At 50.1% G+C, this 69,159-nt stretch overlaps 5 protein-coding genes across 17 annotated transcripts in view; 1 reads left to right on the forward strand and 4 right to left on the reverse strand.

Annotated features, from left to right (window-relative positions):
* Window positions 1-10,880: 10,880 nt before the first annotated feature.
* LOC126579950 (28S ribosomal protein S18c, mitochondrial) lies at window positions 10,881-11,871 on the forward strand. The gene is made up of 2 exons (XM_050243736.1): window positions 10,881-11,011; window positions 11,087-11,871. Exons 1-2 carry the CDS (start codon window positions 10,972-10,974, stop codon window positions 11,488-11,490), a joined length of 444 nt encoding a protein of 147 aa, XP_050099693.1. The 5' UTR covers window positions 10,881-10,971; the 3' UTR covers window positions 11,491-11,871.
* A 1,517-nt stretch (window positions 11,872-13,388) lies between these two features.
* Window positions 13,389-31,659, reverse strand: LOC126579929 (mucin-5AC-like). Of its 3 annotated transcripts, XM_050243685.1 has the most exons (10): window positions 29,038-31,659; window positions 25,308-28,671; window positions 19,036-19,172; window positions 18,772-18,945; window positions 17,767-17,921; window positions 17,522-17,669; window positions 16,225-16,404; window positions 15,992-16,138; window positions 15,698-15,843; window positions 13,389-13,531 (listed from the first exon to the last, which is right to left on the reverse strand). In XM_050243685.1, exons 1-10 carry the CDS (start codon window positions 31,189-31,191, stop codon window positions 13,441-13,443), a joined length of 6,696 nt encoding a protein of 2,231 aa, XP_050099642.1. In that variant the 5' UTR covers window positions 31,192-31,659; the 3' UTR covers window positions 13,389-13,440. The 3 variants fall into 3 exon arrangements, with proteins under 3 accessions (XP_050099642.1, XP_050099639.1, XP_050099641.1); XM_050243682.1 differs by having other exon boundaries at window positions 25,308-31,659; XM_050243684.1 differs by lacking the exon at window positions 13,389-13,531 and having other exon boundaries at window positions 15,640-15,843; window positions 25,308-31,659.
* A 3,859-nt stretch (window positions 31,660-35,518) lies between these two features.
* LOC126579945 (putative protein TPRXL) lies at window positions 35,519-44,904 on the reverse strand. Of its 2 annotated transcripts, none has more exons than XM_050243729.1 (6): window positions 44,795-44,904; window positions 36,891-37,490; window positions 36,251-36,756; window positions 35,951-36,066; window positions 35,756-35,841; window positions 35,519-35,638 (listed from the first exon to the last, which is right to left on the reverse strand). In XM_050243729.1, the coding sequence occupies exons 2-6, from the start codon at window positions 36,962-36,964 to the stop codon at window positions 35,632-35,634; spliced, it is 789 nt and encodes a 262-aa protein (XP_050099686.1). In that variant the 5' UTR covers window positions 36,965-37,490; window positions 44,795-44,904; the 3' UTR covers window positions 35,519-35,631. The 2 variants fall into 2 exon arrangements, with proteins under 2 accessions (XP_050099686.1, XP_050099685.1); XM_050243728.1 differs by having other exon boundaries at window positions 35,951-36,087.
* Window positions 44,905-48,056: 3,152 nt separating this feature from the next.
* LOC126579938 (fasciclin-1) lies at window positions 48,057-60,389 on the reverse strand. The gene is made up of 11 exons (XM_050243714.1): window positions 60,200-60,389; window positions 59,477-60,060; window positions 55,032-55,161; window positions 52,718-53,066; window positions 52,532-52,628; window positions 52,269-52,446; window positions 51,126-51,441; window positions 50,729-51,043; window positions 50,482-50,641; window positions 49,035-49,182; window positions 48,057-48,892 (listed from the first exon to the last, which is right to left on the reverse strand). The coding sequence occupies exons 2-11, from the start codon at window positions 59,678-59,680 to the stop codon at window positions 48,678-48,680; spliced, it is 2,112 nt and encodes a 703-aa protein (XP_050099671.1). The 5' UTR covers window positions 59,681-60,060; window positions 60,200-60,389; the 3' UTR covers window positions 48,057-48,677.
* Window positions 60,390-62,674: 2,285 nt separating this feature from the next.
* The window catches only part of LOC126579943 (tropomodulin), a 25,914-nt gene continuing 19,429 nt past the window's right edge, over window positions 62,675-69,159 (reverse strand). For 4 of the 10 annotated variants that reach the window (XR_007608482.1, XR_007608481.1, XM_050243724.1 and 1 more), the window contains one exon: window positions 65,075-65,260. Coding sequence is in view for 3 of the 10 variants with exons in the window: in XM_050243725.1 (XP_050099682.1) it covers window positions 65,220-65,260 (41 nt within the window). In the remaining 7 variants the exon portion in view is untranslated. Of the gene's footprint in view, window positions 63,789-65,074; window positions 65,261-66,869; window positions 67,637-69,159 lie in introns of those variants that run through there. The other 6 variants (XR_007608477.1, XR_007608483.1, XR_007608480.1 and 3 more) reach the window with 4 other exon arrangements.

Genomic DNA, 69,159 nt, shown 5'->3' on the forward strand with positions numbered 1-69,159 from the left:
ACAAAAGGGAAGCGATGCACCTTTTGCAGACGCCGCGGTGGAGTGCAGTAGACGCACAGAATTTAGGTTAAATATGTTTTGGGGGGGGTGCTAAAGAGAGAGAGGACGACATGGGCCAAAACCATAAACGTAAGCCCCGTGCCCCCCCCCAAAAAAGGCCTCTCAAACGTGTCCTCCAAGGAAAGCCAGGAATTCCTGGCCCTTGTTCCATTCGTCCCCTAGTCCCTCTCGCCATCATGACATCCGTATCCGTTGTTGTTTTTTTTTTATTTTGTTTTACGTAGCAAACAGACTCGCAACGCAAAGCTCGGTGCTCACTCGTGCTCGGTGCGCTGGTGCTGGGTGTATTATTATTGCAATACGGCACACCGGTACAAGTAATGCAGGGAAGATAGAGATCGATGACCGTGCGTGCGTAGCCAGGATGCGAAGCCGAACGACCAGGATACGGGTTGCGTCACATTGAACCGAGTGCGATATAAATTTGCTTACCGCTCTGAACAGGAGAACCCGGGGGAGGGAGGCGGGGGGTGGGGTACGATTTGGGGGTTGAGGGTGCGCGTGCCACCCTGCCCTGGTCTACCCCTGGGGTAACGAATAGTAGTCGCTTATAGTCCCCGTGCTGCTCGCTTCATTCCTTTCGGGGCATAATCCAGGATTGCTGGGCGCCTAGCTGAGGCATCATGACATGACAGCACACCGACACACACGCATACACTCACGCAAAGCAGAGCAGTTTGATGGTTTCTTCTCGCAAAGGCAAAGAATAAAACGCTAAGATTCGACGGCGTTCGACTCTCGTCGTTTGGTCGGCCACTCCGGGACCGGGTTTGTTACCGGGTCTAGGGACCATTAACCGGTCACCGAGAGTCACCGGGAGCCGCTTCGCTTTGCAGGCGAGACGCTTTGCAAGTAGGATTCCCGCGGCGGCCTACAGTGGACCATGCCAGCGCTGTGATCCTTTATTATCCTTTTCTCGCTCGCTCGCTTGCTGCATGTAGCCCCCCCCCCCCCCCCCCTTGTTGACGACGATCTTCCCCAGGGAAGTCACCGCTATTTAATGAACTGCGAATCGGCCAGAAAGGAAAAAAAAACCAGAACTCCAAGCACCGTTTTGTCCCAACAGTAACATAACATGTCTTGGGCAGCGGTAGCGGTGTGAGGTTAACGGGTTTTTTTGGGGTTCTTCTGATTCTATTTGGGGTTTGCTTGAGGGGAGCTATGGCGTTGAACTAGAGCACACTAGTCATCAGAAAAATGCAACTCAATATTCTTTTGATAGATCCTAAGTTTATCTCCGTCAAGTTTTTGTTGAATTTCCTATTTTTCGATTTTTGGCAGATTTTTGAAGTTGAAAAAGTGACGCTTTTCGTCATTTTGCCTAAAAACACGGTTTTTAAAGATTTGTTTTAAAAAAAGTATCAACAATTTTCATGAAATCTCGACGAGGCTACCTGACAAAAAGTGTACAGATTATGTGTTAAAAATTTCAAATCGATCGGTGTAGTAGTTTTTACGCTACGGTGGGCATTGATCCAAAACTTTTACACAATGCTCTTGAAAGGATCAGCATTCAGGGAAAAGTGTTAAAAATATGTGTCACAAAACAAAATTAAATACCGAAGCCCCCCCCGGGATTGGGAATATTTGGGCAACGAAAAAAAAAAGACGAATAAGAAAGAATACTTACCATACGAAAGTGGTTTAATAATCACTGTCACATTTTTGCCTGTTCTCACCACTTCACGCTCAACGCTCAACAACATCACAACGTTCGTGTGACGTATGGCGATGTTTGGCAGAGTTTTCCTATCGCTCGCGCACAGAAGAAAGAAAGAAAGGGAAAGTCGCGCACGAAAATGCTTAAAAACTCACGAGCAAGATGGGAATTTCGATTGTGAGCCTGAGCCTCGATCCGGACGCGGACATTTGCTTAAAAGTCCGCCACGGTCTGCCATCTCGCCCACGCATCGACCAGCAACCAGCATAAAGCATATCTGTCTGTGGCAAAATAGCTCCCGCCCATACCGCAGCACCTTGCAGTAAACGAACACGGCACATGGTTGCGCGTTCTCAACCCCTTTTGAGAGTCCGGAGGGTCTACGCGGCCCCCACAGCTGCCGAACAGGTCACGCAAGAGCGCCTTGGGCACCGTTTCGGGCGCCCCGCAAATTATGCTCACTCGATTAGGCAAATATGATTTTCATGTTTCTCGTGGCGTGGCGGCCCGATTGCCGTTACTGCATTTTAAACGGCACGTCGAGTGGGTGGGAGCCCCTTTTCACTAAAGGCCCCACCTCGCCTTTTGGGGATGCCCGCCGGGGGGGGGGGGGGGGGGGGGGGGGAGGGGTATTTTTTATTCTTAAAGAAAACGCATCCTGGGCCCTTTTTTTGTCGCGAAGTTAGTTGCCTAGTTTAGTGGCCGGGCTGGTTGCTATCCTGCGGTGCCACTTCCCTTCGCGGAGGCTGATTCGAGGTCGATGGCCACACGGAGATCAATTAATACCGATGACTCCGGCCAGGCCGGCAAGAGATCATTTATCGTCCATCTCCACCGTACGCCGAGAGCGTTCAATCGATTCCATCGATATCTCAAAATCCGGCAGCGCTTAAGCTCCGCGAATTTGTGCGACTCATCGAGCGAACGAAATGTGAGCTAATTATGCTCTCATCGCACACTTCTCTCGCGGCTGCTCTTGAGCTACTAGCCGTTGCTGCTGCGTTACATTCGTCGCCGCGGTTTCCCTGAATGAATTTCCCGAATTTCCTATTTGGTGATGATGATGACGATGATGATGACTGGGGTTTTGGCCTGGAGGGTGAGGTTTTTATTCTGGAGACGCGTGTTGGGTTGAAAGGATGGTGAAGGGGGTGGGTATTTATTTTCACCTTGGATTGGTCGAGCGTGCGAGCCACATCCACATGCTGGCCAGTAACACTCGGACTAAAGACATGATTAGAAGCAGCATTATGCTATTAGGTTGTATCATAAATAATTGCGTTTTGCCAATATCTCGAATGACAATTAATCAGTGATATATGTTTCATTTTATTTATATGCCCGTTTGCCTTCTTTTTGGCTTCTTCAGCATTCGACGATCATAGTTTTATTTAGAAAAATAAAGATGAATAGTTGCGTCACAAGCAATCGTCAACAATGATCCTCTTTTTGGCCAGAAATTACCGAAGATTTCCACAGATTTCAACCTGCATTGATACAATACACTTCCGAAATGTGTGGCAACAATAAACATCAAAAAGTAGATCATTAGTTTGTGAGAAAATCGTTTCAATCTGGTTTTTTATACTCTTGTTTTTTTTTTAAATTGCACGAGAATAGTGCATTGTCTTTAAGCGCATGCAAACTTTGCTATCAACAACAAAAAAAACCCGTCTCGCCCCTAAAGCAAAAAAATGTTAGGCACAAGATTTTGTTTGAAAAAAAAAAAGCTTTTTGTTCTCATCATAATCTTCTGCGAGTCGGAACAATAGTGTCCTTACAGTGAGTGCCCTCTGTGTCTGTTAATTTCGAACTGCGAACAATTGCAAAACCATTGCTCCTCCCGTGTTTTAACACGTCTAATTTTTTCGCTAGACCGAATCTATGCATCGGAACCTATCCAACACTACGGTGGGCGGGGGGGGGGGGTGGGGGGGGGGTCATCCGCCTGGCTCTGAATCACAACGGCGCGAGCAATCAAAAACGGCTTACTCGGTGTTACACAGCGCGGGTGCCGTTTCAGAATGGGAATTTGACAAACACAAAGCAAAGGAGGAAGCAGAAGAAGAAGAAGAAGAAGAAGCAACAAAAAAAAATAATGGACGACAAAACAAGGACATGATCGATGTCTACATAAATCACAATAGCACGGAACGGAACTCGTGCCCGGGAACTCTTGCTGCTGCTGCTGCTGCTAGGCACCATTGAACCATTAGCATCAGCAGCTCGCCGCCAACGCTCCCAAGAAACATTTATTAATTTTAGAACTGTACTACCCCGCAACCACGGAACCGAAGCGCAAATCGCTGTCATGGCCGTGGGAGCGCGTCCTCGCGTCAACCGAATCGCGATCGTCGCGTCGCGCCTGCCGCGCTGATACGTGCACCGTCATCAGCGGAGTATTTGTTACAATCAGAGCTTCTAATTCGATCGGCCGGCCGCGCGATGGCCACACAATGAAGGCGCACAATGGTGGCGAAGGAGTCGGCAGCAGCAGCAGCAGCAGCGGGACTTTATTTAGCAGAAAAGCATAGAACGGGCGGTGAATGGGAAAACGCGCTGTTTCGCTGGCATCTACTATGACATCTTACTGCTGCGGTTCGGCTCTCTACCTGGCTCTACCACCATCAAGACAGCATCCGGTGACAGCGTGAGGGTGAGAATCGGAGCCTCACAAAACAGCCCCCCCCCCCACCCCCGCACTACCTGGCAGCTGGTGTCTGTTGGTAATGCGCTTACCATGCGACCGATTGCGCGATAGGCAAACGACGGGGTTGGTGTCGGTTGTTCTCGGATCTTTCGTCCCACCCCGGGTGTGTTTTACAGGCGAAGCCGAGCAAGCCGAACTGGGGATCCACCGTTACACAATGGGAATGGTGCCCGCACAATGGCGCACAGCATGGTGACCACCATGGTGGTGGTCGATGCAAGTGATGCGAAAAATAATGTGTATGTGTGCCCGGGCGCTGTGCATAGGAGAATCATTATCATTGGATTACACCAAGAAACCATTCATCATTTTGCGCAATAGCATTAAACAACGTGACGTTGTCGAAAAATGGTTCGGGAAAGAGCGGGAGCGAAAGTGTGAGGTTACGGCCCGTGGCGGGGGAAGGGGGGGGGGGGGGGTGCGTGGCTCTTTTGCTAACGTGCTGGTTGTCGTCAGCGGAAGGCGAGAGTGAATGGGAATGGAAGTGAGTGAGAGAATCCTGGCCCTATTGGTATCGTAATTACTTATTCCTTGTTCACGGATGGACTCCCCACTCCCTCCCCCCTCCCCTTCACACACAATAGACTTTACAGACGATCCTGGGTCGATCTTTTCGATTCGCCTGGGAATGGCCTGGGCCCTGGGCTCGCTGCTGCTCCTGTAACAATTCGTTAAGTCCTCACTTTTTTTTGTTGTTGCGTGTCCTGGTGTGTGCTAAACGGCCATTCCAGGCCACGCGACGACGACGACAACGACGACGAACAACAACCAAACAAACAGCCAATCATGCAGCCTTTCGCGGGGGTGAGGTGGGGCAAAACATTGATTTATGCACATATTAATATTCTTCAAATCAGGGGTGCCGTTCTCAACGCTTCCCACTGCTCACCAACCGGCCTGTTGTGTGTGTGGTGTGTTACGTTTTTGCACGAGAACGATGATACCAGAATTCCAGCACACAAAGCAGCAGCAGCAGCAGCACCGGGAACAGGAGCAGCAGTCCTGGTTAATCGAAACACAATCAAAGCGAAGAGCTTAATGAGTGGTACTTCTGGCACCCCTGGCAGTGCTCTGCCCCCTGTCCTGTCCTGTCTCTGCCTCTTCCATGCCGCTGGTGAAGACGACGTTATGAGTCAGCACAACAACAAAAAACCACCCAAGCGCGCTGGCTGCGGGCAACGTACCATACAGCTATTGTATATGGTTTCAACTGAAACCATATGGAAACCGCGAAGTTGCGGTGTCAATCAGGTACCGCCCGGCGTGTGCGTGAGGGTGCGATCCCACCCGTAACCGCTGTCGATATAATGAGAATCGATGTAGAGCTTCTGGACGCTAGCTCTCGCTCTCTCTCTCTCTTTCTCTGTTTTTTTCTTCTCTCTTCCTTTCCCACGGGACCACCACCACATGCCACGGCCAAATGGGGCATCATGATGAAGATGATTTGGACCGGAAAGGACCCCTTCAGGTCAGGACTGTACGAATGCGCGCATGTGTGCGGAACTTCGATACACTGGAACCTTTGTTCCGCACAATTGATACAATTGGTGGTCAACTACTCCAACAAATGCGCTCACCAGGCCAGGGAAGTTGTAGCGGAACGCATCAGCTGAATGCGCTGACCTCCTTTGGCTCTTCTGTGTTTCCACGTTTCTCCTTTTGTCCGTGGTGGATTAAGATTTAAAACAAAAAATGAATTAATGTTACAACTGAAAAAAAGGGTTTTATCTGAAATTGTGATTTAACTGAAAATTGATTTATTCAAGAACTATTTACCTCTCTGCTGGAAAAAGTACCAGCTCTATCAAATGGTAATTTAATGGTTCAAATTCATTATTACTTTAGCATCCTTCGAATCGAACTTTTGCCCCGCCAGTGAGGCTCTTGTTTTTCAAGCTTTGGTCATAGTACATTGCGATTCATTGAACATATCTTTTTTATTACGTTTACTGGATCTGTTTGACTGCTTTTTTGTTTGCTCTTTAGACTTCAGGTCTAATATTTCCTTAAATGGTGTGCTAATGATAATTTCAGATCACTGGTCTCGTTGCTGTCTTTGCTGTGGCTTTTCACGTTTCGACAGGGGCCTAATTTTTGGATATCTTTACTGCTGAAGTTGAAGTTGCTCTCTGGGCACACTTTCCCAGGCGATTCCAGGACAATTCGAACAGAAATTAAGAGCAGTTTAAGCTTCTCCCTGTAGTCAGTATGTTAATTGGAAGTATAAAAGGATATCAAATAGACATTCGAAGGAATCAATATTCAATGGTTGGTAATCAGTTTTTGAAACGTGTTTTCGTTTTACTGGAAAAACTATGATTCAAATGAAAAACACTATGGATTTTGCGGCTTTACAATATCTGGAGACTAGGAAAACGTATAAAAGATTGTATCACTACATTTGATAGTTTCAAAAAGCACAACAACACTTTTACGTCAATTATTACTTTGTCTACTAAAACGCGTTCACCATACCAAAAGAATATTAAATCACATAGGCTAGGGGGGGAAAACAATCTTTACCTCATTTCTCTAAGCTCTTACACTCTGTGAAGCAATATTTACATCTGAAAGTGAGCTATACAATGCTTTACTGATCCATGTAAATGTTGCCAAAGTTTACGGCACTCTGTGCTCCAAAAACCTCCAAACGATCTTTCGCCCCTCCTTACTCTATTGTTTTTTTTTTTTTGACGAGGAAAGTATGCATCGTGAAGAACTGATGGATGCAACACGACAACAATGCTGGACGATCGTTAAATGGAGTTGGAAGAGGGCAACCGATTCAGTGTTAATGTTTGTCTGGTTGGTAAAATCGGAAAATGGGGCAAAAAGGACGAGAGAATTTGGGAATGTTTTAGACATTAGAAAATCTAGAAAGTATGCGTGCGATTTCTTTTTGCAAAATCTTTTCCAATCAATCGAGACCAGTATTTCGTGAACCACACAGAGACGACGGGGTGTGTGTTGGTTTTGTTCCGAACGGGAACCGTTTGACAGGAACTGTTGATAGGTAATTAATATTACATAGATCACCACCACCAGATCCGTTCGCGGGTGTAACGTGTGCGGGTGACTGTCAGGAGGCGAGCAGTGTGCAAAAGTGTGCACTCTTTGGCCGGGATAATTCGCCACGGATAAGTGGATGTGTGAGCGTAATGAAATGATCCTCTTACAGGTATCATTTTACGCTACCCCTCCAGGGCATCCCAAACTGAACTAGTTCATGCTTTGGGATCCCAGATCCCGGCTGCTCTGGGCTGGATTTGTTAAAAGCCGCTCAGCGACAGCGCATGAAAATAGTGAGGCTCCTGGGGCAATCTTGAGGCGAGCACCGGGGCAGCACCAGCCACCAGTATGCAGTGGAGCAAGCAAGAGCAAGCATGTAAGATGATACGAATACTAATAGCGCGCTGTATGACTACATAACCCAATAAACAGTTCGCTGTCATTCGTTACGTTTAATTAAACAACTATCTTCTGTTTTCGCATTCCGGCCACGGCCACGAGCACACGGACATGTCCCCTAGTCGGTTCGTCTCCAGACCGGTAGCATTGATTTGCTGCTGCTGCTGCTGCTGCTACTTGGCGACGACGACGACGACGACGACGACGACAAACACCGGAGAGTATGACTTTTGGAGTCACTTTTGAACTGCCGCAGTGGCACCGGCGTTGAATCGGTTTCGACGCTTCGAGCTGAAACAGGCGAACTAGTCGACAGGCAAGGAGCTTCTCTTCAAGTCGACCTCGTCACGACAACGCCCCATTTCCTATTTTACATACGGAGTTCGGTAATTCAAATTATCAATGCAATCGCAATAAACGTATGTGTCGTCGCAGTTTACCAGTGTCAATCAGGGCGGTATGGTGGCCGACGGTCGCACCAAACAGGCGTATTACACCTGACGAACGGCATACGCTGATTGAATTAAGTTTCCTAGCAAAAAGAACGACCGGCATCGACCGCGATTGCCCATCTGTACGTGTAGGGCGATTTATTTTTCTTCTTTTGTTGCTATGGGACGGTCTTCCAGCACAACCACGCCACCAGCATAAATCAGACATAATTTTACTTCCCTACTCGGTTCATCTCTATCCAAAAGTGGAGCAGCACTGTAACGCTTGCCTTCCTTTGCAAGCCGTGCAAGCCGGAAATGACCACTCACAAATCCATGTAACGGTGGAAAGCATTCTCTACCAGGCAGCAGCAGCAGCTACGCGTGTCAACCGAGAAGTGCCACATTAGCATCAGTTTCTACAGCAGCAGCAGCAACAGCAACAGCAGCAGCAGCAACAGCAAGAAGCTGCAACATCAATTTGAAATGAATTAAAACGGTATGTCATGAATTCAATGCGCATCTTGTGGGAGCATAGCGACGGAGGAGAGAGAGAGAGAGAGAGAGAGAGAAAGAGTGAAGGGGGGTTGGGGTAGATATGCTTCAAAATAACCGAACCCGACAGTGTGTGCGTCTCTATCTCGGCGCGGGGACGGGTACGGCACTAGCGGGAAGATCCTGTGGAAACACTAACGGACCGGAACGCGCCGAGTGAGTGACGTGGTGCGACAATCCTTTCCCTTTGCTCGTATCGGCGCTCGTGTGAAGGCTGGGTCCTGGGCTATTCAATTGACTCAGCGCCGGTCTCGAAATTGTTTTCAATTATCTCTAGATCTAAAACAACAGAAACGACGAGCTGATGATTGTTGGGGAAGACGCGATTTAGGGGGGTGGGGGGGCGGCAATCCATCCTCGCTGGTCCAGTCGCCAGCTGGCCGGTTGCTGATACCGGCACAGCCGGTGTGCTGCTGCCGGTCTGCTTTACCAAGACAATGCGTGATGCGGAAGAGTGCACGAGAGCGACTGGCGTGGCTACCAGGGAGCGAACGGATTGAAAGGGATACTGTGGACTGGGCGAAAGATGCCGGTCGTAAGGAGCACAGCACACTTGTGGGAATGGTGCGCTAGCTCGAGGAAGGGAGTCGTTCGTCCGCTGAGGATTGAGCAGATCGATCGCTCAACTGGGAGAGAGAGAGATAGAGGAGGGGTCACAAAAATGTAAATTTGAGTTGGTGCAAAACTGGCTGGCCGTAGCCTGTATGGCACCGTAAGAACACGCATTCTATGAAGCAGTTACAAATAGGTTTATAAATACACGACGCACGACCATTGCTCCACTACAAAGGTGGCTATTAGTTCATTTATATAGCTATAATCATCACATTTTAAAAAAGATAACATGCATTTCCTCCTCCCTCAATGATGCTAAAACACCTCCACATCATAATCTGACGGGTTTATTAAAGTTATTGTTAATGTTAATATTGGGTTGGGGAGAAAGAATTTTTTTTTTGTGAAGTTCAAGAAAAACCTTTAAGTACTTCACATGGTCCAATTTTGTTCAAATATGAATCGTTCTATTGGATAATTTGCTGGCTTTTGAGTGATCATTTCATCGTCTCTCTCTCTCATAAAAGGTTTCGCCATTTCTTATCGGTGAAAAACTCAAACAATTTTCCGCGCCTTCTCTTGATTTGTGTTTCCTACTATCTACAACATTTTAAAATGCCCTCAGGAGATTGTAAACACTTAGAGCCTCAATTGAATTGTTTATTAGATGTATCGGAAGATTCCAACGAAGCTCTCGGTGCTGTTGCCAAGCCTCCACAGACACGTGTTGCTTTGAGGTGTCCGGATGGGAAATGGCACCACTTTGGTTGGCCAATTCTGTCCATTTCTGATCAATTATAAACTTCAAATGACCCAGATGATGAGAGTTACAACCTTAAATTAGTGTTTGACTGTACGAAAATAGCTTTTTAAATTATTAAGAGACTTACAACCTTCAAATACACGATCAACAGTACCTTTGTGAGGGTTTGGTCATCATACGAACCGTTTTATCCCGTTTTGAGCATAGCTTTTAGGCATAATATGTTGATATTCTCTTTGGTCAGAAGATTTTGTAGATGTGAATTTGAGAGCATTATTTAATTCAGCCTCCAGCTATTCTCTCTCGAACAGTCGCTTCATACAAAGCGCCATTTCTCTTGTTGCTAAACTGTTTCTGTTTTTTTTTCACAAAAGGAGAACAACCAGGTAAGGTGCACGCAAGCACGCACGCACGCAGATACATACGGAACACATAGCAACTTGTATGAAACGAGCATATGTGTTGTGTGCAAGAAGTTTAGCTAAACATTATATGTTGTGTATGTTAGTATGGCTCATTTCTGTAAAGATTCAAGCCAAATTGCCAACATATTCAGTTGATGAAATGTTTGCTGTTGGTGGTTGGACAATTTTTAATGTTTGTATTGTTCACCTTATGCTGCAACCATGCTATCGAAATGTGAACAACAGTGAAGCTGTCAATTTGGAGCGAGCATACTATCTTGAAATGGAATCACCCGTAACAACTTGCATGCTCCGCAGCAGTTGTCAGTGGCCATGTGAAAACATATGCTCAACAACAAACAAACCCAGTTCCACTGTAGGCGGCTCGGTGTTACCGACTAGTTTTCCGAATTTACAAGTCCACGATGGCGCGATTACTCACGAGGGCGAGTGGTGCAGTTATGGGTACGTTGCGGGTGTAGATTGCGCCCCGTTTCGCCGTGCTGTATATTGTTAATCGTCCTCTTCCGCTACCATCAGGTTACATAAACCGGGCAGCGCATCGACCGGCTATCGTCGGTACACTGCGGATGGACGGCGATCGCCGCTTACACAGCACGCAGCACTCGGACAGTGATGCGCCGGTCGTGCTGGAAACGAATCCCTTCGCCAAGGAGCAAATACAGTGCATCCTCTGCAAGCATAACATCAGCCCGGACTACAAGAACGTGCAGCTACTGTCGCAGTTCCAGAGCCCGTACACGGGGCGCGTCTACGGACGCCACATTACCGGGCTCTGCAAGAGCCGCCACGAGCAGGTCGAACGGGAGATCATCAAGGCGCAGAACGCGGGCCTCATGCCCACCTACCACAAGGCCGTCGAATTCCTGAACGATCCGAAACTGTTCGATCCGGAGAAGGCGGTACGGCCCCACAAGTACTAGTGCCTAGCCTATGGAGGAACTCTCGCCACACCTTGGGCCACACGCGAGGAATACCACAGATGTCAGCGAACGTGTTGAGTGCAGTCGTTCAAGGATGGTTCAGCTAACCACACGTTCGGAAGGACCGTTATAGAATCCAAATAGACAAATATGTTTTACCAGGAACCCTTCAAGAACCCTTCGTTCTGCGTAGTCCAGGTGCCAGAGTACTATTAGCTTCGACTGTTGAGCATGCAGAAATGGTAACCGTTTAAAATCAAGTGAGGATCTTGTAGGCTTCAAGGGATTTATATCCATTAGAAATGTACTTGCGGTGTTGTTAATGGTGCATTAAACTCAGTCATCACTATGGCAGGCATAGCGATTGTACGTTTCCACTGATCACGCTCGGGTAATAGTTTCTTGTATAATAACTGATTTATTTCAAAGATACAAAGGGGTGTTTACAAGCATTTACTGCGATTTCGCATCCTTTTCCTCCGTACGTATCTTGCAACACAGCCAAGCTGCCTTCGTCGAATTTCTAGCTAGCTCTCTACGAGCACAAAAAGGCGGTTTGTGTGGACAGTAGTGTACACTGGCTGGTGGCTCTGCACGCCCTACTCTACTACTTCACAATTATTCAGTATACATGTTCTCACCAGCCACCCCCCCCCCCTCCCCTCCCATGGATGGCTCACTTAAAACACCACGAACAAACGCCATCGCCGCTTCCAACAGAGTGCACTCTACTATCCGACGAAACCGCAAAAGCGCACAAAAGCAACCGACTAGTGGCGCCTTGCACATCGTACGTTTCCCGTCATGCTGCTGACCGGGACGTAAATCAAAGTAAACAAAACGGATAATTTACTCAATCTAGTCGCCTCTCATCAGAGGAATCGATTTTGATTCCTCTCTGCTTCACGCGCGCAAACACACGCTGCTCCTCATGTACACGGGCCACGAACCACGTGGTCTACGACCAAGGTCTACCGCCCTGACCTAACAAAACGAGCCGCATGGGCTTCAAAACAGTAATGCTGCATTCCGCTGCGTCCGCTGTGCGGCACCATGGCCACCACGATGACTTGAAGGAACTGGGAGAATACGGGAGCAGGAATGGGGAAGGGATGAGGAGGTAGGAAGTTAGGATGTTGTGAATGTCGTGAAATCGCATACAGTGAGCAGGTAGGATTCCTGTTAGGTATGAGCCCTTCAATAACGGAGTACCAGTTACATTATGCTTAGTGCTAGTGTGTTTCCTGTGCCGTCTTTCGATACGAGCCCCTCCCCCCCCCCCCGCGCACCCAAAAAAAAAAGAAAAGAAAAGGGAAGGATTATTGTTGCGCCGAATGAGGGAGTAGCTATAAAACGGGAAGCAGGCAGCCCAAATCACAATTTTAAGGTAAAGAAGTACTGAGCTTTTGGAACAAGTCGGAGCGGTTCAGGCCGCTGGAGTCTTTTCACAAATCAACCAGGGGTTGCAGGAGCGATGGAGAGGGTAAGTGGAGATGTCCTCAACTTGCTAGCCCGGCAAAGACGGCAAACCAGTGCAGTACACCATCGTAAAACGCATCACACTCGGAGGGGGTTTCCAAATCGCGCGAGTTTTGTGGTATGGGATTATTGGCCATCGGTTTTAGGCACCCTACCCTACCCCGTGCTCGTCCCCTCTTTCTTTTTGCCTCCGAATAGGGAACAGGGAGAGTGGTATGAAGGGCAAGTGGGTGCAGTGTCACGGCGCGCAGTCGTCTTCCTCTGTACTGTTGTTGGTTTGGTGGCCACTCGGCTAGTGGATGCTGCTAGGCGCGATCTACCTTCTCCATGTCGTGCCTCGCACTATGCCTCCTTTCCAATTTCTCTCCCTCACTATCACCTAAGCTCTCCATCTCTATCTCTCTCTCGCTCTCTCTTTCTCGCACAAACACACACATTCGCTATCACTCGCAGTGTCTTGAGTATATACTCTCAAAACATGTTGTACGTTACTTTAATATCACCGCACTGTGGGCAGAAATACATTTTCTTCTGCTTTTTCTTCTGCTTCTCGCGCAGCTTTCTGTGTGCATGTGTGAATGTGCGTGTGTACAGGTGTTTATGTTTGCCCATCAGTTTGGATCGGCCGGAGCGATGTTCGGTGGCACGTGATTTCCAACGGTCGATCACGTTTTCTCGCATCCGGTTGGCAATAACCGAGATGTGATTGGTTTGGTGCATGTGTTTGTGCGTGTGCGTGTGCGTGTGTGTGGTGTGAGGTGAGGTCGCCGATACAGATGCAAATCCCAATGCGGCCATCGTTGCACGGATGTTACGCAAAGGACAGAAGGAGAATAGACAAGGATGTGGATGGTGGCAACAACACGCAGTTGGACGCAGCGAAAAGCGGTATTGATTTGCAGTTTAGTAGTTGGTAGTGGTGCGGGGTTCGTAGTAACAGAGAGAAAGAGAAAAAAAAGAAAGAGAAAGAGAGAAAGAGAGAAAGAGAGAGAGAGAAGAAGAAGAAGAAGAAGAAGAAAAAAACAATTAACGTTCATCCTCAACGAAAATGCGGAAGATTAGAAACGAGAGAATTAGGCGAATAGTTGCTTGGTTGCATTGCGATGATGCATGAGTGAGTGAGTGGGTGAGGTAGGTGGGTGAGTTGAGCGAGGATGTCGGAGGAGCACACAAAACAGCATGCTAATTACGCCTGCCAGCAAACAGGTAAAACGGTTAATCGGACGATGGGCGACCGACCTCCGATGCAGGAAAGTGTTCAGTTCAAAAAATGTATACCGAAACAAGTGATTCCCAGTAACAAAAAATAAAAAAGGGGGAAAATCAGAGAGAGAGAGAGAGAGAGAGCAAGAGAGAGAGAGAGACAGAGAGTGAGACAGATAAAAGGGAAGGATTGAAGGCGCGAATGTGACAGAGAAAAACAAAAAAAAAAACCGGAGCAATGGCGGTGCAGTTGGGGTTCAAAAGAAAAATGCAGCACCCGGAGGGCGTTTCTCTAGCACTCGATACGTGCCAGCACGTGGCCATGGACCACTCGACGTCGTCGTCGTCGTCGATTGACCCCAGTTAGACAAGCCAGAGCAGGAGTCCTTGTGCCGGGTTTTCGGCATCCCCAGCCCCTTGCTCTTTGCACACATCCCATGTCTACTACTCAAAGTGTGTACGTATGTGTGTGAGTGTGAGTGGAAACCTGACCTTTGCTGACAGGACTCGCACCTAAGTCTCGGGATACTGCCAGCGCGGGGTACTAAGACCATCGGGAAAGGGGACCTGTCAACCATTGCTCCTCCGCCTCCTACTATTGCACCAACAGTACAACTACAGCTATTACTACTACAAGAATTATCATTACTATTATTACTATTGTTATTATTGTTATTATTATTACTGTTATTATTATTGTCATTAATATTATCATTATTCATTATTACTATTTACCATTACAAATTACTTTTTATCATTACCATCATCATCCGCACTATTATCAGCATTGTGCTTATTTGCCTAACTATGCGTTGCGATTATCTACCGCCGTGTGTTGCGAAAACAATCATTAAATCAGCAAAAAAAGGGCAGCGCCTGTGCTAGGGTGAGTGGGCACACCCACGCACTGCACAAGGCAGTGCCATTCTTCTGGGAGTAGATAAAGCCGCGCAGGAGTTTTGGTTCAGCACAAATCAGTAGCAAACTAGTGACGTTGAGTGACGGAATAAGGGGAGAAGTGAGAGGATAGATAGGTCGTGCGTGCTTTGCTGTGAATGATGATCGCGGGATCTAAACAAACATACAAACATACAAGCACAGGCGTGCGAGGCTACTACAGTGCAAACGGCTACATTCAGACCACGCCACAGTGGAAGAGAGAGATCGCTCCGAAAAAAAAAACCGCTATCATGTGCGTGCGTGTTACGGGTGTATGTGTAACGTGGAAGGGTGTGGGGGTGGAAGGGGTGAATGTGATGTGTGGGAAAAAACGGGGGTTTTTCTATGGGGCGGAAGGGGTGGCCATGATGCGTTGCTGTTGCGAAACGAGGAAGGAGTTACTTTTCCAACTACTCTCTCTCCCTCTCTCTTTCTCTCTCTCTCTCTCTCTCTCTCTCTCTCTCTCTCTCTCTCTAGATAGCTCTAGGTTTGATGATTTGCAAAAGTTTTTAACGCTAATCGTGGTGTCGCACGGTGCGGACACGCTAAGTTTTTTTTTTGTTTTTTTTTTTGGGATGATATTCACGTCAGCGTATTATTGGGATTGGTGTAGGTGAAGCCCTCGAACTGGGCCTGATCCATCGAGGCCAGTATGTTGCGATCGATCGGTGTCAGTCGTGCTCGCTCGCGGGTGAACTGCTTGTCGAAATACTGCGTATCGAGCGGGTGCCGCTGCAAGAAAGAAGGGAACAGAGCGAAAGAGAGAGAGAGAGAGAGAGAGAGAGAGAGAAGAGTGAAGAGAAGTTTAAGTAAAGTGGCGACGGCTGCGACAAAACCCCCTGCTGAAGGCTGGTGGAAGGATTTGGAGATGGCAACTTACGACTTGTGGCTTGAACGGGGGCTCGACGGCTCTTCTCTCCAGCTTGTCCCAGGTAATACTATTGAAAAATGGATGGTATTTGATGTCACTCTCCTCGTCCATCGTATTCAGCACGCCGAGCCGAATCGTGGCATCTTTCTCCAGCAGCTGCAAGCAACGAGGATGGAAGAGCGAAACGCGATCAGTGACAGAGACCGGATGATCAGATTGTTGTGATCGTGCGAGCCACTTACCGATTGCAGCAATCGTAGCGCCTCCTTGGAGAGATAGTGCGGAAACCACGGAATCTCGTTGCAGATGGACCAGAACAGCTCGTCCTCGTCGCAGCCGCTGAAGGGGGACTGGCCGACGAGCATCTCGTAGACCAGCACGCCGAACGACCACCAGTCTACGGCCTGGTTGTACTTCTGACCCTGTGCGAGTGTGAGCGAAGATTGTAGGTGTTCGTATAAGTAAAAGTACGGTAGTTTGATGGTAAAAAAAAAAACAATATCTACATCTCTGTCAAATTGCCCAGTTTCAAGGGTTTGTAATAGACATTCAAATGGCTCATGGTAACCGATTAAGGGGGGACTTCGGTATTTAATTTTTTTGTGACACATATTTTTACCATTTTTCCCTGAAAGCCGATCCATTCAAGAGTATTGTGTAAAATTTTTGGATCAATCGAAGCAAAACTGACAAAGATACAGATTTTTGAAAGTTCGCCTTTCATACAAGGCTCCATGCAGCTCGCTACTTTGAAGAGCGTTTCCTAAAAAACCAACGTTTTTAAAGTCGGTGCCCATCGTAGCGTAAAAACTACTACACAGATCGATTTGAAATTTTTCACACATAATCTGTACACTTTTTGCCAGGTAGCCCCGTCGAGATTTCATGAAAGTTGTTGATACTTATTTTGAAACAAATCTGTAAAGTTCGTTTTTTATGGCAGAATCGCAAAAAGCACCACATTTCCAACTTCAAAAATCTGCCAAAAATCGAAACATTAAAATATCAACAAAACCTCTCCAGGGCTACCTAGATAAACTTATAATCTTTCAAACGAGTATCGATTTGTGTAGTTTAGATGACTTATTACGCAGCTACGATGGGCACCGTAAAAAGTACCTTTGCGGCGACACGCCTACAAAAATTTGATGCCACGGATTAATTTTCCAATGAATATTGCTCAAAACAATACCAAATATTCTTCAAAAGTTTTAGATAAGATAAGCCATTTACTTGAAAAAATACAGTTGAATGGTTACGTCACAAAAAATCGTTAAAAATGGCCCTTTTCTTTAGCCCGAAAATATCGAAGCCCCCCTCAAATGAGCCAGAAACTTAAAAATAACTTGGGCGTGGGTAGGGGAGAGGAAAAGAAGTTATTACGTACCCAAATCCCCTACCCAAAGAGAGGTTTCCCCCTTCCAGATAATTTTAATATTCAATCCCCGAAATTATGCCACTATTTTTTCAACAGATGTAGATATTGTTTTTGTTACCCCCCCCCCCCCCCCCCCCCCGTGGGTGTCAAGCGTTCCAGACCTTTATGATTTCAGGTGCCATGTAGTCCGGTGTACCGCAGAAGCTGTCCGCCAGCTTGTCCAGATAGATTTCCAGCTTGCACATGCCGAAGTCGGCTATCCGCACGTGGCCGTCGTAGTCCAGCAGCACATTGTCCAGCTTCAGATCGCTGTCAACCGGACACCGGAGACGGTTCGTTCGCGTTAAGTTTGTTCGCTTTAAATTGAGGGCGGACTGTGGGAAGGTCTCACGGTCTTACTACTCACCGATAGACGATGCCCTTGCGGTGCAGGAACTTGAGCCCGGACACGATCTCGGCGGCGTAGAAGCGGGCGCGGGCCTCCGGGAACCGTCCACTCTGCTGTATGTGAAACATGAGGTCCCCACCGTTCAGGTACTCCATGACGAAAAACAAGTGACTCTGCGTGAGGACATGGACAGACAGGAGCAGAATTAATTAGTCGCGGTTCTCTCTCTCTCTCTCTCTCTCTCTGTTGTTTTTCCTAGACCTGGGCCACCAGTCTAGTGCCATGCCCGAACAAACAAGATGGCGCTCTCGCCCCGAAAATGGAGCCCTCGCGAGGGCCCCGGCCACCAAAGGGGTGTTTGTTTTTGCCAGGGGAATATTGACGAGAAGCAACCAGTGCCGGTGGCCAGCAGGCATCAGGAAGCAAAAGCAGCAGCAGAAGCAGAAGAATAAGAAGAAGAAGGAAAGGAAAGGAAGAAGGCACAATATATCGGTCACTGGGTACCGCGCACTCGCGGTGGGCGCGTGCAGTGGGCCCACGATTAAGAATAGAACGACTCCCGCCGGTGGCCCCCTTTACGGGGAACCGTGTGTGCGCATCGTTCTGACACGCAGCCAAAGCCCGGGGGGGGGGGGGGGGGGGGGGTGGGTTGGTTGGGTGGGGGTGGCGGTTGGCGTTACATTCCGATCAAGTCGCGGCACGGCTGCACGGGAGGGGGCGAGGTGGTGGGGTGGTTCCTAGTTAAAATTAGTCCTCCTCCTCCTCCTCCACCTCCACCACTGTGCTCTGTGCACCTGCAGGAGCTCTCCCGTACCGTATACCCGTGTTTTTTTTTTTTCGGTCGGTACGATGTCGGTCGGGGCAATGGACAGGAATGAGTTCATACATCCCCCCCCCCCCCCCCCGTCCCCCCTCGCCCCTGCGCATCCCCGCATCGGGTGGGAGACTTCCTTGTTGGCTGGCAGCTACTACACACCCTGCTTACTCCCCCGGGCGGGGCGGGGTGGGGGGAGGTATACTTACATCCGTTTGAAAGGTGCAGAACAAATGGCACAGGAACGGGTGCTTGGTACCGAGGGCCAGTACCTTTCGCTCGATCAGTGTACAGTCGACGTCGTCGTCCTCCAGCACGACATCCTTCTTCAGGCACTTGATCGCGTAGTAGTAGTCCGAGTTTTTTAGCTCAGCCAAAAACACCTGCACGAACACACGCGTATACGGTTAATAAAAAAGATAAAAGAGGGAGAAAGAGAGAGAGAGAGAGAGGAGAGAGAGCCTGACACTTACCTTGCCAAAGCTACCCTTGCCCAGCACCGTCAAGAAGTGGAAATCGTCCACGTTGTACTTCCGGAAGCGCGGTATCACTGTGGCCGGGGCAGTCAGCTTGCCCGTCTTCTGGAACTGGGCGTACGTGTATGATGTCTCTGTGGTCATCCAACCGGAAAAGGGCCCAAAGATGGCCGATTGAGGGATGATGATGAGGGATGAGGGACAGAGCAAGCAAGGGAGGGAGGAAAAGTAAATCAATAGAGAAATCTTCGTTTGTTTTTTTTGTTGTTTTTTTGTTTTGCTGACGAGTCGTGACGTTTCACACGTTCTGTTTGAGCGTAGTACATCAGAATCCGGACGGGACCAACGATTTCTCTTGTCATCCCCCCCCGGGGGGGGGGGGGGGGGGGGGGGTGGTGGACACCCCCAACGTCTGTGCTGTGAATGTATTTTTTTTGCGCAAATTGTGTTAGCACCGACTCACAGGCGGTGGAACACTTCGCCCGCTTCGCGTGTATGTACCCTTATTCTACCCTTTTAAACCACCCCCCACCCTCCAACCCCTAAGCAGTAACATCGATCTGGGGCATTGCCGGGTGCGCATCGTCGTCGTCCACTTCCTACGCACGCATACCTGTGCCACGGATTCCCACCCCCCCCACCCCCCGTGCTGCCGCCAGGTGGAACAAAAAACATACAACCCCCCCGGGGCCACCTACACTGGCACACTGGTGTGTGTGTGGGCGGGTTCCAAAAACTTTAACCGAACCAGGGAGGCTTTTGACAACCCGGGCCGGGCCGGGCCGGGCCGGGCCGGGCCGGGCCGGGGCCGGTCGGCCCCATTAACGGATCCGTGATCGCCAGTAACGTGCCAGTTTGGTTGTGACGTGACGACACACACCAAGCAGCGCAGCACGCTTTTTCTTTTTTTTATTAATAATCACCGCGCGCGCGGCGGTAGATTGCGGGAGTCCCCCGCCCGCACGCACGCACGCACGCACGCTAGCTGGTTGCACTGGCTCTGGCGCTGGCTCACGTTACCTATGTCCTCCTCCTTACAGTCGGTGGTTGAAGACGGTGGTGGTGGTGGTGGTGGTGGTAGGCCACCGGGCCGGCCAACCGGACTGCCACCACCGGCACCACCACTGCCAGCAGCGTCCTGTTGCAACAGTAGCGGTGCCCCGGCCGGTGTCTCGATGCGATAGGCTGGATTGGCGCTCGGCGGTGTCTTCAGCGGTGAATCCCGGGCATCGTGCACTCCTGTGGAAAGTCGGGGCCGGGGGAGGTAGGACGGAGTGGTCGGTTATGTTACCGTAGCTAAACCTCCGGTTCCAGTCCCCCCCTTCCCTGGGGGCCAGCCAGCTAGCCAGTCAAAAAACCGTAGAAATTCCGGAAGATCGAAAGAGATACAGAGAGAGAGAGGGAGAGAGAGAGAGAGGGAGAGAGAGCGGAGAGAGAGAGAAAACCTGTAGGAGGAGGGGGAGAACATGCTGGACCACGTCAAACCGGGAGGGTAAAGGGGGTGGGGGGGGGGGAGCTGTGTGGCACGTGTTCGATTGCGACATTGTGGGGACCGCGCTAGGGCCATTAATTAGCGATACGCGCGAGAGAGAGAGAGAGAGAGAGAGCATTCCCTCACCTGTGGGGGAGGGGGTGGCGGGGGGGGGGGGGGAGTGGGAGGGAAGATTCCTACCGTGGCCATGCACTGTCCGGCCGGTCGGAGTGTTGTAATTGCAGCTGCACCGGGGCCCGATTGACGTCACGACGTTCACGTCGCCACCGGAAAGAGAAGGAAGGGCACGAAGAGGGATGAAGCAACCCCCTCGCTCCCCGGGGGTGTCTGTGGTGGACAATAGCCGTGGGAGTGTGGTGGTGGTGGTGGTAGTTGGAATATTGCGTCGCGTTTTGGTTGTCTGGTGGACTGTGAGAGGGTTGACGGTGACGGGGGTGTGTTCCGAGGGGGGGGGGGGGGGTCGAGGGGGATGAGAAAGAGTACTAGGAGTCGCGGCGGGTTTTTTGGCAGCGCTTTGAAGACATCGCCAAACATTCCAACACACTACGACGACGATCCGACGATCCGACGATCGCTGATCTACCACGGGACTGTGCCGATGATGATGATGATGATGATGATGACGGTGATGATGGTGCTTCTACCGTCGTCAGCACCCCGCTAGCCTCCTTCTCCTAGCCACCCCTCTCAAAAGCGGGGACCGGGAGCGACCGTACACTACTGGCACTTGCTCTCTGGCGGGGGTGCGGGGGGAGGGAGGGAGAAGGGGGTGCTGGGATGCCGTGTGCTAGCAGGTGCAGGAGCGCGCCCGCGCACCACCTCACGACTAGCGATGGACTTGGACGTTTTCGCAAAACGTAAATAGCTTATCGAAAATAACAACTCAGCAAAAGGTGGATATGTGTGAGTGGAGGGGATGGAAATAAAAAAAACCAAATAGAGAGCAAAAGGCAGGCACTTTTTTGCGCTCTGCGCAGAGGAAAGCGATGGATGGATGGATGGAACGCAAAGCAACGCACCGACCGACCACACCGCAAAGGTCATCACCGGATCGGAGCTAAAGGTTGTGCTACGTCTGTTCTGTCGGCGATTCGGAGGGAAGAGTAGAAAGACAGAGTGACAAGAGTTGTTGCAGGGGGGGGGGGGGGGGCTTGAAGCACAACAAACCGGCCGCACAAAAAAGGGGGACACCAAAAAAAAAAAAAAAAAGAGGCGAAGAGAGAACGCTGTTTGGCTGACGAGCTGGCTGGCTGGCTGGCTGGCTGGCTGGCTGACGGTTCTTGCGGCCGAGCCTTTCCGGTGGCCTGTCCTACCTCGGCGCACCGAGGACAGTGCCTCGACGATCAGCTTCTGATTGACGCCGCACAGATTGGCCGCTAGCTTCTCGCACTTCTTGTGACAGTTCACGTCACAGTCTGCGGTTGCGACCGTACGATCATGACGATGATGATGATGATGATGAACACGACGATCCATCGACGAGTAGACGAGGTTGAGCCGAATCCGCAGCGCGTATCCAGCAGGAGCGAAAGATGCAGAGAAAGAGGGAAAGGGGGGAGAAAACAGAAAACGAAAATCGGAACAACAGGAAGGATGCGTAACGGTCGGGGACCCCTCACGGGTGGTGGTGGCGCTGTGCTCGCGTCTCGTTTGCCAACAACAAAAAAAAAGTACGACGAAAGGCGCTGCTTTTCCACTTTCTCATTGCCTTTTTTGACTTTCGTCTCTTGTTTCTCTCTCTCTCTCTCTCTCTCCCTGGCTCTCATTTTCTTGGGTTTTTTGTTGTTGTCAGCTTTTTCCGTTCGAGTGAAAAGCCACTGATCGTACCCAAACCGAACAGCGCCCCGCAGCGAGCAGCTGCGTTGCGTGTAATGCCGTGAACGTGTCACGAGTGTTGCAAGCGTTACGATTACGCGTAAAGCCAAAACAAACGCGCAACCGAAACGAGCGCGCCCAGTACGCAGTACGTTGATGAGATCTGATGGGTTTGCGAGAAAGTGAAGGGGGTGGAAAGGGAAAAGGGAGGGGGAAACGGAGCGAGTGGTCCGGTGTCGCGCACGAATTGGGCTAATAATAAATCTCTCAAATTCAAAATAGATAGAGGATTAATTAGTCTCGTTGTGCAGGGCCCAACGACCAACCGATGCCGCGATGGCGATGGCACGGTATCACGCGGCATTACCGCGGCCTGACAGCTCTCTACGACCGCACCGCTACCATTGGTGCCTCGTTTCCTGTTTGCTTACTCTTGTTTTACGCGCGCGATCTCTCTCTCTCTCTCTCTCTCTCTCTCTCTCTCTCTGAATTGCATACCGAATCTCGGCCCGTTTTTAAAGGCAAGTTTAATGATTTTAATATTTTTAAAACCCGTTCATTTTTTTTACATTCTTCCTTTCAATGCTGATCCTCTCGAGAGTATTGTGTAAAACTCTTGCATTAATCGAAGGTGAAACTGATCGAGAAAATCACACCTCAATGCATGATACAGCTACTTTGAAGTGCATTTCTCATCGCTACCATCAAAACTAATGGAGCGAACCTAATGAGTTTTTTAATCACTTTTCCAGAACAACAGAATTTTCCAGCTTGGCCCGTGCAGTTTTCACAAAAAATCTAGATATTATTTTTAAAAATAATTATGTAACTCTTAACAATTACTTTTCCAACTTCAAAATGCTACAAAAAAAAATCCCAAAAATTCCACAAAAACTCGATGCTGCTACCCGTAATTAGTAATTCCTAATCCATCAAAAGCAGCATTTGTATATTGCAAGTGATCCAGCACGCGCAGGCAGACAGGCGCATTTCTAAATGTGATGCCATGGAAGAGGTTGTTCAACAAATTCCCAAAATCCTCCAAATACAATCAAATGTACATGAGAAGTGGCGGTTTCAATATGACATTTAGGTACACAAACAAAAAATAACAAATTAAGTTAACCATCATCCGTCATAACGCCCCCGCCCGGGCATGGAGGCGCATGGTACCTGTCGCCCTTCCGGAACCAAACACTAAACAAACCGTAAACCGCGCCGCTAGCTCGACAAGGCTAGCTAGGTGTTTTACGGTTCGATTACGAGAGCACCGTTCGCGTGTGAACGCGAGACTTCTTCCTCTTAGACCCGGGGGGGGGGGGGGGGGGGGGGAATATTGTGCTTGGTATCCCCGCCGGACACCGGCCTCACAAGCTCCCGAGTGGCAGTACAATGGGGGAGAAGTTTTTTTGTTTTGCAGAGAATTCGGCGCGCGGCGCAGCTGTCGTACCCGAGCCAATGCCAATGCCCCTTCCTCCCTTCCCCACCGGGCTTAACGAGGATGGTCCCGTGCGGCGATGCAGTCACTGCTGTAACTTGCGCGCGCGCACCGACAGCGATGAGTGATGTACCAATAATATAGCGGGAATAAATCTGTTAAAAATACCTCCTCAAAACCAGAGTAACACACTCTGCTGCTGCTGCTGCTGCTGCTCGCTGGTCTGGTCCGGTCTGCCGCCCCAAACAACAAAAAAAAAACCAATCCATCCATCCATCCATCAGTACGGCTAAAAGGTGGAGCAAAGACGCAAGTGAGGTTAAGATCCGGACGGTCGCTGTCACTTGCTCGCACACCAGCCACCTATTACTGGCCGCAAGAATGGATGATTGTTAGTAAAAACAGGTTGTCCCTGGACAGGCCCACACACCACACCGCATGTCTGGCCACCGCCTTAGTGGCTTTGTTTGGGTTTTGGGTGTGGCCTTGGGCACACAAATATTGACGAGCTCGTCGCGGTTTGCTTTTGCTTACGCGGAGGCATTACTACAGGGTCGTTTCTGCCACAGTGGCGGCCCCGAAAAAAGAAAAATATTATTCGTTTTAATTACGCGACGGGTTCCGGACGGTCCGGAGGCGTTCGCGCACCCTCCAGAGTGTGTATGGGTGGTGCTGCATTGCAGTGCATTCCGATAGGCTCTGGTCTCTGCCCTGGTCTTTGAGCCGCCGGACGGCGCACGAGATGACATTGAACTTGACATTTAGCAAACACCGCAGTGCACCAGGCAGTGCAAGGCAGTGAAGTGGTCAGCTCTCAGCCTCAGACCCCCACCCGCCTTCTGTCCGGCACCCCGTTGCCCCCCCCCTAGCACCCCCCCAACTGGTCGGAGATGACCGTGCATCGATCGATGAACCTCACATGAACGCCAGCGCGTCGCATTTGTGTGTGTTTGCTCGTGTTGCCCCCCCCCCCCACCCCCCCGCAGCACCCAGTGCGCAACGGCAAGTGTGGTGCGCGGTGCGGAGTATTTATAGGCCGGTGAAATCAGCTGCTCGTCACGTCGTGAAGACCACCACCGAGTCGGCAGTCGAACTGTGTGAGTCCGAGTCTCTACCCTCCCCACCCCCCCCCCCCCCTCGCTGGGGTAGCAAATCCGAGCGAGCGAGCGAACGAGCGAACGAAAGCGAAGAAGCTATTTTCGATTTTCGATGTTCGATTTCCGTTTCCGCGTGACACTCACTGCCCTCTGGCAATACCCCCGGCCAACCTCGCCTGGGTCACTAACACCCGAACAGACACGCGGGATGGACACTGCTGCCGGCCCCGCGCACAAGATGGCGGCCATAAAGAGGGAGGTTATGGTCACCGCGAGTGGTGCGAGGTGGCAACACCACTCGTCTGCGCTTCTGCTTCCGACTGTGTATTGCGTTGTTGTGTTGTATTTATCGCGAGTATCGTTGGGTGTGCCGGAGTCCCGGTTGTGCCGGGGAACCGTGGACATGGCAGGACACGTCTGGACTTACCGAGCGCCTTCTTCGGGCTGATCGGTGCGGTACCGCCACCGTAGAAACCGGAATCGTGGCTACTGGTGCTGGTGCTGCGCACCTCGTGCCCAACACCGATCGAGCGGCCCCGTTCGTCCTCGTCGCCGATCAGATCGGTCAGCGCCTGGCTACTCTGGCTGCCACTGTTGCCCCCGTTGTTGTTGTTGTTGTTCTCGTCCAGGACTGAGCCGCTGCTTTTGCGGGCTTGCGCACCGGTTGCGCTCCGGCTGGCGCTGCTACTGCAGCGTGGTTCCGCGTGCAGCGGAATGACCATCGGTGTATCGTAGATGTCACCGAACGGATCGGAGGGCAGGGTGGACGCTGCCCCTGATCCACCGGATGCGCTGCCCCGTTTTTGCTTCTGCTTCTGCTTGCCGGCCTGCTGGTGGCGGTGGCGCTGGCCGCCCGTACTCGAGTTGACGCTGCTGTCGGTGTTGATGTCCGAGGTTGCACCGGCACCCTCGACCGTGGAGGCCGCCCCGGAGGACGTTTGATCGTTGGAGGTGCGCCCGGTGGTGGACGTGGTGGTCGAGGTTGTGGTGGTCGAGTCGTCGGTTGCACGACTGGCACGGCGGCTGCTGCCGCTACCGCTGCTGCTGCTGCCGCTACTGCTGCTGCTCGTCAGGTCGGCCTTCCGGTTGTGCCGGTGGCCGTGCCGTTTCACCTTCCAGAGCGGGCGGGGCCGGGCCACTAGGACGATCGGGCACTTCTCCTCCTTCGAGTAGCACTTGCGCATCTGGTCAAAGTTGAGCTTGACCCGCTTGGTCGGGTCGAAGGGTTTCTTCTTTTCCGGCTTATCGTTCGCCATCGCGTCTAGCTCGTCGTCCGACGACGTCCAGTCGTCCTCTACGCCGGAGAAGGAGGTCTCCGATGCCGATGCGTCACCTTCCTCTGCTTCCTCTTCCTCACTGCGCGCACCACACCTGTACTGTTTGCTGTTGCGCTGTTGTACACTTGCACCACTGACTTGCGCCTGTTGCTGATTATTCTGCTGCGATGTGTTATCGTTGCCAGCGGCCGTCGATGATAGGTCGCTCAGGTTGTCTAGCGTGCCGAATTTATTCTTTGTCAGCTTGGTACCGGTGTAGGCAAGGATCGGCCGCCCGGTCGTGGTGGTGCTGGTGGTGTTGGTGGTGGTCATCATCGGCTTCTGCTGTAAGGCCGATGACGTCACCGATGGCTGCCCGATCGCGCCCGGAAGCACGCTCAGCGTACCACCAGCGGGACCCTCGGACGACACGACGATCGCCGACTGACATTTTTGGCATTCCTTCACCTCCACCTCGAGGCTTTTCGCGCCCATGTTCAGCGTTATCCGATTCAGCTTCGTCTTCATGCGCTCGAGCGTCTGCTGCTGCTGCACCTTTTCGTCCTTGGTGATGCTGACGCTGGGTGGCTTGTTCTGTGGTGGCGGTTGCTTCGCTTTGGTGACCAGCGTGGCCGGTGGCACATCCTTGGCCACAGGCTGATCACCGGGCCCCGTACCGGTAGCCGTTTTCGTTTTCACCACTTTCACCACCTTCTTCACCACCTTCTTGGTGGTGGGCTCCTCGTTCATCATGGTAGTCATCGTCGTTGTCGTCGTCGTCGTCGTCGTCGTCGTCGTTGTCGTCATCATCGTGGTAGTGATCGTGGTGCTCGGGCTCGCCACCGGGGTCTGAGCGAGGCTTTGTTTACATTGCTCCTCGGATCGCTTCTTCTGCTCAACGGCCGCCGCAATGTTCGGTGCCACCGCCTTGATCAGCTCCTTCGGCGAGAGCTTCTTCGTGTCGAGTGGCACGTGCCCCGGCAAACCGGTCGATGCACCGAGTGTACTTCCGCCGCCCGGAAGTGGCTCGGTGACGCGTGCCACCACCTTCGGCACCGGGTCACCGACACCCGGTTTGGCCGCCCCCTGTGACGCTGGTGGTGAAGGTTTTTCGGCGGCTGCGGAAGGAAGCCGCTTTCCTGGATCCGTTGCACCTTGGTTGACCGCCGGTGAGACGGGCGGCTGCACTGCCTTACCACCATCTGCTTTGCTCTGTTCGGACGGTGTTGGTGCCCCCCGCTGCCCATTTGCTAGCTGTTTGCGCTCCCCCGGTGCCGGTGCAACAGTAGCTGTCGGTGTGGTCGGTGGTGTGGAGTGACCGAACGCTTCACGGAACTGCTTCTGGTGGACGGTCGGTGAGGCGGCCGACGCCGAAGACGATGAACCGTCCTCCTGTTCCTCCTCGATGAATCGTGGCCGCAGATCACCGCCCAGCTGCTGTTGCTTTCGCCGAGCAAACGAGACGGTTTCACGCGTCCCGATCGTACTCCAGAAGTCAACCTCGTCCACCGTTGACAGCTCGAGCGGTTTCTTGCGTACCGCCGGCTTCAGGCCACCGATCGCTTTCGGGGCCGCCTTTGGTTCTTCCACTGGTTTGGGGGCTGGTGCACCGGCTGCCGGTTGCTGCAGCTTGCTGGACGCTGGTTTGGAACCGGCCGCCAGACTGGCCTGGAAATCAGGCTGGGCCGAGGCAACGTTGCCCTGGCCTGCTTTTGGTACCGGTACAGTTCCAGCTTTGCTAGCGCCAGTGCTGGACTCTAGTTGGACGCCAGTGTCCGTAGGGCTGCATGATTCGGACTTCTTCGTCGACTGCTCTGCAACGGTTACTCCAGGAGTAGCAGCAGTAACTTGCTTCACTTTCAAGGGCTCCGTCGTGTGCTGGTTCGGAAACTTCTTCTCATCGAGTGCCAGCGGCTGCTGTTGCTCCTTGGGAACTACTCTCTTGGCCGCCAGCACTTCCACAGTTGTGCTCCCCGATTCCTGCACCTTTGGCGGTTCAGCTGGCAATACTTTTGGTGCAGCAGCACCAGCTTGCTTCACTTTCAAGGGCTCCGTCGAATTCTGGTTCGGAAACTTCTTCTCATCGAGTGCCAGCGGCTGCTGTTGCTCCTTGGAAACTACTCTCTTGGCCGCCAGCACTTCCACAGTTGTGCTCCCCGATTCCTGCACCTTTGGCGGTTCAGCTGGCAATACTTTTTGTGCAGCAGCACCAGCTTGCTTCACTTTCAAGGGCTCCGTCGAATTCTGGTTCGGAAACTTCTTCTCATCGAGTGCCGGCGGCTGCTGCTGCTCCTTGGGAACTACTCTCTTGGCCGCCAGCACTTCCACAGTTGTGCTCCCCGATTCCTGCACCTTTGGCGGTTCAGCTGGCAATACTTTTGGTGCAGCAGCACCAGCTTGCTTCACTTTCAAGGGCTCCGTCGAATTCTGGTTCGGAAACTTCTTCTCATCGAGTGCCGGCGGCTGCTGCTGCTCCTTGGAAACTACTCTCTTGGCCGCCAGCACTTCCACAGTTGTGCTCCCCGATTCCTGCACCTTTGGCGGTTCAGCTGGCAATACTTTTTGTGCAGCAGCACCAGCTTGCTTTACTTTCAAGGGCTCTGTTGAGTTCTGGTTCGGAAACTTCTTCTCATCGAGTGCCAGCGGCTGCTGTTGCTCCTTGGGAACTACTCTCTTGGCCGCCAGCACTTCCACAGTTGTGCTCCCCGATTCCTGCACCTTTGGCGGTTCAGCTGGCAATACTTTTTGTGCAGCAGCACCAGCTTGCTTCACTTTCAAGGGCTCCGTCGAGTTCTGGTTCGGAAACTTCTTCTCATCGAGTGCCAGCGGCTGCTGTTGCTCCTTGGGAACTACTCTCTTGGCCGCCAGCACTTCCACAGTTGTGCTCCCCGATTCCTGCACCTTTGGCGGTTCAGCTGGCAATACTTTTGGTGCAGCAGCACCAGCTTGCTTCACTTTCAAGGGCTCCGTCGAGTTCTGATTCGGAAACTTCTTCTCATCGAGTGCCAGCGGCTGCTGTTGCTCCTTGGGAACTACTCTCTTGGCCGCCAGCACTTCCACAGTTGTGCTCCCCGATTCCTGCACCTTTGGCGGTTCAGCTGGCAATACTTTTGGTGCAGCAGCAGCAGCAGCGTCACTATCCACGCTCACCACTGTCGCTGACAGTTCACTGAGCTTCTCGACCGTTTTCTTCCGTACGTACGTCTTGATTCCCACCTGCTGCTTCACTGCCGGTACCGCTTTCGGTTGACTTTCCTTCGTCTCGGCGGCCGTTTGGGACACCTCCGCGCCGAACCCGTTCCGCAGCAGTACGGCCTGTTTCGGTTCGCTGCCACCGACGGTGGAGACCACCGCCTGGTGCGAAACCGGCACCGGTACCGTGCCGCTCGTGACCACGGACTTGCTCAGCGCCGCCGTCTTCTTCGGTGTGCTTTGCTCCTCTTTCTCCGCCGCTCCTTCACCACTTACCGCCTTTTTCTTCTTCTTGGGCAGCTTGAACAGTGTGCACTCCTCGATCGATTCCACCGCGGCCACTAGCCGCGGTGGTGGCGCATTCTCCACCACCACGTCCCCGGTTACGGCGGTCACGGTGTCCTGTTGCTGCTGCTGTTCCACGCACTCTAACCGCGGTAGCACCTTCGTCTTGGTGCGCTTCACCTTCTTCTGCTTGCGCTTCTCGGCAAACTCGACACCGGAATCCTCCTGTATCTGCTGCTCGAGTGCCTCCTTTAGCCGCTCCTCGAGCGTCTCGGGCGGAACGGCACCGGGTGCGCCACCCGGACCGCTACCGTTTGCGCCGTTCCCCGTGGCAGCGGCAGCGGCAGCCACCTGTTTCAGCTCCGCCTGGAACTGGAGCAGCTCATCCTCGATCAGCTGGGACGCCCGGCGCCGCAGTTCGCCCGCATTCAGATCGTCGTCCAGCTTGTCCGAGCTGATGTCGGCGCAGATCTCGTGGAAGCTCGGTATCTTGGCCCCGCTCTTCCGCCGGTTCACCGTACCGCGCCGCTTCATGACCGGGGAGCGAAGGATAAGGCCGCCGGTATCGAGCGGCTGTTCGGCCGCCACCCCCTCCCGTATCAGATGCTTTTCGAGCAGCAGCTCACCGGGCGATTTCGTCGGTTCGGTACGCCGCGGTCGAAACGATAGCTCCTCGCGGAAGTTGTCCCGCCACGAGCTACTACCCCGGGTAGTAGCGGGTTCGAGCAGGAGCATCTGCTCATCGTACCCGGTCGATGCGGCCGCCGTCGTCGCCGTCGTCGCCGTCGTCGTGGTGTCTGGTGAGGTGCGCTCCGATCGCTCCGTACTACCGCGGCTACCGCGTGACCGGCTACGGGCACGGATCGTGTTCAGCCGCACCACGGCCCGGTTCCGGTTGATGGTGGAGCGTGCCCGCCGCTGTTCGCTGCGCTCACTGAGCTCTTGATCGCGTGTCACCGAGCGCGTGTCCGTCCCTTCACTGGGTGACGTCGCAACCGATGGTGCACTGTTGTTGTTGTTGATTGTAGAGTGGTGGTGGTGGTGGTGGTGATGGTTGAGGTGCACACCGGCCGCCGGTGGACTGGTGCCGACGTACGAGTCGACCAGGGTTTTACCGCGCTGCGACAGGAGTGTTGACGATGGTGACGGGGACGAGCGGGACGCGTACTTGGACGCGGACACGTCGATGTCGGCCGTGTTGATGGTGCGCCGAGGTTTCTGGTACGTTGGCGACACGTGCCCGTGGCCGGCATGGCCGGCTATGCTGGAACCGGTACCGGTACCGGCCGGCCCGGTGTGGTGCAGGAACTTGGGCGAGCTGACGCGCCCAAGTGCCGCGATCCGCGTGCTGGTCAGCGGTGTCTCGGTGATCGGCGTCAGCTTCGGTACGTACCCGCGGCTGAAGGTGGGATGGGTGACGCTCGTCCGCCCGCCCGCACCGGTCAGGGCGTTCGGGTAGGCACGCGACACACCGACGTACGTCGGTGGGCTGTAGCTGGCCGAACCGACCGAGATCGGGGTCGGGATGATTGGCGTGTTGCCCACAAAGTTGTGGTACAGCTCCGAGTACAGTGGCATCCTGGTGGGGGGGCACCTGCTGCAGCCACACAAACTCACAATTCTTTTCTTTCTCTCTCTCTCTCTCTCTCTCTCTCTCTCTCTCTCTCTCTCCAACACACTGTTTAGTCTCGAAACAAGGCTCGAATTGGGGGGTCTAGAGTGATGGAGCCCCTGGTAGTCGAACGCACACTCGTAACGCGACGCACACACTCATACCAGACGTTGCGATCAGACAGGGGTAGTGGAAGGGAAGGGGTTGATACTGGGTGTGATAACGAGCGGAACAGCGCGATTTGACGAGATTCACCGAGTGACAGATTGAGTCGCTGTGGCTTCCTTCCCGGTCTGACCAGGGCAGGACCAGCCACCAGGGACCATCAGGAAGGAAGGATCATCAGGTTCCCAGCCCAGCTACCCACACGCACACTCACACACACACACACACACACGCACGCACGTACACGTAGCGTTTAGTGCGGGTGTTACCGTCCCGATCGGCGGACACTCGCTTACTGAGCCGGGCGGTCCTGTCGCGCTACGGGATCAGGTAGGCCCAACTACCGACCGACCGACCGACCAAACTCGCTCTCTCGACCCCCCTGCACACACACAGGGAGAGCAAAGATCAAACAAGCGACGATGAAAATGGTGGCGGAAAAATGGGGGGAAAAAACGAAAAGATTTAAACCCAAACCCCTCAGCATTCCCTGGCGGCGGGAGGGGTGGAGAGGGGGTGAGTCTGGCACCCTGGCACCCTTGCGGCCTACCCTTACTCAGGGGATGGAGCAAACAGAGAGAGAGAGAGAGGGAGAGAAAGAGAACGCGACCAAAGAGTGAGTGATCGCGATCGCCTCTCGACGCACCGAGAGAGAGAGAGAGAGTTGGAGAGAGAGAGAGGCAGAAAAATGGGTGGGAAGCGGGGAGGGAGTGGGAAATTCGGGACATAAATTTTCGGTTGAACAAACCAGACACCAGTGTAACCGCGATTCGCGGTTCAGCTTCAGAGCGCGATGGCAAAAAGCTGTCTGGCTCTGGCACGGTTCTGGGAGCTCACTCACCTTCCTCTCTCTCTCTCTCTCTCTCTCTCTCACGCACACACAGACACACATATCAGGGCGATTGCGCATTTTCGGGTGTTCTACCGGGCGTGTAAATGCTGCCTGACTGGCCCCAAAATAGCAGCCTCGCCCGCAATGGACGTGCACGCAATGGAGCGCTACTCGCAACAGCGCAAGGGATCGCTTGCGGTGCTCCCCAAACAACCCAGCCACCCACCCACCCAGCCAGCCAGCCACCCAGTCAGCTATGTCACGCGCGCCGGAGGTCTCCAACCGCAAAACAGCTGACGACGACGTACGTACGACGTCGATGACCGGGAGATGAGAGGTGAGTCATCGTCATGAACCGTGTCACCCGGAACACCACACGAACGCACCCTGGACTGGCTCCCGTAACCCGTAACCTGTCCTGCGTAATTAACCGTTCCTTCTACGTGCAACGAATATTGCGCCCTGAACGTCACCGTAGCAGCAAATGGAAGTAATGTGGACGGACCACACGAAAATAGATATCCCCCTTTCCCTTCCGCCGCTTTGGCTCGGTTTCCGGGCCAGCACTCCCCTTCTCGACGGGTTGGCCTGGCGAGTTTGGCGTGCCGGGCCACGAGATCCACGAGAAATGTGACCTTTTCCCGACAGTACAGACGGATGGCAACAATCGGCGACCTTCGCTAGCGTCGCGCAAGAGCGATTTTTTGTGGCGGAGCATCAAGCAGCGTGTTTCTTGGTGTCTCAAACAAGGAAGTGCGCACAGGCTTCCAGTTGCCATTTCCCCCGTTGTTTTTTTTTTTTTGCTGTGACACCTTGGACAGTCAGGAAGTCAGGATCAAACATAACCTCACAAACGGTGGGCGGCGCTGTGACCACAGAGTTTTTTTGCGTCTCCATTTGTTTTCCATTATTCCACGAAATGTGGTCCTGTAGAATGAAATGTTCAGCTGCGCAGAAGCGCTTAGCTGCGTGCTATGCTGTCTGTGGTCGTGGTATTCAACAGCAGGTGGAAAACCGCGAAGAAAACAAACAAGAGTAAGTTGGACCCGAGAGCAGTGATCCGAGTGTGTTATGGACTCGAGCAATAGATAAACAAATCAAAAGACACAGTGAGAGAGAGAGAGAGAGAGAGAGAGTGAGAGAGGGAGAGAGAGAGAGAGAGAAGAGAGCGAAACGTGATAAACCACTAGCCACCAGGGAAAACGTGAGCTCGCAACACTCGAAAGCCCCGCAATTGCTGACTTAAAAGCTTGACCGCAACCTGCTTGCGCTTGTGCTGTGTCCTCAGTCCTGTTTCTCGTTTGTTTTTGCGAGCTCGAAGTTTACGCGCTGTCACCCCAGTCTGACTGACTGACTGACTGACTAGAGGGGCATGGCACTGTTTACACAATAACGCGGCGAATGGACCGCTGGTTTTGTTCTTGACGATTGCGTATGAGAAGGGGAGGGCGTGAGTGGCGCGCCAACGTAAATATTATTAGAAAAGTGGTGTGAAAGAGAGAGAGAGAGAGAGAGGGGGGGGGGGAGAGAGACGAGGCAATGAGGAGAGAAATGAAGCGCCATCTGATGGTAAACGAGACGCAGCTTCGGCACTGGGCAGCAACACTTAACACACTTAGTGTCGTTGTCGCCGGCAACGCTCCCACGGCGGAAAAGCTTGACAGCAAATTGTGATGCTCACTAACAGCTACTTCAATACTACTACTACTGCCTAGTGGTGTGTTGCAAAGTAAACAGGACTCTTTCTTTTCGCTGGGAATATTTCTGGTGACCCGCCCCACCTTAGTGTGGGAATTCTTATTTGAAAGGTGCATCCTTTAAGGAGGGGCTTCGATATTTAAGTTTTCTTTGTGACACATGTTTTAAACATTTTTCCCTGAAAGCTGATTCTTTCAAGAGTATTGTGTAAAATTTTTGAATCAATCGAAGCATATGACAAAGATACAGATTTATACGAAGCCTTTCATGCCAGGATCCATGCAGCTCGCTACTTTGAAGAACGTTTCCCCAGAACCAACGTTTTCAAAGTCGGTGCCCTTCGTACCGTAAAATCTACTGAACCGATTGGTTTGATATTTTTAACACATAATCTGTACACTTTTTGCCAGGTAGTTCCGTCAAGATATCATTAAAATTGTTGATACTTTTTTTTAAACAATTATGTAAAGCTCGTTGTTTTTGGCAGAATCGCAAAACGCATCACTTTTTCAACTTCAAAAATCTGCCAAAAATCGAAAAATTAGAATATCAACAAAAACTCTCCAGAGCTACCTAGATAAACTTATAATCTATCATACGAATATCGATTTGTATATTTCAAATGACGCGTCATGCCGCTACGATGGGCACCGGAAAAAATACCTGTGCGACGACACGCCCACCAAAATTTGATGCCACGGATTAATTTTTCTATGAATGTTGCTCAAAACAATACCAAATATTCTTCAAAAATTGTAGATTAATATGCCATTTACTTGAATAAATAAAATTGAATGATTACGCCACAAAAAATCGTCCAAAATGGGCCGTTTTTGGGCCCGAAAATACTGGAGCCCCTCTTTCAGTCCAAATTTAACGGCATTTGGTTCACTTGCAGCTAAGTTATGCTCCCAACAGTGACAGCGCTACTGTATCCATTAAAAAGGGGATATTCGATGTATTCTTGTTAGTTGTTAGTCCATAATTCCTCCAAATCAATTTCCAATCGCATTTGAGCTATTAAGATACGTGTTCCCTTATTTTGTGGACACAGGTAGTGTGTTTGGGTGGTCGGAATGACCATAAAATGTGAGTCTAACGTTTTACTTTCATCCGAAAATGAAGTTTACGCGAATAAGTTAAAGTTACAGGGTACCAGAACAGGTGATAACGTGGAATAATTTATCCATAAAATGAACTAATTCTTTAAAAAAATCCATTGGTGAGCGTGGATCGATGAGACCCGTGCCTTATCATGCAACTCCCTTCACTAACTCCCTTCTGCACGATATTATGGGTGAATGCGATAAGTACGATGCATTAAACGCCTCAAAACACCAAGATACGATGTTCGTTTTTTTTCAATCTTGAGAAAATCCCACGCTCTTCGGATGCTTCGGATGGACCAAATGGCATGAGATTTGGACTGAAAAACTTTAAAGGATGCACCTCTCAAACAAAAACATCCACATTAAGGAGGCGGGTCACCAGCATTGCTACTAAAGGAAATGTCCTGCTCCCTTTGCGACAAACCATGCACTACTGCTGCTGCCGCTGCTGCTAGTATTGGTGCGGTGTCACTACTTACCTATACACTTCAGCCCCTGCCGAAAGAAACCGTAGAGCAGCGAACCGCAATGGTCACAGAACGTTGGCGACATGAAGGTGTATACCCTAAACCGATGTGGTAAGTCTAGCTTGAAGCGTTCCCTTAAATACTGCGACAGGCGACAGACAGACAGGTGGACAAGGGAGAGAGAGAGAGAGAAAACAAAACGAGAAAGAATGTAAATGACATACATTTCATCAGCACCATCAGAGCAATTGCTACTTACAATTGTACTTTCAGAGTTAAAACTAGATTCCGAGCAGGTTCCGAGCAGCTTATCGTGGCACTTCTTGTGCACCGCCGTCTGGCATGCTGCACAAATCAACAGGGGGGGGGGGGGGGGAAGATTGAGAACAGGAAGCACAATATTAAGCATGACCAGCCAGCCAGCGCACGCACACACACCGGCGCCAACACTTACTCTTGCACTGGTAGCCCTGCTTGCCGAAGCCCCAGAGGAACTCCTTGCAGAAGGCGCAGAAGGTGGGCTGGCGGAAGAACTTGGCGACGAACTTGTGGCCGTTGATCTCGTGCGTTCTGCAAGAGAAATATCTTGTTCTAGGTGAAAACGAGAAAACGGAGGCAACGGAAACGGCCACGGCAATGGAAACGGAACGGAACGGAACAGAACAGAAAGGAACGGTATCAATCTGCAGGCTGTGCAGCAGCACTGTCGTGGTGGCGTGGTGGCGGGAGCCGAAGGAACGTGCAGTTGGCTTACCTTTGATGCTTGATGGCGCCCCGGCGCTTCGTGATGTCGCGGGCCTTCGTCTTCTGCACCAACTGGCCACTGGCTGGCGTTGTTTGCTGTTGCTGCTGCTGCTGCTGCTGCTGCTGTTGCTGGAGCTGAGCGCCTGAACTAGAGCCAGACGTGGAGCCCGAATGCTGCTGCTGCTGCTGCTGCTGCTGCTGCTGTGGTGGTAGCTGGTGGTGAAAGGAGATGGCACCGCTGGCAGCCGACGCAGAGCAGAGCCCACCTCCGGCAGCCATCGAGGGTCCCTGCGGTGGTGATGAGTGGGAGGGCGGAAGGGATGACGCCAGGGACGACATCGAGCCGGGCGAGGACGCATGCTGCAGCAGCGGCTGGTGATCGCTGTACACCGAGTAGTAGCTGGAGGTGGTCGCCGCCGACGACGACGACGACGAGATGGCAGACTGTAGCGAAAGCTGATGCTGGTCGCGCGACAGGTACGGACGCTGAGACTGGTTGGTTCGGTTGCCGCGTGGCTTTTAGGGGGGGGGGGGGGGGGGGTAGAAACCAAAACAAAAAGGGAGAAGAAAACCAAAACTCTGTGTTAGTTTTGAGGCCTCGGAACAAGGGGAAAAAGGGGTGGGGTGACACCCCTCGCTTGAGCGCTTACTTCCGGGGCGGTGCGGGATCCGCGCGCATTCCGCTGACTGTTGCTCTGCCCATTTCCAGCTCGGCGTCGTCCATGGGCTCCAGTGAAGATCATCTTACGCGTGCGGTTACTGGTGCGGTGGTTGGATGGACTGGTAGGTTACCTTTTCTTGCTACCCTTGTGTTGCTTTGGGGGTTGATTGCTACGGCGGACCAAGGTTACTACTAATTGGCTGCTGGAGTAACCGGGCGCGCAACGCCACGCGCTAGGACAACGATCGCAGGAAGCCAGCCTGCCAGCCCGCACACCACCTCCTCCGAAGCGAAGGGTGCGCGGAGGGTGCGAACGTGTAGTGCCGGCCGGACCGCCGACCGGTAATGGAGAGGCTGGCGCCTAGTGGCTCGCAAAGACGACGACCGGTGTAGCACTAGAGAAGCCGCGAAACACATTGTCGTTCCATCGTTCGAGCACTAGAGAAGCGTACATCATTTCCTCTATATCTCTCTCTCTCTCTCTCTCTCTCTCTCTGTCTCAATCTCTGTGTCTTTCTCACTCTCTTTCTCTTTCTCTTTTGGCATGGACACTAATAGTACAGATAGATAGTGCTGTTCTCTATTCAACCTAGAAGATAATGCACGTACACCACCGGCAGGGAGGTGGTGAATTTTAATTCGCCATGTCTGGATGGAGACGCCTGGTCGTCCAACCAGAAATGGAGGCGCCTGGTCGTTGGTGCCGGCGACGACGATGATAGGCAGGGAGTGGGAGCATCGCATTCACTCCCTTCAAAGCCCCCCCTCCCACACAAACCAGTGGACTCCCGTTGGTGATTCGACTGGGAATATTTTGAGGAAGGAAAGAATTTTGCTGCGTAGTTAGCAGCAGCACTCGGTAACTCGGTACCACGGTACCTCGGTTTCCCGGCCCTAACCCAACGGGTTTAGCCTCACCGACTCCTCGAAGTGTGCGGTGAGGCTTGGCACTTAATCTATTTCCGTGCGCGTTCGGCCTTTTTTTTTGCGGCGTTGTGACGGTTCCCTGGACGATACGGTTTCGGTCGGTCACTTTCATTCCAAAGCGGACGATGCCGTGCCGGTAATTTTATTTCATGCCACCCCTTGCCTATAAAAGTGTGGAGGACGGTTCCATCCCGGCCAGTTAATTGCGTGGCCGCGAAAAACCGACCTCTGGCAGCGTAAATCATGCTGGAAAATTAGTAAAACGTGCACCACCGTGACGTTGTGGCGTTGGCCAGTTCCTTTCCTTTGGGGGGGGGGGGGGGGGGTGGCGCTCCCGGCAGCTACCGCCAGCCAATCAATTGATCGGTCGCATTGACCATCGGTCAGTGTAGCCTTTTTTGCATATAAAATTTTTTGGTGGGGGCGAGTGTGAGTTGTGAAAACGTAAAAAGGGGCTGGGTGGGGTACGATCGTGCCGTTTTTCGTTGGAACGCATGGAACCGAATGGCGGATGGAGCGGTGGCGCGCGGTCTCGTTGTTTATTGGCCACGCGCCGTCCACTACGCACCGCCTGCTGCTGTTGCTGCTCTCTAGCTTCTCTCGCTCGAGCACTAGCCGTGCATCGCGTGCAATAAAAGAGACATTAAATATCAAACAAATTTCCCGTTCGGCCACACGGACCTTGTGCTGGTGGTGGTGGTGGTTGGGGTTGCAGTTAAAAGGGTGGAAAATAACGAAAATAGTGCACCAGCCTGCCCTGCTGCACTAGCGTGTACTCTAGCGATCATTGCTGCTGCTGCTGCAGCTCCGTCCGCCATCGATTGGATTATGATGGCTTATGACTGTGGGGGGGGGGGGGGGGGGGGGGGGGGGCTTATGACTGAGCGGCTGCATCCCAATATATAATCCAGATCCAGATGCTAGTGTAAATACTAGATCCACCCTTCTCTCCTTTCGTTCTCACGTTTGCTTCTCAAGCGCTTGCCGACGCGGACTGCAACAATAAAAAGCGCACATCTCGTAAATTTAGGGGCGTGTGGAATGTGTTTTTGCGAACACAAAGAATGACATTCCCGTGCCGTACCCATCGCAATCGTACCACACGGAGCTATCTTGCTTTCACGTTTTCAATTGCTACCCCCTCTAAACACCCCCCCCCACTAGCCAGCCCTCTGCGTCATTTGCGGCGTGCTCCTATATTGCGAGCAATAAAAGGCGAGCAAAGGATATAAAACGCTTGCTGGTTTGGTTTTACGGGGGGGGGGGGGGGGGGGTGATGCACTTATCTAGTGCGCCGTACACCGTTACACCCTAGAGGCCCGGTTGTGGGCACTGTGTTTACGATCCCCCGAAGGGAGGAATTATTTGGAGCTCTGGGCCCACTGCCCAAAACGGTTGCCCAAAATCCAGGTTCCCCACCGCCTAAGGTTTTTTGGGGGCTTGTAGGTGGCACGGCTCTATATAGATTTCATCTCAAACCACGCAGGCGAGGCCTCTGAGGTTCGATATCGGTTCGGTTCGGCCAATTGCATTCAATGGAGGGCGGAAATAAAGAGCTCATTGTGTCGAAGAGTTGATTCGCTCCCTTTTTTTTAACTCTTTCCCATTTTCTAACCACAAACTGGCTGCTCTTTGCGGTCATTTTTTTCGAATTCATAATCTGTACACTTTTTGCCAGGTAGCCCCGTCAAGCTTTCATTAAAATTGTTGATACTTTATTTTAAACAAATCGCCAAAATGACAAAAAGCATCACTTTTTCAACTTCATAAATCTGCCAAAAATCGAAAAATTGGAATATCATCAAAAACTCTCCAGGGCTACCTAGATAAACTTATAATCTTTCAGTCGAATGTCGATTTGTATTTTTCTGATCACCCATCACGCAGCTACGATGGGCACCAGAAAAAAACACCTTTTCGAAGACACGACTGCCTAAATGTGATGCCATGGATGAAGTTTTTAATAAATCTTCCCTAAAATATTACTAAATATTCTTCAAAAGTTGCAGTTTAATATGTCATTCACTTCAAAGAATTATGGTGAATGGTTGTATCACAAAAAATCGTCAAAAATGATCCTTGTTTTGGTAAGAAATTACCGAAGCCCCTCCCTTAAAGCAATGGAAAGTATGTTGCAGAGACCAAACACTAATATAAAACGTGATCGTAGCTCTGTTTACCTACTCCACAAAGCTACTGCGTCAAAGTAGGAAAAGGTAATCGAAAAATCGTTGTAAAATGGTCCACTAGTTCTGGTGCAGACAGTTCTTTCTAGGCAAGGCTACTGCCCTTTCTGGCTGCTTCTGCTCGTTTGATTGCGGCGGCGCAACAGCGGCATTTTTGATAGGGAACGTGACTTATCGAACGTATCTCCGGTCGCGGACTGGATCCTGAACCAGGAAACGATGGAATTCCGCGGCATATGTTTGATTGAGGCACTTCGCTTTTGGTTTACTGAAGGTCGAACACGGAACGCATGGCTCTAGTTCTGGCTCCGACACAAGGATCGAGCTCCGTGTACCTGAGTCATCGCAGGCTCACTAGCCGGCCTGGCTGGTTGGCTGGCTGGCTTCCAGCAGTCATAGTCACGAATGGGCTGGAAACGGATAGCGCTGATTTGAACTAGCTTGCTCACCAGGAAGAAGATCACCCTTTTCGGGGGGAGGAAGACACTAAGAAGACACCCGAACTCGTCGACACTCGTCACTGAACTCACAGCACGCACTGCAGGCTGGGGGCTCAAGATCAAGATCAAGACCAACGACTACGAACACCACGGACTATTGTATGTTGTTAGCCAGGGGGTGCAGTGAACAGCAGTGAGCAGAAACCAGCACTCGGCATAGTTCGGCCAGAATCCTGCCGAGTGCTACCGAGCACACCTTTAGTTCGGATCCTCCGACTCCGCAACTGGAGATTAGTTTGGAATTAGTTCAACAAATGCTCTCTCTCTCTCTCTCTCTGCTATCTCTCTCGCTGCTCTCTCTCTCTCTCTCTGCTCTCTCTCTCTCTGTCTCTCTCTCTATCTTCGGTTACATACGTGTCACATACACAAACAGTGCGTAGTTCTTTTATAGTAGTAGCGGTGCATACTATCGGTGATCGTCCGTGCGAACGGTGAGCGAATTTAGGGGCCCAATTCCAAGAGTCTGTCTCTTAAAAGTTACTGGTTTACAACTCTTGAAAAAACTCAGTACCCGTGCTTTGAATTTATGAATAAATTAGTATTTTTTTAGGAGTCTGAAATTGGAGATTCTTGTTGCGATTTCCGCAACTAATCTAACAAATCCAAAAGGTTTCTTGAACTTTGCGAGCATAAGTGTAGCAATAGTTTTTTTTTCCGGGATTTCTGGATATATTTGTGTCCGAGTCGTCGGTCGGAAATTGCTCAAAATGCAACATGCAAATTGGAGAAAATTGTAAAATACTGGAAAAGCTCGAAAAACCGCTGTTCACTGGCGCATTTGTCAACTCAACTCCGCTTGGTTGTTCGCGGAATTCTCTTCTTTCCTTCCCGCCTTCTAGTGATCACTCCGCCTTGATCACAGCCGTGGGTCTGCTTGGTGAGTCCCTCAGCTGGCGAGTCTCAATCCTGAATGGGCCACGTGCGTGTTCCGGATTCCCGAGACCACGCGAGATCGCAAGTCGCCATCGATCGGGCGGCATATTGTGCGCGCCGCAGCAGTCAGCATTTACGTCACGAACGCATTCTGGCGAAGGAATGTTTGTTTTCAATTCAATTTGTTTTCACTCTCTCCTTCTCTCTTCTTTCCAGCTCCAGGAGCAGCACCAGTGGGAGAGATCGAGAGAGAGAGAGCGAGAGAGAGCGATGAATATAACGAAAACACTGAACGCATCGACGGTATGGCAGGTTAAATGGCTATTTTTTTTTCTTTTCTTTCTAAATTTATCGCTCCATCGCGCTTCAACGGGATCGCGCCGCGCCACCACACGAGTGCGCATAATTGTCAGCCGTCATTTTTAGTGCCCCCCCCCCCCCCCCCAGGCCTCCCGCCACGGATGTGGTGGGGTGAAGTGATCGCCCCATTACCGACGACCCCAGGTCGTAATGATTTGCTTTGACAGCCCGCTAAATGGGCCGCGCGGGGGGTGCTGCTCCTTCCATGACTCCTTCTTCGTATGGGTAGGACATACACCGGAGTACGTACGTGCGTGCGTGCGTGCGTGTGGCCTAGTGTTTGTGTAGTGTACAAAGTTTATTTATACGCACCCGTTGAATGGTATGCGAATGGAACCGCATACTACCGAGTGAGTAAGTGAGTACGGTGACCAGAGAGAGAGAGAGAGAGAGGGAGAGAGAGATAGAAAGAGAGAGAAAGAGAAGGAGAGAGTCTTGACCTATTCCAAGCCAAGCTAAGCCACGCAGGCAGGCGCTGGTTGCTGGTTGGTTCAATGGAGAACCTGAAATCTCACGACCGCAACCTGTCCGGAGTTTTCCCCGAGCGTCTCTCCTTCCCCTTCCTGTCTTTTTCTCTGACTCTCCGTGGTAGCGGGGCGCTGGAGCAGAGCAACTTAAGGGGGGTCTTCGGTATTTAATTTTTTTGCGACACATATTTTAAACATTTTTCCCTGGATGCTGAACCTTTCAAGAACATTGTGTAAAAATTTTGGATCAATCGAAGCGAACCTGACAAAGTTATCGATTTTTGAAAATTTGCCCTTAATACAAGGATCCATGCAGCTCGTTGCTTTGAAGAGCGTTTCCCAATAAACCAACGTTTTCAAAGTCGGTACCCATCGTACCGTAAAAACTACTGGACCAATCGATTTGATATTTTTTACACATAATCTGCACACTCTTTGCCAGGTATCGCCGTCGAGATATCATGAAAATTGTTGATACTTTTTTTAAACAAATCTGTAAAGTTCGTTTTTTATGGCAGAATCGCAAAAAGCATTACTTTTTCAACTTCAAAAATCTGCCAAAAATCGAAAAATTGGAATATCAACAAAAACTCAACAAGGCTATCTAGATAAACTTATAATCTTTCAATCGAATATCGATTTGTACTTTTCTGATAACCCGTCACGCAGCTACGATTGGCACCGTGAAAAGTACCTTTTCGACGACACGCCTTCCAACATTTGATGCCACGGATTAACTTTTCAATGAATGTTGCTCAAAACAATATCAAATATTCTTCAAAAGATGTAGATCAGTATGCCGTTTACATGAAAAAATAAAGTTGAATGGTTACGCCACAAAAATTCGTCCAAAACGGGCCATTTTTAAGCCTAAAACACCGAAGTCCTCCCTTAATCAAGCAACCATGCTCCGTAATGGATCGATGGATGGACAAGGATTTATTTGGGGGGGGGGGGGGGGAATCATGAGGAATGCGAGAGATAGAGAGAGAGAGAGGGGTGGAAAAAAGGAAAAAAGCACCAAGAGAGTCCTTCCAGTTCTGGCTGAGTTTTGTGTGCATTTTTGTTTTGTTACCGAACCTACCCACAACCCAACTCCACCCCCGCTCCACATTACACATTTCTCGCTGCCCTGACAAGAGGACCGCCCACCACACGCGCGCCCACAGTTGCAGTGTGCAGTGCAGTGCGGAGACGGGGCCCAAGATGGAGGTCCGATCGTACGCACATCAACACATATACAAGCACATACACCGCAACTGCGCCATTCGCATTTGCGACCGTGTATGTGTGTACGCAGGCAGGAAAGAAGAAGAAGAAGAAGAAGAAAAACTGTGGTGGAAAACCGCAATACACACGGAGGTCAGCTGGTGGTTGGGATGTTCTCTCTCTCTCTCTCCCTCTCTCTCTCTCTCTCTCTCTCTCTTCCCTGTGTTTTGTGACCTCATTATCGCCACAGGGTAAGAAGGGTGTTAGAAGGGGTTGATTGCCGAATGCGATTGCGTATTGCAACAAGGAAAACGCAACAGCTGTCCTTGTTGTCGCTTCTGCAGCAGCCCTTCTGGGGTTCTGGGGCTAGTTCTCCCCAACCCCCCGCTCCCCAAAACAATCCTTCCTTCCTTCCAGGGCCCAGTGGTTGGAATGTACTGGTGCTCGTGTGTGCTCGGAACAACAACAACAACAACAACAACAACACCTAAAATGGCGTCCCCAATTTGGAAAACTTTGGTTTGGTTGCGCCCAGCGCTGCGCCGTTGCGCCGTGCCGCGAAAATGATAAGCACACAACACCACGCGCACAGCTCGCGCGACGACCGTGATGGCGACGAAGTGAAGAAGCAGAGATGAGGGGACAGAAGGGAAAAAAAAGAAGAAGAAGAACGAGATGTTGATGATGAGGATGATGATGATGATGATGATGATGGGATGACACACATCCATACCATTCCTGAGCGTCTTCTCAGGCACTTGACTGTACAGAAACATACACCTGCACGCTCTCACGCATGCACGCACGCGCACAGAGAGAAAGAGAGAGAGAGAGAGAGAGAGAGAGAGAGAGAGAGAGAGAGAGAAAGAAGGTAGTAGGGAGGATTGGGGAGCATCCACACAGAGAGCCACAGAGAGCAAGCAAGAGGATCAAGACACTGCGTGTCACGTCACATTCGTCGATCGTCGATCGTCGCCGTCGAGCCGTTTTCCACACCGGGCACACACACACCCATACGCAATCTCGCTGTATGCGGGGGTTGGTGTGGGGTGCGCCCCACTGTTGTGGTTTGGGCCGCTGGTCCGATTGAAGATTCGAAATTCCAAACCCCTCTGCCTGTGGCGCTCCACAGGACTCCACGGACACTCGCGCACACGGACACGAACACACTCGCGCACACGGACACGAACACGAACACGAGAGGAGCACACGGGCACGATTGATGCACCACCAACACCTGCGAGGAGGGTTTTGGTTGGTTTTGCGCTGGGATACGGGATTGTGCTTGGGTTGCTTGATGAGGTTATGGGTCCTGTTTGTGCTGCCACACCTCCCCCTCCCCCCCCCCCCGCCCTCCACCCCGTTGCTTACGTTGCACGCTCGACGAACAACGACGACTTTTGGACGATCCGGTGATCCGGTGATCACGATTCTACAAACAAACAAAACAAAAAAACAGTCGCAAAAAGACAACAAACAAAAGACGGACGGCGGACGACGAAGCCGGCTTCGCCGGGTCGGATCGGCACAAAATGGTCTCACGGGAGAGGGGGGGGGGGGGGGGGGCGGGACGGGACCTTAACCGGTGGGTCGGTGGGGGGGTGCGGTAAGAGCGGGCGTCGACTCCAAATTGTCCAAAAAATTGTCCCGTTCGACGAACGCACCCGCCGCCGCCGCAGCAAGCGAGAGCGAGTTACGGCGCGCGAGATTTTCACTCGCGGACGCGATGTGGTCAACTAACATGCGCTAGCTGCGCCGCGAAGCCGTGCGGGCCGTCGCAAGCGTGTGCGCGCGCCATGGCGGCCACGGCGGCGGCGTTCGGCAAGATTCCATTTTTCCGAATTTTTCCTCCGCCCCCGGGTATGTGTGTGCGCGCTCCCCCTCCACGACCGACCTACCTTCCCTGTCAGTCTTCTTCGTGGCTTCCGCTCGGTCTCCGCGATGATGATGATCATCATCATCAGGGCCGCGGCACCCACCATCACCACCACGCGCCATGGCGACGAGAAGATGAAGAGGAGGAGGAGGAGGAGAAGGTTGTTCTAGACCCACAGACACACATACACACAGAGACACACACGCAGCTCATCTCAGTGAATTTTCCGATTTTCTTTCTTCGAAAGAAAAACGCAAAAACACAGTTCCCTGTTTGTTTTTTTTGTTGTTGTTTTCTTTTTTGTTTTTTGCTGTTGCTCATTTTCAGGTCGCACACTCTCACACCGGTACGCACGGGAAGCAACACGGTGGACACGAGGGGGGGGGGGGGTGGCTAGGATGGTGCGCCTGTAGTCAAGTTGCAGGCCGTCACCGCTTGACGATGCCTGTCGTGCACATCCCTGCCTGTGAGGCCATTGAGAGCATCATCAGAGAGCGAGAGAAAGAGAGAGGGAGAGGGAGAGAGAGAGAGAGAGAGAGAGCGCACGCTAGAGGGTCTGGTTAAGGTGCGCGCGTGCGTCGCAAGATCCATCCGATGGGCGATCGGGATTGGGATCGGGATCGATCGATTCACTCCGGTGCTGACCACCAGTCTGCGCACCAGTACCACGGTAAGACAGTGAGAGAGAGCGAGAGAATGAGAGAGAGAGAGAGAGAGAGAGAGAGAGAGAACTAGCGAGAGAGAGAGAGAGGATTTCTGGGGTCATCCTGGCCCGGAGGTCTCCTCCCGGAGCGATTTATGGCGAACGCGATCGATCGGAGCAAAGGCTACCAAAAATCCAAAGGGCTGCCCATACCTGGCTGGCACTGGCTGTGAGCCATAACAACATATGCTAGCCCAGTGCGGCGCCAACGCACGACCTGCAGGGTGTACCTTACAACAAAAAACAATGAGAATGTTTTCATTGCTCTGTTTTGGACACCTTTTTTCTACCACCAGTATGGCATTAAGGGGGTATTGGTGTATTCGTGAGACTCATATCTATCAAATGATGTATAAAAAGTACTCGTGCAAAAGATGTTTGTTCGGAAAATGGTACTCAAAAGCCGACAATGTCGAGTTTGTTTCGCGGGCAAGAAAAATCTCATAGAAATAACAGCGGTTCTCGGATGTAATCCTGGCTTTGTTTACAGTATTAAACGTTCTCTTCATGAAGGGCCAAGGACTAGGAATCACGGTAGTGGTCGGCAATGATCTGAGCGCACTGTAAAAGTGGTAAGATCGGTCAGAGCAAAAGTTCTATCTCAAATAGAATATCTCAAGATCCTCCATGCATCGGTTGGCCAAATATGAGCTAAAAGCAACCTCTAGAGCTAGAGTGAAGCGTAATTTAATAGTTGAATGGATTAAACATTTATAATATGAGCGATCAATGCATTTGTTGTCAGCTTTGAAGACGAAGAAACTGGTTGTCGTGTTCTTCAGCAACGAATTCCCGTACGAATAGACTAAGGATGTTTCAGAGAACATGAAATTCCAGTTCACTTTCGTGATGTTTGAAGCAGTTATCTCTAATGGTTTGAAAATGACTCCAGTTGTCATAAAATCCCATATTAAAATGAATATTGATTTGTGTATCATTTTTTCGAAGGAACACGTTTTACCACGGATTAAAGCCAACTTCGACACTGCAGAAAATGTTGAGTTTCAGCAAGATGGAGGCCCCTGCCAAACGTCTAAATGGTCTCAAATATAGTTAAAGAAGAACATGAATTTTTGGTCGAAAGATTTATGCCTTGGTCTTCTAAGTTGCACACCTAATGTTACCGAAGGCTGTTCTCGAATTTGTAACCGCTTGGACAAATCAATTCAAGAAAGCAGGCCGAAAAATCCACTTATTATGTTTGTTTTTGATAAACAATGAAATATAGAGCCAATTTAGATATTTTAAAAACAGTAGCAAACCTACAAAAATGGCTTTCAGCTTCGAAAAACGATTTTCTCATTTTTTTATGGTACACCCTGTAGGCTGTATTGACTGTGGCGAATTGCACTACAGCTGTCTCGATCAAATCGCTTCCCACCTTCCGTTCTATCATTGTGTGTACGCCACGAACGCACACTATATTACCCGCTTTTGTTCGCTAACGAATCGTGAAGCGCGCGCGCGCGCTGATGCTCGCTGGAAGGTTTCTGTTTTTTTTTTGGAGTATCCTCTGATGGGATTGTGTCCATACACGCGCGCTCGCGCACAGATCTGAGTTCCTGAAACCGGGGCAAAAATTCGACCATTGGCCTGAATACGGTAAGCCGCCTTTTGCCTTTGTGCCACACGCATAAATCCAATTAAAACATATTCTAGTGACCGTGGCGACCGGAGCCCCGGGGGGGGGGGGGGGGGGGAGTCGGATGGTGGCTAATTAACACCGTGCGCTCGTTCGTGGGCGGACACGCCAGTGCTGGCGTAACATGGGGCTTAATGTTGCTCGACTGCTGGCTCTGAGAGACAATCTACGGACCGTGCGTCGTTTTGATCTAAGTAGCATCGAAATGGAAAAGGTGGCACGGTAGGAAGAGGAAGGGAGGCGTGAGTATGATCGAGCAGTCGTGTTGTGGTTGCTGCTGCTGACATTGTGAGTGACATTTTCCTACAGGATCACTCACTGGATGAGAGTGTGACGAGTGAGAAAGGGTGGGGACGCGGAAAGACTTAATTTTCTAAAATTCAAAAAGCGACCAATCTCTTCACTTGTCACAATACACAGCTGGCTTTATTTTACCCATCTAATTCGGTTTCTGGCATCTCTATATAGTGGTACACACCATTATCTGGCTTCATCAAAAGTTCTATTCAGAAAAATACATTCGTCTGCCTCTGGTGCGTCGCGCCCCTCCTTTTTTCGACCACGCGCGTCGTCCAGGCGTCCTTACGTTTCATCTCAACACACCCACACAAACACACACACCCTTATCGCTAGAAAGCGCTTACAGTTAAGATTCTTGTTTTGTTTTGTTGGTTTGTTTGCTTGTATAAATTCAGCGGTTTGCATGTAAATAGAAAATCCATAATACAACATTTCGCACCTACCCTTGGCGATAGGAAAGGAAAGGGGCGTGTTTGTGTGTGTGTCTGTGTGTGCACACATTGATAATGATAAAGAGAACAATAGAGAGATAGAGAGAAAGAGAGCGAGAGAGATCCTAAAACCCTAATGAAGACTTACAATAAAAAAAAAGTGGAATGGCTACTTTGAACTAATCTCCTGCGCGAATCACGACCAGCGGCAGGTAAATCAGTTGAAAGCTTCGGAGTAAGGCGAAAGATGCAGAAGGGAGGGAATGTTGGACCACACACCACACCACCAACACCCAACCCGATCACTGCTGCCAGATGGCCGTGATGCAGCGCATGCAAGCCACCAGCAGAAGCCATGGGGCAGCGCCACCGCCACCGCTACCGCTTGACGCGTCCGGGATATCGGTGTCCAGCATCAGCGGCTCATCAAGCACGTGTATGATGCCGTTGGTGCACTCGATATCGTGCCGGAACACACTGATCCAGTTGCCGCCCTCCTGCCACTTGATGAAAAAGCCTACATGAGGTCCAGGGCGAGAGAGAGAGAGAGAGAGAGAGAGAGAGAGAGAGAGAGAGAGAGAGAGAGCGAAGGGAGAAGTGAATTAAATCGGGCATCAAACGGGGCAGCAGAACAAAAAAAATGGGGCGGAAACACTTACGTCGATCTTCCAGGCGCACACGAAGCCGCAACGGTGCCGAGTTGGTGGTGGTCGGCAGGATCAGCGATTCGGGCGACATGCTCTTCAGCTCACTCATCCGGAACACTCGATCGGCGATGATCAGATGTCGTTCCATAACGGTGCGTACCTGAGGGGGAAGAAAACAGGAGAAGGAAATGAGATTAGACCAGGTGTTATAACCTTCAAACTGCTGCCTTTGCTTATCGATGGGCTCTCCGACCCAAATTGAGCTTTCATCGACATGCCATACCGGTTTTTTGTGTTTATTTGACACCTGCTTACATAAATCAGTCCACATGGTGAGTGATACCACACAGCAACATATATTTTTTCTTGCTTAATCATGTCTAGTTTTGTGCCTGAAAAAGAGCTTTCGTGGGAGAGAACTCCTTTATTGTACTTTAATTAGAGAAAATTGTCAATCGAATCACATAAAATGCTTGTAGAGGCCTCTGGTGACAATGTGATATTAGAAAACGCTTGCAAAGATTAGTTGAATCGGTTCAAAGATGACCATTTTGACTTGACGCTTCTTGCAGAAGCGTGAAAATCGACCCAAAAAAGGCTAGGACCATGAATTGCAGGTTCTTTTGGATGAGAACCATACGTAACCGTAAGAAAATACTTGCTCAGTAGTTAAAAATTACTTAACCAGCTATTTCCATACGCTTAAGAGGCATGGAAAGATTCAAACAGCTGGAAAATGGGCGCCACATGAATTGAACGACGCCAAGATGGAGCGACGCCAAAACACATGCGAATTCTTGCTTGCTAGGCAAATAAGGAAGTCGTTCCGGCTTCTTGTGGTGCCTTTCGATGAAAAGTGGATACATTTTGAGCATCTAGAACGAAAAGAAATCGTTAATAGCCCCTGGCCAACCTTCATCTTCTACCGCCAAAGACCAAAACGCTCTGATCGCAAGGCAATGCAGGTGTTGTAGTCTTTTGAAACTGTTCAAGCACCAGTAAGTAATCAAAATATAATGTGCTTTGCGTGAAACATGGCCGATTTAGGATCAAAGACATGAGAGGTTGATATTCCTGCACGACAACGCCCCATCGAACACGTAAAATATAGCCCAAAATTATTTAACTTCAATAAACTGAGCGGTTCTACCTCACCCCGTCAATTGACTAGACCTGAACCATTCCAAATATCACTACTTTTCGACGATTGGCCACGCGCTGGCGGAGCAGCACTTTGATTTTGTATGAAATTGTTGGAAAATGACATGACGGGAGGTTTTTCCTCGCAAAATGAAGAATTCTTTTGGCGTAGTATCCACAAATTGGCCAAAATATTGGAATAAATGTATAGCTAGCACGGGACAATACATAGAATAAATTATCTGTTGGTTTTCTATTTTAAAAAAATGTGTTGGAGTGTTCATGGAATAAGAAAAAACAGCAGTTGTGTGTGCTATACCTTGTCCGGGTGTTGGAGAAACACGTCGAGCCGTCGCGAGGCCCGCTTCGTAAACCAGTTAACCCAGGCTTGATCGCGTGGCACAAAGAAGGTGTAGCGTCTGGTTGTTTTGTTTAGCTGCTCATTGAACCGGTTCAGCATGCCCAACTCGTACGACAGGCTGCAAGAAATAGGAAACCAAAATAGGGGCCAAATGATAATCGTCCGTCACCGACACAGAGAGAGAGAGAGAGCCCAAAATACGTACTTGAGCATCGGATCGGTTTCGAGTTTTTCGCGCACGCTCATGTGCGGCAACCCGAGGACCCGGTCGATCAGGTGGATGTAGCCATCGGTGGTGGTAATGTCCGGCAGCAGCACGGTTGCGTTCACTCCGCCCCCCTCAACCGTGACGATCGATTCGTGCGACTGTTGATTCTGCTGCATATCGAAGTAGAGGAACATGTTCGGTGCTGCCGTCGCGTAATGCCCGATCCCGGCACTGGAACGCCTGATCCGATCGATCGGCAGAGACTCCGGTATCAGATGCATCCGAAACACCTCCATCATCTTCTTGCGATCGCTACAATGAAAAGAAAAAAAAAAGATATACAGACACGGTCACTTTCAGGTCACGTTGTGCTGCACGCGGTGCGTTTGCTTACTTGAGGTACTTGGACTCCTGGATCCGGCTGACCGCCGTCTTATCGGGGACGAGCAGCGTCCGCGGGCCGCTTCCCGTCTGCAGTGCCCGCAGGAAGTCGGGCCCGTAGTCTTCGATCAGATCGAAAAACTTGGAAAATATCCCATCCTCGTCCTCCTGCAGGGCCTGCGCGATGTTACTGTCGACCACGACGAGCGGCCGGTTGATCAGGTGCACCACCCCATTGCCGACCGGCAGGTTGGCCTTGACGACCTGAGCGATCACCGTGCCCGAGGCGAGCCGGGCATTCGGGAGCGCCGTTCGTGACATCACGTACACTAGAAAGGGGATGGCAATGGTAACAACCATTTATTTAGCCACTTAAAAGGGGGACTTCGGTATTTAAGTTTTGTTTTTCGGTGACACATATTTTTAACATTTTTCCCTGAATGCTGATCCTTTCATGAAGATTGTGTAAACGTTTTGGGCCAATCGAGGCAAAACTGATAAAGATACACATTTTTGAAAATCCTCGTTTCATGCAAGGCTCCATGCAGCTCGCTACTTTGAAGAGCGTTTCCCAAAAAACCAACGTTTTCAAAGTCGGTGCCCATGAAAACTAATGAACCGATTGAATTGAAATTTTTCACACATAATCTGCACACTATTTGCCAGATAATCACGTTGAGAGATCATTAAAATTGTTGATCCTTTTTTTTGGAAAATTACGTAAAGCTCGTTTTTTATGGCAGAATCGCAGAAACAACAAAAACTCTCCGGCGTTACCTAGATAAACATATAATCTTTCTAACGAATATCGATTTGTGTATTTCTGATGACCCGTCACGCAGCTACGATGGGCGCCGGTAAAAAGTACCATGTCGACGACACGCCTTCCAAAATTTAATGCCACGGATTAATTGTTCAATGAATGTTGCTCAAAACAATACCAAATATTCTTCAAAAGTTTTGGATAAGTATGCCATTTACATAAAAAATTAAACTTGAATGGTTACGTCACAAAAAATCGTCAAAAACTGGCCTATGTTTGGGCCCGAAATTACCCAAGTCCCCCCCTTAAATATCAATTGGGACCTCAGAAACTATGCACTGTGATGGGGTGTTTTACCCCAGCAATGAAAGACCGAGTGAATCGAGAGCTTACCGCGAGCGTCGCGCCCTGTACCGTAGCTGACGAAGGTTATCGTAACTTTGACGTTCTCGCCGAATGCGAGCGTCCGCAGTGGTTCGTTGTACGGGGCGCAGGCAGTGAACAGTACCCGGTTCGGGATGATGTGGCCTTCCAGCGCCACCCGGTCGAGCCGCGTCAGACTGGATCGTGGCTGCGTGTTAGACCCGAATCAGAAACACAGTTTAGAATCAGGCTGCTGGCCTCCCTCTACCCTTTGTTTTGCTGCTCACTCTCACCTTATAGCTTTGCTCGACCGGCAGGAAGAACGTATGGTCGCCTTGTCCCCGGTACAAGTGTTCCTGCTGCTGCTGCATCACCTGCTTCCTCAGCGGTCTGGCATGGAAGGGAGAGAGAATAAAAGGGACAGAGAAATAGATAAGAGTGCACGGGGAAGTGGATGGTTGCGTGTATGCGCGCCTTACCCGAGGCGAAACGTGCCAAAGAAGCTCGATTCCGAGTGGACCAGTAAATCCCAGGCGCTGACGCGCGGTGTCACCACCCCGTCACCGGTGGCGGGCCCCAGCTTGTCGCTCTCACCGAACGACGGTACCGACACCAGGACATCGTCGATGATATAGAGTGCCTGGCGCTTGTTCATCTCGCTCCGGTAGCTGCGGTTGGCGGCGCGCAGATCCAGGATCTGCGCATTGTTTACGAACACCTCGTAGTGCGGGTCGGTCGGTATCTTACGCCGGGTAATGTACACCGCCGCCCGGTTGGCGAGCGTCTCGAGCCGATAGTTGAGCCGATCTAGCGGGACCCAATCGGGAACTGAAAGGTGCGAATGTTGGTTGTAATAAAGCTTGGAACACTTTAAATTTGTGTCGCATAAATCAGGGCACAGCTCTGGCCAGAAATATGATAAACGCATGGTAGACGGTGTGATTTTGTAGGTATTATCGTACAAAATCTATTGTATTGTAGGTAGATTTTATCTAGCTGTCCAGTAAAAATAGCGATTAAATTATTGGGCCTCGTTGCGTATTAATTTACGCACTTTTACTATGCGACACATCATTTTCTGCACACTAGTGGATGAAATCTTGTTGGCCATTTTTATTACCACCATTTGTATATTACCGATGGATTTTTAATTTTGTTACATTGCTTCTTTAGTCTTCTTTAGATATTAGTAGATAATAGCCCAATATACTACCATGATAAAAAATAAACCGGAATTTTGAATTTATTCCGCGCGGGCTTATCAATTTTGAATTCTGTTTTTTTATTACGTTGACGGCTCTATTAGTGATGTACATGCCAAGTTTCAGCTTGCCAGCTCTTCATTTACGTTTACAGCAGAGATTTGTTTGCATTAAGTTTTTACGTCATGGCGATTTTTAAAATTGATTCAAAAAATGAACAACTTTAAAAATTAAATTAAGTGTTCCGACACATTAAAAATGATACAAAAGTGTTATGGTGACAATACTCTATCAAAAACACAGGTGTACCAGTGGTATGAACGCTTTAAAAGTGGTCGTGAGGCTGTTGAGGACGATTGTCGTCCTGGAAAGCCATTGACATCCAAAACTGACGAAAACGTCGATGAAATCCGAAAATTGTTGATCGAAAAGCGCAAATTGACGATAAGGGAGATAACTGAGACCACCAACATATCATTTGGATTTATCCGCAAACAAAAAAATCTGCTTTGTCGTGTAACAACTCGTGGATTCTCCATGACGATAATGCGCCATCTCATAATGCGTTGATTATTCGTGAGTTTCTCGTCAAAAACAACACCAATACCATTCAACAACCGGCCAATTCACCTGATTTCGTATTATGTGACTTTTTCCTATTAAATTTATTCAAAAAACCACTGCGAGGAATTCGTCTTGAGAGTGTGGAGGCAATAAAGCTAAAATCGCCGGTGACACTAATGATTATACTAAAAATCGACTCCAGAAAAGTTTTGAGGAGTGGATCAAACGCTGGCACAAGTGCATTGCATCCGACGGGGACTACTTTGAAGGGGACAATTTGAATTTTGAAGAAAAAACAAGTACTTTTCTTTTTATGACCAAATTCCGGTTTATTTTTTATCATGGTAGTAATTGTATTGGACGACACTGTGGGCAATTTGGTGGATTGAAGATTGTTGGTATGAAATCAATGCTGTTGTTTCTATTCCAATGACATCCTGCTAAGTCGGGCCAAAACTCAACAGGACCTTTGAGAGACTTAATAAAAGGTAGAATGATCTTTTCCAGGCATTCTTCTTTGTACAAACAACCGTTCTTGGGCCCTCCCGTGATGAAAACATTCGGTTTTCAAATCACAACTGCAGATCGCTTGCCAAATGAGCAGTTTATGGGCCATTTTATCTGCGTAAATGAACTTAAACCTTACTATCGTATTCTCTCTATGGCTGCTGAAGTCAAATTTGTCTGCTGGTTTTTGCCAAAAAGCAGTTTGACGTGGGTTTTTACTCCAGTCAAATTTAGTTTTCATAGTGAGTGTGCAGATTTGTTTTTTCACCCTTCGCGTTCCATCGGCGATAGCTTTTGAAGGTATGGTTCGATTTTGGCAAATTATTTATCACTAAAAGAGAAGACTATAACCCTGAAAATGACACCAACAGAGTAGCAAAGCGACTACTAGGGGCGCTGCAGTGAGTAAAAGAGTGGGGCCAAATTTAATGTGTTCCAGCTCTTTAGCTCTTTACCCCCGTTATCCCGCAGTCTGTTTTCTTGTTTTTTTTTTCCGTATACAATATCCAATTCTACTTACGGACGTGATAGAGGACATTCAGGTTGCCGGTGAAACTTTGGAAGGCCCGATTGGTCGGCGCGAACACACTCATCGCATCGCGCTTCATCATCTGCATCAGCGTTGGATCCCGCTCGACCATCGAATAGAACTGCAAGAGAGTAAGGAAGGTATAAGAGGTAAGTTTTAATGCGTCTTCGCAGCGTAACGACGTCAGACGCCGCCGAAAGACAACCGTCGGTGGAATCAACACCGGAAGTAAGTATTTAACCGAACACCATCCAGTGAGGAGCAGTCTAGTTGTGGTGGGTAGCAGGCGACCATCATCATCATCATCATCACCATTAGTACCGCGTGCACATCTGTGTCGTGTCCGACACTGAATCAAGCATCAGAAGACGATGGTATGCGCGATGACTGTACGATCCAGAGAGTGTTTGTAGGCATGGAGTGCAACGACCAGCTGCAACCGAGAAAACTCTTCCCTCCAATGGTTAATTGAGCCGTTAAATCGTAAAAATAAAACCAACACACCAAGGCACTAATCTTAGAGAAAGCCTGGTATGATCAACGGCAACAGCAAACGTGTGCCAACACGACAAACAGGGGATCCGGAGTGCCGGTGGAGACCACACAACAACACGATTAGAGGATCCCTGATGATTCATGTTGCCGATGGTGCCGGGGTTCACTATGCTGGACCCTTGCGCAACAGACATACCTTACTGGTCATGGTGGGAGGATAAAGTACTTGTTTAGCTGCAGCAATTTTGCATTACGCTTTGCGGAGTTGAATCGTCCACGTCATCGCTGAATTCGAACCAACAAAAAAAAAAGAAAGGCGTACTACGACGCAAGGAAACACACAAGCTCGTCCCGGTCTAACCGTGACTCATGCACAGTGTCTCGACCGAAGCGGGACCCCCCTAGTAAAATAAGATAGAAAGTCCTTGCAAAATCGAGCTCCTTGCTCCTGCCACGATGAATTTGATAACAGCAATTCGATGCCCTGTGCCTGATGCGACAGACACAGACCCGGTGGCAGCTTTGAAAGGAATGGAAAGAGTGATGAGATGTATATTTGAAAAAAAAAGAAACGTGCGCTCCAATCATAAACATTCGCCCAATTGGACGATAAGAGATCACCGCGCGAGGGGTGCACGCGGCAACCGACGGCGAAAGAAGATTCTGAGGGAAGGGGAGATAAATCTTTCTCGAATAGCGGAAGGGAATAATAGGAAAGGGGAGAGAAAAACTAGGCCACGCGGTAACGACGGCGCAGCAAACATGTGAGGCCCACCATTAAAGCCACCGTTGTGCCTTCGTCCTTACTTCGTCCTCTCTCTCTCTCTCTCTCTCTCTCTCTCTCTCTCTCTCTCTCTCTCTCCCTTCTTCTCTTTATGGGCTTTGATTTTACTACAAAAATTTTCGCGCAACAAATACTACTACGACACAGCACGGCCCCATCATCCTGCTGGCGCCAATCCGCTCCACGGCTCCGTTACATGCTTCGGAGGGACGGTGAAAACCTTCATCCCTATGGCAACCCCCGACCAAATCGTTCGTTAGCGATAGTGAGAAAGGGAAAGCATTTGTAAGATGGGATAAGGCGCTGCTGCTGCTGCTGCTGCTGCTGCTGCTGGATGCGGTGTCCTTCTTCTCGTTTGGCTTTTCTCGCTGTACGCGCGCGTGAATGTGTGCGTCATCGAGACAGTCTGGCGCCGCAAATGTCTACACAATCGCTCCCCTATCCCTTCCCTTCCCTTCCCTTCTCACTCTGACACTATCGATGCTCGGTTTGGCCCCCTTTTCGCTTGGACGCATGAAACACTATTCGCACCATCCATCCACCACTACTACTCACAACCCCCTTCCCTCTTCCAACCCTTCGCGCGCTTCGTGAGACTCATTTTAATCCCGATCGCTTCGACACGCTGTTCCGACGACCGCGGGAGCGCCAACTGTGACGCCACAGCAGCAGCAGCAGCAGCAGCAGCAGGCCTCGTATCGGATCGGTTGGACGGGATAAAAATGAGGTGGTGGTGGTGGAGCGGGGGTTGAACATTTCGTGTGCATTTGAGCGACAGGCTTGAAGCCTGTTTCGTGCGTTCCGCTGACACGCTGCTGCTGCTGCTGCTGCTGCTCTGTCTCTCTGCATTTACCGCTCTCTGCGGGTGGGGGTTGATTTTTCGCGTCCTTATTAAACAAAATCCCCACCCCCTCACCAACCCCTAATAGCTTCAAACTGCGAATCCCGGCCGCTCACCCCCTTGCCACCACCTCAAACTTCCCTCCCTAACACTCGCAATAATAAATTCAACCCCCACCCCCACCCGGGGAAAAGGGAGGGAAAATCCGGAAATTGGTCTATCGGTTGCGCTCGCGCACAAACTATACACTATTATCGTGGACGTCCTCGTCCTGCATATCACCACCGCTGACTCCTTCCCCCTCCCTCATTTGCACCCCCTAGCACCCATCGAATGCGGGTGTGCGTGCATTATTTAAGCGGCGTTTGGACAGTCCTGGCAATTGGCAAAAACAATAATAATAATAATAAAAAAACTTAAAACAATGAGCAAGGACGTGCACTCTCTCTCTCTCTCTTTCTCTCTCTCTCTCTTCTGCACTCTTCTTCACTCCCCCTGTGTCTCCCTCCTTTGCGCATTCGTTTCCTTCCGCCACTCCACGGCTGGTAGTATTGTGTGGTTGCTGTGGGGACTGTGGGGAAGGATGATCGCCACCATACCCTCTTCCCCCTTCTACACCCTCCTCACAAGCCAGCCCACAAAAACGTGACAGTGTGTTAGTGTGTGGGGCGAAGCGCATATTGGTGGTTTCATATTTCCTCCCACTTTCCAACATCGCACATTTGGTTTTCTGTGTTTTCGGTTGGAACCCCCGTACCCTTCCTCCCCCCCCCCCCGCCCTTTCCGACGTGGCTCGTACGTGTAGTGTAATGTTTCAGCGAGCGCATTAGGACGCGCCTAGAGCCACCGCTTTGGAGCCTTTCTTCCGCTCTCCCGGAACCCCCGTCACCCCGAGGATCTCTGGGAAATAGCGGGATAGCGAGGGATGAGGGCCGTGCCGTGCGCCGTTTTGTGTGGCGGACGGACACGGAGGACGAAATTGCATTGATTTTTATCTATTTTTACCACCACACGCCGTAGAAGGAGGGCGTCCACCAGTCCAGCGGACACCGAAAACAAAAACCAAAATAAAGCCATACGATGCCAGCCCAACTCACCCTCGCAGCAGGCGTAGATACGTGTGCGTGCGCCACACACAGCACAACCCGGTGGCTACGGTGGAGGGCACGTAGAGCATTGATTTAATTTATGCATTAAAAAAAAAAAGACAACGACGATGGTTGCTACGACCGATTTGCCGTGATCCGTGATGCCCAATTGTGTGCCTAATTACTGATAGCGAACGATAGCAACATCAAGTCCAGGCCATTTCGCCGACTTCCGACGAATGCCAAAGGCGCTGACAATCAAAACTACATTACCAGGAGTATGGATACGAAAACCAACCTTTTTGATTTGCGTAAAAAACGCATTTACTTTGGAAAATGGAGAAAAAATTATTCTCCAAAGTAAAAGCAATCGTTAGCTACACATTTCAACAGTATGTTAGGCAATTCTTGGATGCTTAACGTAAAAAAACCGCCAATCTGTAGCAGTTTTTCCTAGACCCATCCTTTTTTCCAAATTTTTTAAACAAAAGGAAGCGCTGCTCGGCCATTATCTGTCCCAGCGTTGCAAATGAATGTTCATTTGATAGTGTCAAGTCTGGCGAGGTTAGCCGCAAGTGGTCATTTTTACCAATTGTGGCTTTAACCGTGTCCTTGGCCGCACAGTGGCGGAGCATTTTCATCGAGCAAAATTGATCAATTTTGTCGTTTTTGATAATTTTGTGGAATTTTTTTTTCACAAATCTCGGTCGAAATTGATTAATTGTTGCTTTTAATGATCATTAATAGGCGTTTTGGTCAATAAGGCCTGCGATTTGATGACTTGTAACATTTTCGATGGTTGGTGGTTCTCTCATTTATATCACTAGTTTACATTTTTTTAAACCGCACTTTCCACTGTGTTTCAGTAAGAATATACCCACCGTAATCTTCAATAAAAATTTGATGCGGTTCGGCCACCGGTTTTTTGAGATGGAGGCAAAAAACGACCGATGTCCGCGAATCGCATTTTTCAAGGAACGGAACTTGCCATTTAATTCGCAATGAAAGTATTTGTTATAGTGTCAAATTAGAAAAAATGCATACCGATTATGTTTAGCGGGATGCCTAATGAACAAAATAAAACACTCTAGACTGGCTTTACCGCTCCATTTGTGCGTAGATATCGCTTTAGAACGAAAAAGTCGGTTTCATCCCTCAGAGTATGTTGCCCGGGACACGGATTCTGCTTACAGTTTGCAACCTGGGGATTTCCGCTGGTAAAACCTACCTCCGAAAGATCCGGATCCTCCTGGATGCGCCTCTCCACCGGGTACGTGGAACCGCTGGCGGTGGTCTCACCGAGCGCTACCAGGGCCGCTAGCGACAGAAGCAGCGCCAGGGAAGCAGCGCGCTTGGACGGTAACCACGACCGACCAGCAACCGTGATCGCGCTGGCCAAACCGTCGGCCGTCCACCAGTGTAGCCGGACCATGATGCTGGAATTGCGCTCTCTCTCTCTCTCTCTCTCGCTCTATGCGTTGGCGCCGCGGTAAGGTGTGGCGCCGCGCTCTAAACGATCGAGCGTACGGACGATCTTCTGATGCTGTTGCTCTCTCTCTCTCTTCGAGGACCGATCGCTGGTTTGATTGCAGTTGCTTTTCTTTTCGTTTTGTTTCCTTGTTTTCTTCTCGGGCTGCTAGTGGTGCATCTCGTGGATCTCTCGCCACCAAAAACCACGATCGTTGCGCGCTGCTGGGTCTGCTGCTGGTGCTGCTGCAGGTGTGTTGATTGGAGGAGTGGTTGTGTTTTGTTGTGGTTTTTTAGCGATCGACGATCGATGGCATTCGCGTGACCACAACCGGGTGACTAGGGCTAGTGGGTAACGTAAGGGAAAACGGTAAAGGCACACACTTTGCACACTTGCTCGCCTATTCTACGCGAGGTAGTTAGGTCCGAGAAGTTGGCTAAAAAGGCTTCACTGGTGAGCAGAACACACAAACTGTCAACAAACCCCGTGGACACAAAGGAGAAGGCACAACAGGAGAAACACCGACCAACCGACCGACCGACCGACCGACGGTGAAGAGACAACGCGAAACGGCACCGCGATCCGCGTCCGCGACCGTACACTTCGATATCGAGTGAGAAACTGTGGCGTGTATGTGTGCGGTGGCGAGCTCATCAGCGCGGGCGCGCGCTTGCTCCGCGAGTTCGTCGTCTAGCGCTACTACCCTGCTCACACCAGTGCCGCCTGTCCGGCCATACCGGGGTGACTGGCACCGCTGACAAGCCGAACATACACGAACACGCACACGAACACCCGCACAGACACAGGCACACAATGGACACTCCCATGTAACAATTTATGCTCGGACCATCGGACAACGAAAATCATTTCTGGCACATTTATTATGCTTCTTTTTTATTTTTTTTTACCCCTTTAACTCCAAATTAATAAAAAAAACCCACAAATTAAATTCCATAATTTATAACGTGAGTAATTTTTCTACGTCATTTTATGAAATCTCTTGCGACTGATTCAAATCTCGTACGCTTTTGTTACATGGGATGGTGCGGCTGCGAACGCTGCTGGCGACGGTTTGGCGGGCCCCCTGTTCGCTATGCTCGTCCGCACGAGCATAACGAGCAATGCGAGATACAGCTGAGGCAGAGGAAGGGCAGCCGAATGGCAATCGATAAGGATAACGCGCTGTCCCGTCCGCTTTTCGTTGTTCGCACTTTCGATTGCGCTTTTCCGCAAAAAGAAAACAACGGCAAAACGCTTCGAAAGACCCGCAACGAGCGTTTGACGCGTTGTGTTTGCGTGCAATTGCTTGCACGCAGTGACCGGCGGGGGAAAAACTCAGGCGTTTCCGTGCATACAAGCCCTGTTTAGCTCGGGGTTTTTCCTTTGAGAATAATCGAATAGAATTTCCTGAAATTCTTAGGTAAAATGGTAGTGATTGGATGTGCAATTTAGAAGCTTTTGCTATGTAAATCTTCTTAGCTGTCATTGAAATGCATTTCTGCACGATAGCAACGACGGGGCTCATTTTGAAGAATTTTTGTGACGAATCCTTCCCCATTGCTTTTTAAACTGTATGGCATATTAAACTACAACTTTTGAAGAATTTTTCGTTCATTTTGGGAAAGATTTATTAAAAACATCATAAACGGCATCACACTTATGAAGGTTCGTCTGCGAAAAGGTACTTTTTTAGGGTGCCCATCGTAGCTGCGTGATGCGTCATCAGAAAAATACACATCGATATTCTTATGATAGATTATAAGCTTATCCAGTTAATCCCGTTGGGTTTTGTTTGAATTTCCTATTTTTCGATTTTTGGCAGATTTTTGAAGTTAAACTCCCGGTTGATCAAACCGGGTTCGTCGCGTAAATCTTAAGGGTCAAGTCTTTTGATTCGCACCAAAAACAGTTCCCATCGTATCTACGTGATGGTTCATCAGAAAACTGCAAATCGATACTCGTTTGAAAGATTATAAGTTTATCTACGGAACCCCGTCGAGTTTTTGTTAAAGTATGAAAATTATTGATACTTTTTTCTAAACAAACCTTTAAAAATCTTGTTTTTAGGCATAATCAGAAAAAGCATCACTTTTTCAACTTCAAAAATATGCCAAAAATCGAAAAATAGGAATATCAACAAAAACTCTCCAAGGCTACCTAGATAAACTTATAATATTTCAAACGAATATCGATTTGTATATTTCGGATGACCCGTTATGTCGCTACAATGAGCACCGTAAAAAGTACATTTGCGACGACACGCCTACCGAAATTTGATGCCATGGATTAATTTTTCAGTTAATGTTGCTCAAAACAATACCAAATATTCTTCAAAAGTTGTAGATTAATTTGCCATTTACTTGAAGAAATCAAATTGAATGGTTACGGCACAAAAAATCGTCATAAATGGGCCTTTTTTTGGCCCAAAAACACCGAAGCCCCCCTTAATAGGGAGAGGTTTAAAAACATGATCCGAATAGATGATTACGAATTGCGATTGAACGTATAAACTAAAGACGATGGACCATATAGCAACAAACACATGCACGTTCTTCGTTTCTTTGTCTAGCGTTTTCCGAGCATTCCAGGTGCTGCTTTAGCGGCCTGTTCTCCATTCTCTGAATGACGGGTTCCGTTGACTTTTTAACCGTCGAACTTTACGTAAATGAAGATTGAAAGATGAAAGATAAAAACGCACCCCAAAACGGCGGGGCAGGAAGGTTTCACCTTTGTTTTGTTCACTTATATTTTATTAAATGGTATTTTGAATTAAGAATAATTTAAATATTTGTCCAGATGGTAGCCTTGCCTTGAGCAGCAGTGTGTTCGCTACAACAAAGTGAATAATTTAATTTTAATGGATAAAAAAGAAGAAAGAAAGAAATAGAAAGATCGCGGGGTACCGCGAGCCGAGGGCGCGTCCACCAACAGGGATTACACCGCTTATTGCGAATCATTAAAAGAAAAACAAAAAAAAAAAAAAAGAACACAAACCATCTACGTACGGGCGCGAATATCTGGGATATAAACGTATTGCAACCGAGCCTTGGAGCCCTAACTAGCGATGACCATCCGACACGCAAAGACGCGCACAAGCAAACTAAGGGCGGCAAAGGGTTAGCGACAAAGCCACCTCCACCGGTGGGCGATGGGATCGTTGATCGGGTATTCGGATTCAGGCTTGCGTTCAGCCGCAGCTAACCCGCCTCCCCCTGCACACCCTCTTTAACATTCATGTTCGGTAAGGTAATCGTGGAAACGCGGAAAAGCGCATTGTAGCATTGGCCTAGCATAGTAATAGCAGTAGTACTCCTGTTCTCGCTCACCCCCTCCCCTCCCCCCTTCCTCACTTTCGCCTTTGCGCTCTTCTTTCTCTTCCCTTTCTATCATTTTCGTTCTCTACGCGGACAGAAAAAATGTTTGCAAAAATAAGGATAAACATGTGTCTGATGTTGATGTCGACAACAACAAGAAGACGCGAAAAAAAGGGGGGGGAGATGGGAAGGTAGAAATAGAAGCAAAAAACGCGCTCACGGAGCCGGTCGGCCGGCACAAGCACAATTTAAAAATAGTACAAGCGCCGATGCGCCGCCTTGGTTCGCTTGCTGCGCACCGTACTCGGCCGATCCCTGGTGGCCTGGCGTAGGGTGTGGTTTTTTAAGCAAGGCTCAGCGGGAACAGGAGCGGCACGAATACCGCAGTGCACACGAACGAGCGATTGAACGCCTCATCACATCCTCGTTTAGGCGCAGTTCTCTAGCTGGTGTTCCTCTTAATTCTAGCTCAAAAGCAGCGAAGGTGATCCTGCTGCTGCTGTTGCTGCACGATCGCCGATGGTACGGAAAACCTAAAAAGCGAAATCCAGTCCGGCCAACCCGTGACGGCCCGTGATCGTTCCGTTCGCTTCCGCTTGTTACACCTCGGTGGTGAGAAGGGGGATGGGCAGGGTGGTGCTGCGGCGGTGGTGGTGGCGGCGGTGTTGTTGTTGCTGTTTGCTGGGGGAAGCTGGTTTTTTGGGGTGTCGTTCGGCGATCGGCGTCTTACTTGCGTTGATTAAGGCGTGCTTGGCGTACTGAAAGAAGAGGGAAGCAAGGGAAGGAAAGAAAAAAAAGGACATCATCAGTGCCCCCCAGGGTGGGGTGGAATGTCAGGGAGGAGAAATCACACTCGCTCTCAAAACAGAGCACACAAATCCGGATGTTGCAATTTTTGCATTCCTGTTTTTTTGCGTTTGTTTTGCAACGATTTTTATTGCCCGGATGGGATGCAGAAAACAACAGAAATACGGTCACGCATGCGAATGGGGCAGGGTGGAGGGGGGGGGGGGGGCTAGTCCGATTGGACCGCCGAAGAAGAAGAAGAAGAAGAAGCCGAATATGAGCGCGGTACGATATGCAAACGACAAACGGAACGAGCGCCACAAGACAAAAGGGATGTCTTTTCCCTACGATTTACGGCACGTTAATGCGATTAGTGGCGTCAGTGCGTAGTGGTTTTAGTAGAGCTTTGCGAACATTTGTTGTGCGATGCGTGTGGTGGTGGTTCACAACAACGGGTCTTTTTACAGTAGATGCCGAGGAGGTGTTGCAGTTAGTTTTGTCGTAAGGCAGGATGCGTACAACCGAGGAGAAATGCTTGTTAGGGGGAAGGACAACGCGCTGTTACGTCATAATGGGCGCACACATACACACGCAAAGTGAGCAAAGCGACATACGAGAACACGCGGGGAACACTGCTGCTGCATACTTCACTGAGGCGTCACTGAGGTGGGGCAGACGGCTGACGGCAGCTAGATGCCAAACAGGCGTATGGCTTCGATGAGTGTGTACGTGTGTGCGCTGTGATCGCCAACACCACCACCGATCACCGATCGATCGATCGTTCCGGGCACAGGAAGGAGGTGCTGTGTGTGAAGGTGAAGGAGAAAAGGCTGCTGCTGTTGCCTGGTGATCCTGCGGCTAGGGACGCGGTACCAGTGCGGTTTGTTTATCGTCTTAACGGACAGGCTCGCGGAAGTGCTCGCGCTCGGCAATGGGCAGTAGTAGCTAACGGTGAGTTGATCTGGTGATATTGACAACAAATTCTCCCCTAAGGGGGAACTTGCCCGGGGGGGGGGGGGGGGGGAGGGGTTCGAATGGGGAAGTAGCGGGGTCGGAATAGCCCTCAGCCCTTAGCGGCTCTGGTGGTGCTCTGCTCTGCTCTAACAATTATACGGTACGTCTACTAAATTACACAATATACGATTCCGATCCGCTGCCAATGCGTGCAGTGATAACGGGGGTTTTGTCTACAAAACACACACACACACACACTCACTCACAACACACGACGACGTCAGCTCGAAGGTGTGAGGTGAGTTGCTGGTCTACCGGAACCGGATCTAATGCGCGGCGACTTGTGGCTACTTGAGCCTTGAGGGGGTTGGTTTTTATTTGTTTTTTTTTGTTTTCTCTGTTTGTTTATTTAATGTAAAGAGGCAACTGTTTATGCACATTGCTTTGCTTTAAATTACATTCTTAGCCATGTTATAGCGTGGCCTTCGAACTGGAATTGAGAGTGTGTGAGAGACGGGGGTGCAAATAAACCGACGGAAAGGAGTGATTAAAACCAGCCCCAAAATAACCAAACCGGTTCATTGATTAGGTTAGTTAAGATTCGTTGAGGTAATTCGTGACAGAGAAAGAGGTAAAATGGAAAGTGGCCGAGCAGAATGGAGAAGAGGAAGAGAGAGAGAGAGAGTCATTATGGTAATAAAATGTAAAGAAAAAGAAAAGAGAAAGAAAGAAAAAAAGAAAGAGAAAACGAGATCAGTTACTCCTTCACCTTACCTAGAGCGACGCAGTGGACAAAGAGAAACGATTATAAAATAAAATACAAAACAACAACAAAAGAAACCAATAAGAAACGCTCAAACTGAAACCGTGAACAGTAACAAAAAATCAATTAGAAGGGGACAGGGGAAAAGCTAGTGCTGATGAACGACACAAGAAAACAACACAAGCGGGAGCGAAGGTGAAACAAATTGGCTTGGCCCAGGTCCGAGGTTAGCGCTCGCCGTGCCACCAGAACGCAGACCAGGTAACCAGGGGGAAATGGGGAAAAACAAACGGGCTCGCAGAATCCGGGGTGGCCGGGGGAAAACTTCAAACCAAACGCAAACACGGGGGGGGGGGGGGAGGAACAAAAAAAAAACACTCCACAGGGAGACTGTGTGCATTTCCACGGAACGGAACACAGCAACGTGTAGCCAATCGGTTTTTAGGGGAGGCGGTGGTGAAGGGGGCGACATGAAGAGAGAGTGGTGGCTAGGGGGATGAATGGATGCTGCCGATTCCACATTCCGTTGCCGTTACGGGCGGGACGCTTTTCTCGAAAAGCGATTGCCGCTATGCAAAAGCCAAAAGGGAGAGTAGCGCGAGAGAGAGAGACGAGATGATGAGATGAAAAAGAGGGTGGTCCGGTGGACAGTGGATAAGGCGCAGCGTTAGTGGAAACCCGTGCGAATCGTAGGGTAGCGCAGGCGCGCAGGCGGCGATTAATTATTATTAATTATCGGCGATCCCAATCGATCCCCGTAGACGTTCATTTCATCCATTCCGGATTTTGCTCGTGCCTGCCCTAAACTGATCATCAGTGGGCTCATCGCACAGCAGTTTGCAATTGGACTTATTGTCCCTTTGTTTCGTTTTTTTTTTCGTTCGTTCGTTCGTTTGTTTTGTTTCTTTGCTCGAACGGAAAATCCTGATGGCATGATGGCTGAAACGAACGTCTTTGCTAGTGGGAAACGAGTTGGTAGAGGTAGGGATGGGGATGGTTTATGATCACACTTGATCCGGTGAATTGTTGCTGCTGCTGCTGCTGCTGCTGCTACTGGACAAACATGCAATGTAAGCGATCAGCCGCGTGAGCAAAACCAGATCGGTTCGATACTTTGTGTAAGTGTCTGTGTTACGCTTCGAGGGCGCAGCTAGAGCGCATCCTGAAAGGCGAAGCTACTTGGAACGCACAATCGAATTGCCAATGCCAATGGTGTGTTACTGGAAAAAAAAAAGTGAACTTGGTGGGATCGTGTGAGTGGATCGTGAAAAACCATCCAATAAAAAGAAAAGAAACTAAAAAAAAAAAAATGGGCAAGCCGTATGAATTCGTATACCTGCCGACCAGGATCACACTCACACCTCCGCGCACACTCACTGCGTCAGGTGCAGAAATGTAGGGTTGTTTGCTGGTGTGGTTGCTGCTGTGTTGTTGTTGTTGCATTGTTGTTTTTTTTTCATGTTGCTATGGCTGTTGCTAGTAGTTTCGCGTGGTTCGTCCAACACCAAGTTACTTTTAGAGGATAGTATCCTATTTATCGGCACCATTCGCCCGGTGCCCTCCAGCATCCGTCGCGCGCGGCTGTTCCGGTGCTGTTTTTTTTTGTTTGTTTGTTTGTTTCATGATCCCTTGTGGTTGACAATGGGTTTTTTCTTCGATAGTTTCACTGTTCACAGACTGTGTATGGGTGGGACTGTGCTGGGTGGGTGCGTGTGTGCCTGTATAGATTGGATTCGGGTGCTTTGCTTCGTCTGCGTTGTTGGTACTGGTGCTGCTAGCGACTAAGAAGTTGAGGTCTGGCTACTAGCGGTGTTGTGGATCACGGTCGGCACGAAAACACAGAACGTACTGCATCAGCAGCAGTGATGGAGTAGAGTAGAGTACGAGTAGTAGTAGTAGTAGTGGTAGAAGAACAAGTAGTAGCAGTAGAAGTAGTAGTGGTAACAGTGGAGTGGTAGTGGCGCTGGAAGGAGGGCGCTTCCGCTGCAAAAAATGCTCCCGACGCCACAACTCACACACCTCCTCACTGTATCATGGTTGTCTGTTTTCTATGCATGTTTTGGAAAAATCTAAACTGCAGCCGTTGCGAGAGATTTTTTCTTACTGCAGGCCACCCCCGTGGAACGTTATTCGTTGGTGTTGTTGTTGTTGTTGTGGGGGGGGGTGCAGCGGAAGATGACAATAGGGGGGAGGGGGGGGGGGGGTGGAGGGTGTGAAAACGGGTAAGGTCGCAAAGAAAAAAGAGAAAAAGGAAACGGAAGAAACGAAAAAAAAAAACGGAAAAAGAACGGTCAGATGGGTCAGTCACACAATGGCACCGTCGTCGTCGTCGTCGTCGACTGTACATCGAACCTCAAATATACATCAAGTGAGGGTTTAGGGGGGGTGGGGATCTGGTGGGGGAGGTTGAGATGAATTCGATAATTGATGGGTAATCGTGTGCACGTGAAATGCGGGTTCTGAGTGACAGTTCGCGGACACTTTACAACGGTGTGCGACCAAGATGCGCCGATGGTGACGGTGTTATCATATACACAGAAGGGGGTGGGGAAAAGCGTGAGGTTGCTGATTGCCCAGCCATGATGATCTTCTGGAGGGCCCAGCCGAGTCCCCTTCCCCTTCCTCACCACAAAAATGTTACAACTTCGAGCGTGTGCGATGTGGTGGTGGTGTTGTTGGTGTGTTGCATGAATTGGGTAGACGTGTATTCGGCCGGCACAAAAAAAGAAAGATATGATCGAGTTAATGGAAATGTATACAAAAATCAAATCAAATCAAAAACAAATGGAACCATGTACACGAGCACACATATCGGAACACGGAACAACAAACATAACCCAACAAAAAAAAACGGAACCAAAAAGTCCTGTTCAGGATGAGGGGAGTGGCATGGAGTGAATGAGTAACAGAACAGAACAGAGGACAGCGGGAGGAAGGTAGAGTGACACTACGGGGTTCTGCAGGGCTAGGAAGAGTAGTTGATGAAAAGGGGAAAAAAAGAGACACCATACACACAAGGAGAAAATGGAGCAGCAGCAACATCTACACGATGCAAACGGGAACTAAACTAAACAGGAACACAGGTTGCATTGTTCGCGCACCAGACAAACCAAACACTTTTACAGATGAAACAGGTAACAGCGAAAGTGTGGGTGAGAGGGTTACAACACCATCGACAGAATAGTACAACCGCCGGGATAGCCGCAGGGATAAACGCTTATCATCTTAACGTCTATCGGGGTTTGGACCTTTGGACCGCCACGGAACATGGAGATACAGATAGAGATACAGGGCAGGCATCGATAGGTACAGTGGATGGAAAATGAGCAGTGAGGTCTGTCGATTCAACGATGATGATGAATGTGGGTCGATCGTTGGGCGTTTACGCGTTCAGCTCTCCTCGGCCGTTGATGCAGCGGAAAAGGATCACAGGATAAAGTCAAGGACAGAGAGAGAGAGAGAAAAAGAGAGATAGAGAGCGTGCACGAGTGTGAAGGGAAGGGAAAACGGAAGTAGGAAGTCGATGATGAGGATGGTGAAGCCGAACGGTGCGTTCAAGGCATGCGCAACTGGACATGGTTTTAACCGGGGGGGGGGGGGGGGGACTTCGGTATTTAATTTTGTTT

The sequence above is a fragment of the Anopheles aquasalis genome, chromosome Y (assembly GCF_943734665.1).
Source record: "Anopheles aquasalis chromosome Y, idAnoAquaMG_Q_19, whole genome shotgun sequence".
NCBI classification, from domain to species: Eukaryota; Metazoa; Arthropoda; class Insecta; order Diptera; family Culicidae; genus Anopheles; species Anopheles aquasalis.

What these genes read in the sequence shown, in the direction of transcription:
- LOC126579929 (XM_050243682.1), bottom strand. Translation starts at nt 31,191, where the DNA reads ATGCCACTGTACTCGGAGCTGTACCACAACTTTGTGGGCAACACGCCA. An exon ending in CGCTACGATTGCTGCAATCG is followed by an intron (nt 16,139 to 16,224) that starts GTAAGTGGCTCG and finishes CGTTGCTTGCAG; the next exon opens with CTGCTGGAGAAAGATGCCAC. An exon ending in CCCCGTTCAAGCCACAAGTC is followed by an intron (nt 15,844 to 15,991) that starts GTAAGTTGCCAT and finishes TCTTTCTTGCAG; the next exon opens with CGGCACCCGCTCGATACGCA.
- LOC126579945 (XM_050243728.1), bottom strand. Translation starts at nt 36,964, where the DNA reads ATGGACGACGCCGAGCTGGAAATGGGCAGAGCAACAGTCAGCGGAATG. An exon ending in GATCCCGCACCGCCCCGGAA is followed by an intron (nt 36,757 to 36,890) that starts GTAAGCGCTCAA and finishes CCCCCCTAAAAG; the next exon opens with CCACGCGGCAACCGAACCAA. An exon ending in GGCGCCATCAAGCATCAAAG is followed by an intron (nt 36,088 to 36,250) that starts GTAAGCCAACTG and finishes GTTTTCACCTAG; the next exon opens with AACAAGATATTTCTCTTGCA.
- LOC126579950 (XM_050243736.1), top strand. Translation starts at nt 10,972, where the DNA reads ATGGCGCGATTACTCACGAGGGCGAGTGGTGCAGTTATGG. An exon ending in GGCGAGTGGTGCAGTTATGG is followed by an intron (nt 11,012 to 11,086) that starts GTACGTTGCGGG and finishes CGCTACCATCAG; the next exon opens with GTTACATAAACCGGGCAGCG.
- LOC126579938 (XM_050243714.1), bottom strand. Translation starts at nt 59,680, where the DNA reads ATGGTCCGGCTACACTGGTGGACGGCCGACGGTTTGGCCAGCGCGATC. An exon ending in GAATGTCCTCTATCACGTCC is followed by an intron (nt 53,067 to 55,031) that starts GTAAGTAGAATT and finishes CGCACCTTTCAG; the next exon opens with TTCCCGATTGGGTCCCGCTA. An exon ending in CGGTCGAGCAAAGCTATAAG is followed by an intron (nt 52,447 to 52,531) that starts GTGAGAGTGAGC and finishes TCTAACACGCAG; the next exon opens with CCACGATCCAGTCTGACGCG.